This window comes from Heterodontus francisci, chromosome 10 (genome assembly GCF_036365525.1).
Source record: "Heterodontus francisci isolate sHetFra1 chromosome 10, sHetFra1.hap1, whole genome shotgun sequence".
NCBI lineage: Eukaryota > Metazoa > Chordata > Chondrichthyes > Heterodontiformes > Heterodontidae > Heterodontus > Heterodontus francisci.
In genome coordinates, this window is record NC_090380.1 from 95485794 (window position 1) to 95541889 (window position 56096).

Genomic DNA, 56096 nt, shown 5'->3' on the forward strand with positions numbered 1-56096 from the left:
TTATCCTCACTCTCTCCCTCCACATGATACAAGTACAAATACAAAAACAATACTACTGTATAAATAGTCAATTAAATTATGTTAAAATAATCTTTAAGAGGGTCTGAGCTGACAACATCAAACAATTTTCCCAGTGCACCACAATGCACTCCAGTTAATAACTGATAACCATGTTGCTATTCAGAAGCTGAGGACTGAATAGACAATTGGGGCTTGCAGTAGCTTCCAACCCGCTGAAAACCAAGAGAAAATGAAACAGTGCCTAAAGTAGCCTGTCCTGGTCCAAGAAGCAGCACAGACAAAGGAGGCCATTCGGCCCATCGTGCCTACTCTCTGTCTCTCACCTTCCCCACCACCCCCCCCGCACATTTCCTCTTTTCAAGTTCACCTCATAGGTACTCATCAGCCAAAAAAATCTGCAGTTAAACATTTCACTCGCCCCCACCCCCCAGCACAAACTCAAAACTAAGGCTCCATCATTCTAAGCTGATCACATTGTCCCATTACACAGCAACCTTGTCCCTGTGACCTGCCAGTCAAGTGATTGTAACTGGGTCTCAACTCTGCATTCTGATCAGAGCAAGCTGGAAACTACAAACCCCACAATTCCTTCTGCTCGCAACCAAATCCTTTTTTTAGAAACAGAAATGTATTTTTTTTTTCAAATTAACAGAACTGGCTTTGAAAACGGTTACTTTTATTCTACATGTTGCAGTTAATTCAGTTTACAATGTGAACACAACAAAAAAAAGTGCCTTGGCGACGCGTGAGGCGAGACCTCCCACTTTCCAGTTTCAAGCGCTGATGATTCGCTGTGTTGCAGGTTTCGGTCATTCCACTGGCCTTTCAGGCAAGCGTTGCAGCGCCATTTGTGTGAGTATATAAAACTCGTGTTTTCATTCCTACTGCAGCACGTGTCTGCTTTTAAGTTTCAAAGATCTGTAGGCGAGTTTGCAAGCATCGGTTTTCATTTTAGTGCATCAATTTCCTATTACTCCGAATTGACCCCAAACAGTGATGTAGCCTTTATAAAGAAGACTGCATATGTTGTGTTCAGAGAGAGAGAGAGAGAGTAGATGGTGGGGGTCAGCTAACTTAGCATAGAGCCTGGGCTGCATGGTTTAATACTGTAGTTATGGTGCCTTAACCCTGACTGCAGTGTTATACATCATGCATGGGTTCTACTTGAGAACCACCTAGCCAGTAGGATCTAGTAATAGGAAAGATTATAAAGCAATGGAAAAATCACAGCTTAGATTCACTATGATGTTAATATGAGTTACCAAGGTTACAGTTATGAAGGGATAATTTAGGATATTTTTCACTAAAGCTCCTAAGGTTAAGGCTTATCTGTTTATGTCGGCTGATTTGATTTCTGTTTTCAAAGGCCTTCAAGATTATGAAAGGCTACCCATTGTTAATAAAAGCAAAATACTGCAGATGCTGGAAATCTGAAATAAAAACAAGAAATGCTGGAACCACTCAGCAGGTCTGGCAGCATCTGTGAAAAGAGAAGCAGAGTTAACGTTTCGGGTCAGTGACCCTTCTTCGGACATGAGTTCCGAAGAAGGGTCACTGACCCGAAACGTTAACTCTGCTTCTCTTTTCACAGATGCTGCCAGACCTGCTGAGTGGTTGCAGCATTTCTTGTTTTTATTACCCATTGTTAATGTTTCTACTAGTTAGTGACCTGATTAACAAGTATTTAAGATGATCACAATAAGAATTTGAAGGGGAGGTTTAAAAAAATTAGTGCGTGGTTCCGATGTGGAATTAATTTTGCCATAGATTGTAATTTGCCTTGAATTTGCTAGTTTATTTCCTCTTGCCTACCAGCTAAACCATCCCCAAGGCTACCCTGTTTAAGCCCTGAACCTGTAGTTATCTCTTATTCTCTTGCTAGGCTTTTCTGAAGGATACATAATCCACTTTGACTTCTTGTACAAATAAAACTCCTTTCGCAACTTCCAAACACCAGTTTCCAAGGAGTTGATCTGGGTGTCCTTCCTAAAACATAAGCTTGTAACAATCTTTTTTTTCCCCCCAAAAATAAATTTATTCATAAAAATCTGTTAAAAAAAAAACGTTACAACACAGTTCTAAACAGCACCAAGTTGACATTCCAAAAAGTGCAAAGGAAATCAGTTTTCTTCAATACAGGAGTGAGTTGCCTCACAACCCTTCCATTCCATTTTATATGCCATGTACATTTTACAGCAAACCCATATTTGGTGTATACAGCCCGAGGGGTTTCCCATGGGTCCAGCCCCTCAGTTCACTTTGGTGGGAGGACCTTACACTGTGGTCTTTCCCCATTGAGCCTTTGCAGCAACTGCCCCAAGCTTTAGTGCATCCCTCAGCTCGTAGTTCTGGACCTTGGAATGTGCCAGTCTGCAATACTTGGTCGTGGACAGCTCCTTGCGCTGGAAGAGCAAGTTTCGGGCAGACCAAAGAGCGTCTTTCACTGAATTGATGGTCCTCCAGCAGCAGTTGATGTTTATCTTGGGGTGCGTCCCTGGGAATAGCACGTAGAGCACAGACTCCTGTGTTACAGAGCTGCTTGGGATGAACCTCGACAAAAACCACTGCATCTCTTTCCACACCTGCTTTGCAAAGACACATTCCAGAAGGAGGTGGGCAACTGTCTCCTCGCCACCACAGCCACCTCGAGGGCAGCATGCGGAGGGGGTGAGACTTCAGGCGTGCAGCAAGGATCTGACTGGGAGGGCCCTTCTCACCACCAGCCAAGCTATGTCTTGGTGCTTGTTTGAAAGTTAAGGTGATGAGGCATTCTGCCAAATGACTTTGGCAGTCTGCTCGGAGAACCATCTGACAGGATCCACCATCTCCTTTTCCCATAGGGGCTTGAGGACATTCTGTGCAGACCACTATATGATGGATTGGTGGTCAAAGGTGTTTTTCCGCAGAAACTTTTTCCACGAAGGATTGGTGGTACAACACGGTCCAACTGGATGGAGTGTTCATCAGATCTATTCGAGATTACCCTAAAAGCATAAGCATGCTTTATATACATGGATACTGCAAAACTGTATTCAACATATACACTTGTTGGCCAACATAACTTTCAAAGTTACTTTTTCTTATTAGGAACTGAGAAAAACAATTTCTTTTGTGAACATTTATACAGAAGACCCTGGAAACACATTTTAAATGTATTTTCAAAATCCAGTGGATATAAACTCCATATAATCCATGAGCACTCCACTTCTTGCATGGCCTTGCCCCGACCTATCTCTGTAACCTCCTCCAACCATACAACCCTCCAAGAATTCTGTTCCCCTCCAATTTTGATTTCCTTTGCCCCATATTGGCGGCTGTGCCTTCCGCTGTCTAGGTCAGGGTTCAGCACCCTTAATAACAAGAAGAGCCATTTTTAAAATTTAGTCAAAAATACATCTTAAGAGCTGTAATGCTGTTACTCAAATGCTAATAATAATGAAAAACAGGACAGAAACACATGTCAACAATGTCATAAAGGCTTTTACAGAAAGTTGATACTTTCTCACAAGTACAATGTTAATAAAAGTTTAAAGCAATAAAATAATTACTTTCAAAATGGGTTCGATAGATCAAGCTCGGGAGCCACACGTGAATACTTAATGAGTTGCATGTGGCTCTGGAGCCGCGGGTTGCAGACCCCTGGTCTAGACCCTGAGTGCTGGAAAACCTTCCCTAAACCTCTCCTTTGATGCTCTTTAAAATTTACCTCTTTGACTAAGCTTATTGACAGCTGCTTATATGGCTTGGTGCCAAATATTGCCTGTTAATGCTTGTGAAGTTCTTTGGGATGTTAAACGATGTCAAAGGTGTTGTTTACAATCTTGTCGTCTAATAATGTTCATAGAATGGTTACAGCACAGAAGGAGGCCATTCGACCCGTCGTGTCCGTGCCAGCACACAGTAAGAGCAACTTGGCTAGTCCCGCTCCCCTGCCCTTTCCCCATAGCCCTGCAAATTATTTCTCTTCAGGTGCTTGTCTGATTCCCTTTAGAAAGTCACGATTGTATCAGCCTCCACCAACACTTCCAGGTATTGCATTCCAGATCCTAACCACTCGCTGTTACTCAAATAATGTATTTTTTCCATTTATTTTTACTTGACAGATTGGAATAACTGTAATTTTACAAACACCAATGGCAACTATAACTCATCCTTTCTTTTTTATTATTTCATGGGATGTGAGCATTGCTGGCAAGTCCAGCATTTGTTGTCCATCCCTAATTGCCTTTGAGAAGGGGGTGGTGAGCTGCCTTCTTGAACCGCTGCAGTCCATCTGGTGTAGGTACACCCACAATCCGGTAGGAAGGGAGTTCCAGGTTTTTGACCCAGTGACGGTGAAGGAACGGCGATATAGTTGAGGTTGAGGTTGATGTATGACTTGGAGGGGAACTTGCAGGTGATGGTGTTCCTCAAAAGAGGCTTGGTGAGTTGCTGCACTGCTACCACTGTGCGTCAGTGGTGGAGAGAGTGAATGTTTGTGCATGGGGTCCCAATCAAGTGGACTGCTTTGTCCTGGATGATGTTGAGCTTCCTGAATGTTGTTGGAGCTGCACTCATCCAGGTAGGTGGAGAGTACTCCATCACACTCCGCAGTACTTATGTAGTTGGTCCAGTTAAGTTTCTGGTCCATGGTAACCCTCAGGATGTTGATGGTGGGTGATTCAGTGATGATAATACCGTTGAAAGTCAATGGGAGGAGTTAGATTCTCTCTTGTTGGAGATGGTCATTGCCGGGCACTTGTGTGGCACGAGTGTTACTTGCTACTTAACAGCCCAAGCCTGAATGTTGTCCAGGTCTTGCTACATATGGGCATGGGCCATTTCTGTGAAGTATTCAGTAAAAATATGATCCTCCATTTTTAACTGTTCAGTTATGGCTTTGATTTAAAATTATCCTTATGATTTCGGTTCAGAAATTGAATGGAAAGTAGCCAGATTTGCAGATGGTAGCAAACTAGGCAAGACAGTGAAATCAATTATACCTCAAATACTGTATTCAGTTCTAGTTGGCAAGAAACAATAGTTAATGAAGTACCAGAGGAAGTATAAAGAGAGCCACGAGACTGATCGCTACTGTCAAATGTCTAACTTAGGATGAAAGACTGGAGAAATTTAGGCTTTTCAATCTGGAGAGGGGGAAATTGAGAGGTGATTTTGTATCGTTGTGTAATGGTATGGCTAAAGGTAAATCTACACTATTACTTCAAATTAATTTGAGTTGGACAAGATGAAAACCAGTGAAAGATACATTAAAGGTTAATATTGGGAACTTCTTCACCCAGAGTGATCGTTGCATGGAGTCGATTGCCCGACTTGGGGATTGAGGTGAAAGCCTTGGAATCCTTTAACAACAATTGGATATGTAGGGTCTTTCTGGTTGAATGAATTAAAATGAGCTGAGTGACCTTCCTCATCCATAATTATCTTGTGACTATAATTTGTAATTTTTTAAAACTTGTTCCATATACAGAATGTCATGCTGAGCTAATTCTGTTGATGAGTGATGGAAGTCATTAGTAGATCACGAGGTCTGTCTGCCTGCCGGCATCACTTCTGGCATAAACTAGATGTCTGATTCCTACTGTGTTCATCCATTTTTTAAAAAAGTCTATTCACAGAACATCACTGTTTTCCATGGTTTGGGATATTTTCCCAACCTACATTTGTAAGCTTGCAGTTTTTTTGTTGAGGTTTGTTTGATGGAAACTGTTTACTTTGAAAGTTACAAAAATCTAATGTGCATCATTCAATTTTTTACTTGGCATTGACAGAACCTTGCTTTATCTCGGCTGCTCTAAAAGGTCAGATTAGAGAGCTAATGTTATTGAGGTCTGTATTTAATTAACTTGTCTGAAGATTTTTTTCTTTTGTTGTTTACATTGAGACCGAATGTGTCTTTGATTTTATGGACTGTCATGTTGAGTCCTGAGCATATTTTATCAAGTCTTTTTTTCAAATGCAGGCTAGAACTAAAGTCTTCATGTGATATTCCATTCGGATGTGAAGTTGGATGATGGTGCTATTTGTTAATAATATTGTTCATTATAAAATTGAAAGGGCTACGTCATGTGAAGACTGAGATATTTATCTTGGTAACTCTGCCGTTGTGTATGGGGGACTGATAATTGATATGCCACTTTCAAAGAGCAAATTTCTTGTGTATAACTAAGAAAGCTGTGCAGAGGATCGGTGCAGTAGGTGGCTGGGATTGTCATGTGCTATTGTGAACACGAGGTGTTAACCCACTGTAACAGATATGGTTGCGTTCTGTTTAGGACCATGGCAGAACGAGTACTTATCATTGGCAGTGGAGGACGCGAACATGCTCTGGCATGGAAACTGGCCCAGTCTCCATTTGTACTGCAAGTTTTGGTTGCCCCTGGGAATGCAGGAACAGCTGAGAGTGGAAAAATCTCCAATTCAGGTGAGGGTTTCTTGTTGCCGCTTGATTCTGTTTCAGATCAAGTGTTTGAAATTACTGTATTTTTTTCTCATATAAAAGGAAATATAAGGAGTTGATTTTGATCTGTGTGTGTGTGTTAATAATTCCAGCTAGTCAGCATTACAACTAAGAGACCAAAAATAACTGAAGCACAATTAATTCATCATAAAACTGCTTGTAGTCAGGCGTGACCAGCAAAAGGAAAAATTTTAAGGAACGCGGGTCAACAATGATTTTATTCTTTAGCATTTTCTGCAATAATGGTGCTAAAGATATTGACACGGAATTTGTGGTTTCAATGACATCACAACTGTCAGCACTTACAGTCGTTACTTTGCTTTGTAATAACTGACAGCAACACCTGGAATCTTCACGTGTAATTGAATGTGGAAATCTGGAAGTTGTTGTCAGTGAAACCCTGCTCCTCCACAGGGTGTGCTGTTGCAATCTTTGCAGATACAGTCAACATATAATCAGTGATTTGACATGAACTTCAACTTTTTACACCTATTTTTTCTGTAAAAGCCATTGAAAATGTTAAGCCTTGTTGAACGAGATGTATCATGATCCTGTCTTTTTTTTCTCTCCGGGAAATATGTGGTGTGTCTTTAAGACAGCAAAGGATCAGTACTGCTTTAAGAACAAGCAGGCCTCAGGAGTTACCGAGAAGGTGCATGCTCGTTGCCTTGGATACAGCCACTTGGACTGAGCACCGAGAGATACATTTGTTACAATTTAATTTTGAACTGGCTTATGGTGCAAATGACCTGTTCTAACAGAGAACACAGACAGACAGTTGTGTGTTAGCACCTGAAAGGAGTGATCTCCAACCAATTTAAACTGAAGGAAGAGAATTTAGTCTGATTATTTATTATTCTCTCTCAAAATTCTAAAAAAAGTCAAGCCAAAACAGAGATCTATTTAAACGGAAGGAAGGGAAGTTAGACTGTGACAATCTTTTATCCCTCAAAAGTTCTAAAGCCAGATTCTATTGAAAGTGTTTGCAAGTTGTTAATTGTTGATATGCTGCGGTCATCGCTGGAGGGGGAAAGCATCACTTACTGCTGGGGTTAGACTACGGACTGTTCTACTGTTGAAGAACCTTTTTTCCCCATCAGACGACCATGAGGACTTCCAAGTAACATTGGACTGTAAATTTGCAAGACCTCTATTTTTTTCTAGTTAAAATGTTGTTTATGTCTTAGTAGTGTTTAAGAATTTAGTTTTTCTAATTAAACAGTTAATTTGTTGATTTAAAGACACCTGTTTTGGTTAGTCTCATTCAGGGGTTAATAGATGGTACAATTTGGCTGGGTCTTTCTTTAATTTGGAAAGTTTAAAATGATATGTTCGGCAATCTGTGGAGGGATGGGATTGAATTAACAGTGCGTTTCTCCTACCACAATCAGAATCGTATATTTTGAATCATATTTAATTCGGTAGCTCGCGCCTGGGATCAGAATCAGCCTAATTTGGAGGACTTGCATCTTCCCCTCCCTTCCCCTGTCAGCATTCCGAAGGGATCGTTCCCTCCGCGACACCCTGGTCCACTCCTCCATTACCCCCACCACCTCGTCCCCGTCCCAGGGCACCTTCCCTTGCAATCGCAGGAGGTATAATACCTGCCCATTTACCTCCTCTCTCCTCACTATCCCAGGCCCCAAACACTCCTTTCAGGTGAAGCAGCGATTTACTTGTACTTCTTTCAATGTAGTATACTGTATTCGCTGCTCACAGTGTGGTCTCCTCTACATTGGGGAGACCAAGCGCAGACTGGGTGACCGCTTTGCGGAACATCTCCGCTCAGTCCGCAAGCAGGACCCTGAGCTTCCGGTTGCTTGCCATTTCAACACTCCCCCCTGCTCTCATGCTCACATCTCTGTCCTGGGATTGCTGCAGTGTTCCAGTGAACATCAACGCAAGCTCGAGGAACAGCATCTCATCTACCGATTAGGCACACTACAGCCTGCCGGACTGAACATTGAGTTCAATAATTTCAGAGCATGACAGCCCCCCACTTTACTTTCATTTTTAGTCATTTTTAGTTATTTTTTCTTCCTTTTTTTTTGCATTCCTTTTTACATTTTTTACAATCTTTTTTTGCATTTATTTCATTTCATCTTAGTTTGTTCAGTTTGCTTACCCACTGTTTTTTTCAGGTTGTTTTTCTTCAGGTTTGCACTTGCTGATGTTCAATATTCAGTATATTCACACCTAATCTGTACTAATGCTTTGTCTTTCAACACACCATTAACATATTGTTTGCCTTTGCTCCGTGACCTTTTGGTCAGCTATGTGGCCTGGTCCAATCTGCACCTTCTCCTTTGTTATCTCTTGCCCAACCCCCACCTCACTTGTTTATAATCTGTGACTTTTCTAATATTTGTCAGTTCCGAAGAAGGGTCACTGACCCGAAACGTTAACTCTGCTTCTCTTTCCACAGATGCTGCCAGACCTGCTGAGTGAATCCAGCATTTCTTGTTTTTGTTTCAGATTTCCAGCATCCGCAGTATTTTGCTTTTGAATCTAATTGATTTGTGTTTAGTACCAAACATGCTGTGTTGCTCATTGCTTTATGTGGAATAATTGGTGAAGATGATCTCCAATCCAGAGGCCAATCACCATGTGTATCGGTGTGTTTAAGATGAGTACTTTCCAGATAAGGAAATTTTAGAGTCTTAATCCTGAGTATTTAACACAGATTTAAACAGTTTAAATACACTGAATCGTGAGAGTTTATGCTTGAAGCATGTGGGAAGAAATCAGAACATTTTCAGACTTTTATTGTAGATTTCCAGCTTTCACTGTTTTTCTTTAATCTGTTAGAGTTAGAGATTGCAATCTAATCTCCTTGCTTCTCCTTGCCTTGTATGTATTAACATTACTGGTGCCAGTTGAATGGCCCTCAGGAGCATGTGGACTTGTACAAGGAATCAGGTTGACCCAGTTCAGTTTGTGTTTAATGACTTGATCTGTTTACATTAATTTGATGGGACGCAGTGGTTAGCACCGCAGCCTCACAGCTCCAGGGACCCGGGTTCGATTCTGGGTACTGCCTGTGTGGAGTTTGCAAGTTCTCCCTGTGACCGCGTGGGTTTTCGCCAGGTGCTCCGGTTTCCTCCCACTGCCAAAGACTTGCAGGTGATGGGTAAATTGGCCATTGTAAATTGCCCCTAGTGTAGGTAGGTGGTAGGGAATATGGGATTACTGTAGGGTTAGTATAAATGGGTGGTTCTTGGTCGGCACAGACTTGGTGGGCCGAAGGGCCTGTTTCAGTGCTGTATCTCTAAATAAATAATATAATCTCTGGATTCAGGTGGCCATTGTAAAATACTGACATTATTCACCAGGCCTCCTAAACTTAATACATTACTACATAGAGACTCTTGGTTATCTATTATTTGTAGATAATTCCTTTGATGTTGACCATTTAAGCTTACACAGGTCAGTAAATGACCCACTTGATATAAGCAAAGCAGTTAGGGGAGAAAAAAACACTTTTCATAAAACCATAGTTAGGTGGCAGATGATGCTGAATGAATGTGTGGCTATATATGAACCAATGTTGCCACACACTTTGAATTCTTCCAGGTTCAAATTTAAAAGTTGCTTTTGATGAGACCTGCTAAATCAAAAATGCCTGGATCTAGGCAGAGAGTTTTAGAGAATCAGGCAACACTGGTGTAAAGCAGAAAGGCCAAAATATGAACTGTACTTCACTCTCTGCTTTCCTTGGATGAGTTAGAAACCAAACTGTCATCTTTTAATACAGACTTCATTAAAACCAAAGATTGGGGCTTATACTAGCTGCTCAAAGCTGATGGGAAGATGTGTGACTATTTTTTAAACAATAAAGCCAAAAGATCAGCTGCGCAAAAAGGTTTTGCAAAAGGTCATGATTTAATGTATTGTACAAACAATCTTTTCTCTTTTCTTCCTTGTAGCTGTTTCTATCAGCAATCATGCAATTCTTGCCCAATACTGCAAAGATCACAACATTGGCCTGGTGGTGATTGGGCCAGAAGCTCCACTTGCTGCAGGTAAACACAAGACTCTTGAACTTATGTCAAAGGGTAGTGGTGTGCAGCTGCTTGATGCGTTCATCTGAAGTTCTTATTTCCATTATTTTAGTGGAATTATTAGTCCTTTTTAAAATAAACATTCTAAAAGGGAAGCAAAGAATTTCACATGACTGCGTTGTGTTGCTTGTCAGTATCTCATAGCATAAATTTGGCCCAGATATATTAACAAAACTACCAGATCTTAGTAAATCCAGTAGTGTAATTGGAATCCATAGGATGAGTTAGATTAGTGACTTTTTAACACCTTCATCCTTTAACCTTATGCTAAGATACAGGGCCGAATTTTTAAACTGCTGGGAGGTGGGACCAGACGAGGACGGACCTACAATTTCCCGTCACTGGCCGTCAAGTGGCAAGTAGCCAATTAAGCTCCTTAACGGGCTTAGTAAGACCACTGAGCAGGTGCCGACTGGAAAATCCCCCGCTTGTGCTGAATGCTGGCCAATGAATGGAGGCGGCCTCCCCTCGACAGACTGGAGGGCGGTGGGGCTGCTCTCCATCTACAGTTTTTAATGCACTCCTGCCATGGTCGCAGCTGTGACACAGGCTGCCCTGTAGAAGGGTTCCTCCCTCCACAATGATGGCCTGGCAGCTTTGACCTCTTTATTTTTCAGGTTTTTAAAAAGTCTTCAGAGGGTGCCTCCATCTTGAGGCACTCGCACCTCCACCTACCTACATCAGTACATTTACCTCGATGGTGCCTGCCTATGTGTCAGTGCTGGAGCGCCTTCTATTGACTCTCCAGTCTTAGGACCCCCCTCTTCCCCCCACAACCCAGCGTCCTTAATTGGATGGGACTCCTCAAAAATGGCCCTCTGGGTCCCGATGCCAATGTGTGGGTTGCCAACCCGCAATTCCTCCCAATGGTGGAATTGGAATTCACAAATGAAAATTCAGCCCATAATGACGGGTCAATCATTTGTTTCCAGGAAACTGCAGAATTTTAATGTTTTATTTTTCTCTTCCCTCTCCTCCATTTCTAGTCTCCACTGCATTGAACTCGTGGGTAGGAGTGCAGGAAAAATGCTAGTTGGTTTGACCCATTTTTAGTTCTCTAATTTCCTTTTAGAGAAGCAGCTTGTTTAGGCTGTACACCTTCCACCTTCTGTTGCGCATTTGTAGTCATTGAAAATCGGTTCCTCTGCCCAGCAGCATGACACCATGTGCGCTACATAGCACATAGCTGCCTTGAAGGTGGATGGTTGATCATTAGTATTGTGACCTTCAGGAGAAGCTGGACAGTTGTGCAATTTGAGGAGGGCGGTAGGTCATTAGCATGTGGTGGTCTTATCTACTGCTCAGGCTTGCAGCAGAGTTCAACTGTGTATCGATGTTAAGATATTCCTTAGTTAAATATGTTTCTTCAGAGAGCTGCTCGTATTTGGCAGTTCAGTCCCGTTTTTAATTTGAGATAAATTTGGACAGTGGGTGTAGTAGAATTCTGGTGTACAAATACTGTCCAGTATACGGAGAAATCGGTGTTAATTTCATACGGTATTTACAGAAATAAAATGTTTTTGTATGCCATTTATCAAGTATTCTTTCCAGCCCAGTTTTGTGTATAAAAAGTTGGAAATTCTATTTTTTGGTTTTAGTTTACAGTATGACTTTTTGTTTAAATGTGTGTGTTCCTATCATCTTCATATCTATCAAAGGGAATAAACCTAACTTAAGGGTAGCAACAGTCAGGTGAACCAGCAACTTCAGTCAGTTTAACCTTACAAGGACAGTCACTGCAACAACTATAAACTAGGCCTTGACTTGCGCAAGTTTGCTTGACTGATGGACTGGGCTAAATTGGAGAGGTTGGTCTTGGTACCAATTACATCTATTTCCGAGATTGTTTGCCGTATAAGAGATTTTTCTTTAACCTTCCATTTCAACATCTCCCCTCCTGGGGAAAAAAAAAACCTATTTGCACAGAGGGACTGGTTGTTTCCAGGAAGTGAAATGCATGTGTTAGGATTTGTGTAACTCTTTTCTGTCTGTTGCTGTATACCTGGTGCAGTTCAGTTTATTCTCTGTAATCTATCAGTTCCCAGCATGTATCCAATGGTTCCCAAATGTATTGTGTAGAAATTCAAATGAAACAACTATGCTCGAACTGGTGACCAGAGTTTTGCTAAAGCAATGTGCATAAAGAATCTTAGGCCCTGGTCTTTCTTTTATTCTTTCATGGGATGTGGGCCTCACTGGCAAAGTCAGCATTTGTTGCTCATCCCTAATTGCACCTGAGTGGCTTGCGAGACCATTTCAGAGGGCAGTTAAGAGTCAACCACATTGCTGTGGTTCTGGAGTCACATGTAGGTCAGACCAGGTATGAACGGCAGATTTCTTTCCCCAAAGGACACTAGTGAACCAGATGGGTTTTTACAACAATCGACAATGGTTTCATGGCACCATTACTGAGACTAGCTTTCAATTCCAGATTTTATTAATTAAGTGAAGTTAAATTCCACAAGCTGAACCCATGTCTCCAGGCCATTAGCTCGGGCCACTGGATTACTAGTTCAGTGCCATTACCACTATGCCACCACCTCCTGGGGAGGGTTTAGTGGGCAGTCGGGGAGGAATTTAAATTCCATAGTATGTGTCTTTTTTTCAGATAGATTATCTGTCTGGAAGCTAGCCTCATTGACAGGCTTGGCTCTGTCAGGCAGGGAAGCATCTGGAGGAGGCCACAGGCCAGGAGCTATTAGGGAGCCTGCAGCTGGGTTAGTGGGTGGGGGAAGGGTCACCAATCTCTGGGATGGGATGGGGTGGGGTGGGGGGGCGGATGATTTGATACCATTGTAGGGTGGGGAAGAGATAGTCGCCAATCTGGAGGGTGGAATGATCCCCGATCCCAGGAGATCTGATTGCGGGTGGGCAGGGAAGAAGGTACGCTTGGTGGGCTGGGAGGAAACACTCCTGCATCTCCTGGCCCACAAGCAGTGCTAGAAAATCATTTAGATATTCCACGTAGCAGTTCTCGCATTCCTTTAGCTATCGGGCTTATTTAACTAGACAACCTGACTCCCGAGAGTGGACTGGGTGCCCGCCACCACCACCCCATCCTGGCTCCCGTTAAAACTGGAAGTGGGCCGGTTGGAGGCATTTTGGGGTCGGGTTTGAGACTTTTTAAAATTTTAGTATCCCAACTTACCCCAGCCCACTCATTTTATGTGGTTATAATTACCCCCTTAGGAAGCTTTAAATGTAATTTTTTTTGTGCTGATAGGAAAAAGTAAGAGTTAATCACAAAAAGCGAATGTTCTTTCAAAGCAGTGCATTCTATCCCTAACTTTTTACTGTGCGATGGGCATCAATGTCCATGAAGATAGGGATGGGGGAAAAAAAATCCAATGATGAAGTGCTTGTGTGTGAATGTCAATTGAGTGAAGGATTGGGGCTTGGCTGTAGATTTTTTTTTTCTGCCTAGTTCTCCCACTTCAATGTGCTGCAGCACAAGTCACTTGCTTTTAAAAGAGGGGAATGGAAAGAGTGGGAGGAAATTGAACAATAAGTTTAAAAATCTGGTTTAAACATCTTACAAAACTCGGTGCTCACCATCTGTTTGTTTTCTGACTCTTGACATTCTTCAGGAATTGTTGATGACCTGACAGTTGCTGGAGTGCGATGTTTCGGCCCATCAGCAAAGGCAACACAATTGGAAGCTAGCAAGCATTTTGCCAAAGACTTCTTGGATCGACATGATATCCCTACTGCTCGATGGAAAGCTTTTACAGACCCTGAGGAAGCATGTAGCTTCATCCAGCAGTAAGAAGGGCATTCACCCACATTGGCTTGAGATTTAGCTAGAATGCAGAAGGCCTTCAGATTAATGCTAATATGGCATGTGACTGCACCTCTGCAATTCAGTGTTTGCTGCACCAGAGTAAATGTCAGGATGTAAGCTTAATATTTCTAATGATGGTCTTGACCTGCAACTGAAACGTAATCATCATGTGAAAATTAGATTTACTTGCCCCCATGTTTTACCAATCATGAAATCCAAATTGTGTTTGGTCACAAAATTGAAGAAAGTATTTGAGGCTCCATTACTGTAATAAAACAAATTTGATCAAAAACACCACAGCAGAACAGAATCTTTAGCCCTCTTGCTTTGTTCTAGATTGCTTCCTAGTGTGTGCATTCACAATATGTCACTTGCCTAAAAGCTTTTTAAACAAGGAATACTGTTTATGGTGCAGGGAAGGGAAACTTCAAAGCAAGGAAAACGCCATATCTTATAATGGATTTATTGTTTCTTTTCTTTTAGCGCTGATTTTCCTGCACTGGTAGTAAAAGCAAGTGGCTTGGCAGCTGGGAAAGGTGTTATTGTAGCAGCTGACTTTGGAGAGGCTTGCAAAGCAGTCCGAGATATAATGCAGGTGTGTTACCATAACGTTTTGTGTAAGGTTTTATCCTTTTAAATCTATGTGGTTTTCAGTGAATGAAAGGAACACTCCTGGCTAAGTTCCTTTTGGGGCCTTCTTGGGTGTTTCTGTGATGACCACTCTTAAATATAGCAGAGAATATTTTTAATGCAAAAATATTAAGTTCTAAAATGTTGCCCGATTGCACTGGTTAATAGACAGTTTTATGTTTGTGATTATGCAGCTGAGTTTGAGCAGAAACCTGAACCATAAAAGCAATTTGGAAAATGAGTGCAATTCGTGCACAGACTGCCAATTGTGACCAAAGTGGAAACTCGACCCCAAATCTCCCAACAAAAGAAATGTTTTGTTGGCGTTGGGGGCTAGGGCTGCTTTTTGTCCCCTTTTTTTCCCCTTCGGCTCTTTTGAAGATGATGTCTCTTTTTTTCTGGTTACAGTTCCAAATGTCTGAACCTAAATTTAGCAAACCAGGATCAGTGTGGTAGTTCAAATGAAGCTCTATCAACAAATCTGCTTAGGTTTTTGCCAACTAGCATACGGTACACAGAGCTAAATGTACTCAATTTCTTTTTGAAAAGGAAAAGACTTTCGGTTCCGCTGGAGAAACTGTAATTGTGGAGGAGCTGCTTGAGGGAGAGGAAGTTTCTGTAAGTCATGCTTGCATCTTTTGCCAGTCCCAAACTATTTGAAGCTCTTTTTTATTTTTCATTTTTTTTATTTCCAAGTTTGTATGTAGAGAGTAGACTCAATGGGCTGAATTTTACCCCGCCCCAGCAGGTCGGTTGGTGACGGGGCGGCGTAAAATTGAGCAGGAGGCTCTGGGTGGCCTATCTGCCCCGCTCCAGCCTCCGGTCGACTTTACGGCGGACGGGGGTGGGGTGGAGGGGAGGTGGGGGGAGAAACAGCCCACCCGCCCAAGACCAATCAAGGCCCTTAAATGGCCACTTAAGTGCCCGCACCCGCCTCCACGGGTATTTTACCCGTGGCAAGCGGTATGCTGGGGACGTGAAAGGCCGCCCAGCGATAGCTGCCGGCCTTTCTGTGCCGCGGGGGGTGGGGGGCCATGGCAGTTGGGCACAGTGCCCGATTGAGGGCTGCCCCCACCTCCCAACCCACCCCCCGGGACCCAAGACACCCCCCTCCCCCCAAACGACCACTCCAGCCTCAACAGGGAAGGACCGATCTGCCTGGTGAGGCAATCCCAATTTACCTTCACTCCTGGATCCATTTGGTCGGCTGGGCTGCAGTCCCAGGAGTGGCCACCACTCCCAGTGGCGCTGCTGGTACTGAGAGCTGCTGGCCCGCTGCTTGGCTGGCAGCTCACTGAGGCGGGACCTCCTCCCTCAAGTAGGTGGAAGTCCCGCCTCGGGACAATTAAAGCCCGGGAACCCGCAAAATGCGGGACGGATCCCCGGGCTAGGCGGAAGCGGGTTCGGTGACGAATTGGTCGCTTTTACGTCGGTGGCGAATTCCCGTCCGCCTATGGTAAAATCCAGCCCAATGTGGGATATACCAAGAGCAAATTGGAATAAAGTCCTTCTGAACCCAGGAAAAGACCATCCGTTCATTCATTAACCAAGTTTAAACCTGCACACCAACCCAGCACTGTAAGTGGACAGAATAATGGGAAATGAGGTTGTACCGGAGGTGCTGCAGACAAGTGAGTTGCTGTTCTCAGTGGTGCAACTATGGAGAGGTCCAGAACACAGGCCATAGATTTCCCCTTCAGTTGCTCTGGATTGAGAGCAAAGGCAGGTTGTCTAGGGCTGGTGTGAAATTCTAGATCCAAGAGCAACAGCCTGTATTTATATAGTGCTTCTAATGTAACAAAACATCCCAAGGTGCTTCACAGGAACATTATAAAACAAAATTGACACTGAGCCACATAAGGCAATATTAGGGCAGGTGGCCAAAAGCTTGGTCAAAGAGGTAGGTTTTAAGGAGTGCCTTAAAGAAGGAACAGAGGCGGAGGGGTTTCCAGAGGAAATTCCAGAGCTTAGGGCCTAGGCAACTGAAGGCATGGCCACCAATCCAGCTCCACTTAGATCCATTTGTCCTGATGACTGTGACTTAATTTTAATTGTCCTGAACACACTTTTCCCAATTTAATAAAACAAATGGTGAATTTAGAAAAAAGATTAAAAATAAAGTAAGACAAGTATGGGATGATCAGAGAAAATGTCTCTAAAGAGAATCTATCCATGTCTCTTAATAATTTCATTCAAGCTCAAAGTTCTATTTACATGATATTACCCTTGTATTTTGTCGCAAAATATTGAAGGTGTGTTTACCAACTCCCAAAGTAATTACAACTCAGTTTACACACCTTGATGCTTCAGTAGGGAAGTTAATCTAGGTGCCTGTGCTTCATAAAGTTGTTCACAGATTAAGCAGCTCTGATTTCTACACTCAATTCAGTTATAAAGTATTTCTTTGCATTCGTGTTTGCTGTTCCCTAGTATGTAATGGCAATTGACTAAGATATCATGAATCAAGTTTTTCCCTAAATAATGTGAATCTTGTTCTGAAAGTAATGCATGTGGCTAGTCAACACCATTACTTAAAGTGAAATTCTGATAATGTTGTGCAGTGCCTGTGTTTCAGTGATGGCGTTACTGTGGCCTGTATGCCACCAGCTCAAGATCACAAACGCTTACTGGATGGGGACAAGGGACCAAATACGGGTGGAATGGGAGCTTATTGTCCTGCTCCTCAGGTAAAAAAGCATTTGAAAATTAATCTTTATTATTTTACAGAAGAGCATTGCTAGTGTGATTGCCCCCCTGAAATTGTAATGTCATGCATTGTGCAACTCTGGAGTATTATAACAGCTAAAGTCTGCACCAAGTTACTGTCTGTTCAATGGAATTTGGTAACAAGACTAGAGGGCTGAATTTAAACCAGTTAAGATAGCCAGTGAGACTTACCCGGACCGATCCTGTTGCCTTCCCAAGGGTTGCAACTTTAACATGCTCTTTTGAGCAGATGAGAGGAACTCCTGGAAGGCAGCAGGGTCCTTCTTTAAATATGTAGAGAAGGCTTTGATGCCAGCAGGGCCTGACTGCAATTTTAACTGGAGGCTTGCATGAGCAAGGTATTATGCTTCCCTGCTTGGCCAGCTAGGTGCTCGTCTGGGGCCATATCAGGAGACTTTGAGCTTCCCTTACTTCAGTCTTCCCTCCCCCTAATCACAATGGCCTTCCACAATGCGCCACATCCCCCCACCGCACGACCAACCCAAAACCACTTAGCTGAGTGCTGGGGTTCATTCTTCCAGGTTTCTGAGATGCAGAGGGATCTGGGTGTCCTATTGCATGAATCACAAAAGGGCGGCGCAGTGGTTAGCACCGCAGCCTCACAGCTCCAGCGACCCGGGTTCAATTCTCGGTACTGCCTGTGTGGAGTTTGCAAGTGCTCCCTGTGTCTGCGTGGGTTTCCTCCGGGTGCTTCGGTTTCCTCCCACATGCCAAAGACTTGCAAGTTGATAGGTTAATTGGTCATTAGCAATTGCCCCTAGTATAGGTAGGTGGTAGGGAAATATAGGGACAGGTGGGGATGTGCTGGGAATATGGGATTAGTGTAGGATTAGTATAAATGGGTGGTTGATGGTTGGCACAGACTAGGTGGGCCGAAGGGCCTGTTTCAGTGCTTTATCTCTAAACTAAACTAAACTAAAAAGGGTAGTATGCAGGTTCAGCAAGTAATTAGGAAAGCTAACAGAATGTTATCATTTATTGCGAGGGGAATTGAATACAAAAGTAGGGAGGGTATGCTTCAGTTATTACAGGGCATTGGTGAGACCACATCTGGAGTACAGAGTATTTAAGGAAGGATGTAAATGCATTGGAAGCAGTTCAGAGAAGGTTTACTAGACTAATACCTGAAATGGGCGGGTTGTCTTATGAGGAACGGTTGAACAGGCTAGGCTTGTATCTGCTGGAGTTTAGGCGAGTAAGAGGCAACCTGATTGAAACATATAAGATCCTGAAGGTTCTTGACAGGGTGGATGTGGAAAGAATGTTTCCTCTTGTGGGAAAATCTAGAACTAGGGGTCACTGTTTTAAAAATAAGGGGTTGCCCATTTAAGATAGAGACGAGGGGAAATTTTTTCTCTCAGAGAGTCGTGACTCTTCGGAACTCTCTTCCTCAAAAGGCGATGGAAGCAGAGTCTTTGAATATTTTTAAGGCAGCGATAGATAGATTCTTGATAAGCAAGTGGGTGAAAGGTTATGGAGGGTAGGCGGGAATGTGTAGTTGAGGCTACAATCAGATCAGCCATGATCTTGTTGAATGGCGGGGTAGGCTCTAGGGGCCGAGTGGCCTACTCCTGCTTCTAGTTCATACGTTCCTGGCAGTGATATACCTGCCACTCCAAATCCTGCTCCCACCTGCCTGCCAGCTACTGATTCTCGTCGGATTCGGGCAGGAGACTGATGGACCCTATGCAGATGAGACCAGGCTGTTAAAATCTCCCAAGACTCATGCTGTGGGGGACCAGACAGTTTTGCCATCCGCCTCAACCCTCACCAACACAACTCTCATCGGTAGTTAAAATCAGCTCTTGGATTTCATTGGTACCTGACATTGTAGCATTGATTGTGGACAAGGTGTTCTAAGATTATTAGAGAAAATGAAATCGGGATTTGTGTGATTTCCACTCTAACTTATTCTTTCCTGGGACCTCAAAATTAGGACTCTTTTTTTTGTCTATTAAAATGCAACCTTGGAATCAACACAGTCACTTTTTTATATTTGTTCTCAGGATATGAGCATTGCTGGCATTTAGTTCCCATCCCTGATTTCCCTTGATAAGATGGTGGTGAGCCACCTCCTTGAGCGGCTGCAGTCCATGTGGTGTAGGTACACCCACAGTGCTATTTCTGTAATGGTTTGATAGAACTACTTGTTATGCTATTACAAAGGGCAGCTAAGTGTCAACCACTTGCTGTGGATCTGGAGTCAGATAAACTGGGTTCGAGGACATTTATGCTTCCAATACTGGCTATGGGATTTTAAGGCTTTTCATCAGAACCATTAATCAGATGATGACCAGCCTGTTATTTATTTCCAGCCTTTTCTGTTCTTTTCTTTTTATATTTTCTTTAATTTTTTTGATTATGGCTATTTAGGTTTCCAAAAATGTTCTTCAGAAGATCAAGGAAAACGTTCTTCAGAAAACAATTGACGGCATGAGACAAGAAGGAACCCCTTATGTTGGTGAGTGCTGCTTTATTTTGTAGGCCAGTATTAAAACTGGAGTAGGCTGGAGCCTCAAACTTCAAGTGGGTGAATAGGGCGGCACAGTGGCGCAGTGTCTAGCACCGCAGCCTCACAGCTCCAGGGACCCGGTTTCGATTCTGGGTACTGCAAGCTCCAGGGACCCGGGTTCGATTCTGAGTTTGCAAGTTCTCCCTGTGACCGCGTGGGTTTTCGCCGGGTGCTCCGGTTTCCTCCCACCGCCAAAGACTTGCAGGTGATAGGTAAAATTGGCCATTGTAAATTGCCCCTAGTGTAGGTAGGTGGTAGGGAATATGGGATTACTGTAGGGTTAGTATAAATGGGTGGTTGTTGGTTGGCACAGACTCGGTGGGCCAAAGGGCCTGTTTCAGTGCTGTATCTCTAAATAAAATTTAAAAATATATAAAAAACAGCAAAGAATGACTAAAAGATTAAAAGGAGGGAAAAAGGAGGAGTACGAGAGAAAGCTAGCTAGAAATATGAAAACAGATAGTGAGAGTTTCCATAGTTATTTGAAAAAGTGAGCATTGTTCCTATTTATTTATTTAGAGATACAGCACTGAAACAGGCCCTTTGGGCCACCAAGTCTGTGCCGACCAACAACCACCCATTTACAGGAGCACCCAGCAGAAACCCACGCGGTCACAGGGAGAACTTGCAAACTCCACACAGGCAGTACCCAGAGTTGAACCCAGGTCGCTGGAGCTGCAAGGCTGCGGTGCTAGCCACTGCACCGTCATAAGGGGTCTAGTCGGAATTTATATAGATAAACTGCTTTCATTGGTACAAGGGCCAAAAACCAGAGGACACTGATATAAGGTGAATGGCAAAAGAACCAATGGCGAGAGGAGGAAAAACTTTTTTGTTCCCCCCCCACAACGCAGCAAGTGGTTAGGATCTGCAATGCGCTGCCGGTGTATGGTGGAGGCAGATTTAATAGTGACTTTCAAAAGGAAATTGGATAAGCAACTGAAAGACAATTTGCAGAGCTACAGGGAAAAGGCAGGGAATGTGACTAGCCGTGTTGCTCTTGCAGAGAGTTGGCATGTATAGAAAGTGAATCTGGAATTAATAAGAGAAAATAAGGAGATGGCAGATGAATTGAACAGAGGTTTTGCGTTGGTCTTAACCTATAGAGGATACATGTAACATCCCAGAAATAGCTGTTAATCAGTAAATGGAAGCGGGGGAGGAACTCAAGAAAATTAGAATCACCCAGGGAAGTGGTGCTGAGCAAATTGTTGGAGCTGCGGGCTGACAAGTCCCTGGGTCCTGATGGACTTCATCCTAGGGGCCTAAAAAAAGTGGCTAGTGAGATAGTTGATGCATTGGTTTTAATTCCAATATTCCCTAGACTTGGGGAAGGTTCGGTTAGTTTGGAAAATAGCGGATGTAACTCTTTTATTCAAAAAGGGAGGGAGACAGAAAGCAGGTAACGACAGGACAGTTAGCTTAACATCTGTCATTGGGAAAATGTTAGAAGTTATTATTAAAGACGTTATAGCAGGGCACTTAGAAAAATTCAAGATAATCAGGCAGAGTCAACATGGTTTTGTGAAAGGGAAATCATGGCCTGAATTTTATCAGTGCTCTGCGGTGGCAAGCTGTGAAAGCAGCGGCCTTCTGACACACAAGTGCCGCCGCACAGCCTCTATGATATTACGTGCGGGGGCTGATTTAAACGGAGGGGGCGAAGCGGCCGCCCCTGATGACATAGAGGGGGCGGCCGTCGCGCCCCTGGCAACGGCGTCCGGCACAAGCGCCATTTTTAAAGGGCTTCAAGCCCTTTGCAAAAATTTTAATTTTTAAAGGGATATTAGATTTCATTTGCTTTTAATAAATAATTAGAAGTTGGAGGCCCTTTTCCAACCCCCCATAATGGTCTTTTCATTGCCTTATATCTAGAAAACCTATTTTATTCCCGACCTGAACCCTTCCCCCCCAACCTTCTCACATTTGCCCTTTAACCCCTTTCCACCATCCCCACAGTCAATAAAAAGTGTTTTCCCCGCTCCCCCACCCCTCCCACCCTGATAATTGTATTCCTCTCCCGCCCCCCCAGCCAGTGTCTTGCCTCGGAACTCAAAAGGAGCTCCGAGGGCGCGCACGTCGTGGCCGGTTGGCCATAAAATCAGTGTGGGATAGCCACCATCGGCAGGTACGTTAATTAGAATTTTATTAATGCTCATTTAATTACTTTGATTAAAACCCTGCCGCTTGGTGGCGGGGCTGTCTTGGTGTTGTGGGTCGTGGCGGGCCACTCCCGCTAGCATTTTAAGGGCTTCCCCGCCACAACCTACGGCGTCAAGAGGCTGGTAAAATTCAGCCCCATGTTTAACCAATTTTTTGGAGTTCTTTGAAGAAGAAAAGTGCTGTGGATAAAAGGGATCCAGTGGATGTACTGTATTTAGATTTCCAGAAGGCATTTGATAAGGTGCCACATCAAAGATTATTGCAGAAAATAAAAGCTCATGGTGTAGGGGGTAACATATTGGCAAGGATAGAAGATTGGCTAGCTAACAGGAAACAGAGAGCAGGCATAAATGGGTCATTTTCTGGTTGGCAGAATGTAATGAATGGAGTGCCACAGGAATCGGTGCTGGAGCCTCAACTTTTTACAATTTATATAAATGACTTGTTTTTTTAAAATTCATTGGTGGGATGTGGGCGTTGCTGGCTAGGCCAGCATTTATTGCCCATCCCTAATTGCCCTTGAGAAGGTGGTGGTGAGCTGCCTTCTTGAACCGCTACAGACCATTTGGGGTAGGTAGACCCACAGTGCTGTTAGGAAGGGAGTTCCAGGATTTTGACCCAGCGACAGTGAAGGAACGGCGATATAGTTTCAAGTCAGGATGGTGTATGACTTGGAGGGGAACTTGCAGGTGGTGGTGTTCCTATGCATTTGCTGCCCTTGTCCTTCTAGTTGGTAGAGGTTGTGGGTTTGGAAGGTGCTGTCTAAGGAGCCTTGGTGCATTGCTGCAGTGCATCTTGTAGATGGTACACACTGCTGCCACTGTGTGTCGGTGGTGGAGGGAGTGAATGTTTGTGGATGGGGTGCCAATCAAGCGGGCTGCTTTGTCCTGGATGGTGTTGAGCTTCTTGAGTGTTGTTGGAGCTGCACCCATCCAGGCAAGTGGAGAGTATTCCATCACACTCCTGACTTGTGCCTTGTAGATGGTGGGCAGGCTTTGGAGAGTCAGGAGATGAGTTACTTGGATGAAGGGACCGAAGGTGTGGTTGCTAAATTTGCTGATGACACAAAGATAGATAGGCAAGTAAGTTGTGAAGGAGGCTACAATGGGATATAGATAGGTTAAGTGAGTGAGCAAAGATCTGGCAATTGGAGTACAATGTGGGAAAATGTGAAATTGTCCATTTTGGCAGGAAGAATAAAAAAGAAGCATATTATCTAAATGGTGAGAGATTGCAGAGCTCTGAGATGCAGAGGGATCTGGGTGTCCTAGCGCATGAATCGCAAAAGGTTAGTATGCAGGTTCCAAAAGTAATTAGGAAATCTATTAGAATGTTTATCATTTATTGCAAGGGAATTGAATACAAAAGTAGGGAGGTTATGCTTCAGTTATACAGGGCATTGGTGAGACCACATCTGGAGTACTGTGTACAGTATTGGTCTCCTTATTTAAGGAAGGATGTAAATGAGTTGATAGCAGTTCAGAGAAGGTTTACTAGACTAATGCCTGGAAAGGGTAGGTTGTCTTACGAGGAAAGGTTGAACAGGCTAGGCTTGTATCCACTGGAGTTTCGAAGAGTAAGAGGTGACTTGCTTGAAACATATAAGATCCTGAGGGGTCTTGACAGGGTGGATGTGGAAAGGAAGTTTCCTCTTGTGGGAGAATCTAGAACTAGGGGTCACTTTTTTCTAGGAAAAGGGGCCATGCATTTAAGACAGAGGTGAGAAATTTTTTCTATCAGAGGGTCGTGAGTCTTTGGAACTCTCTTCCTCAAAAGGCGGTGGAAGCAGATTCTTGAAATATTCTTAAGGCAGCGGTAGATGGATCCTTGATGAGCAAGTGGGTGAAAGGTTATGGGGGGATAGGAGGGAATGTGGAGCCGAGATTACAATCAGATCAGCCATGATCTTATTGAATGGCGGAGCAGGCTTGAGGGGCCAAGTGGGCTACTGCTGCTTCTGATTGTATGTTTGTATGTTTTTACACCTGCGCTGGGTTAGCTGACCTCAACTCGACAGTGCTTCAGGTACTGCAATTGGCTACAGCATTTTCCAAGCTACGTAGGAGAAAATGAACCAATAAACCTGCTCCCCATTACTGTCAGGAATGGACTTGGTAGTGATACCCTCCATTTGTGAAATAACTATCAAGACTGATATGAAAAAAGTGGCCACTTGGATGAGGTGCTCGAGGACTGATGGTGACTCATGCATTCTAGCGGCTTCAGAAGAGAGAAATGTGTCCAAAAAAAAAGAATGTACGCGTGACTTGTACATTACTAACTCCACTGACATTTAACTATTTTAATGACTTCAATTCTGGATGGACTGAAGATAAGTGAAAACAAGCACAGCAGTCTAGTGGTTATGGGACTGGACCTGCAACCCAGAGATTGAGAGTTGAAATCCCACCATGGCAAGTTAAGAAACTGAATTCATTAAATGTAGTAATATGTGGGCTCACCCAGGAATAACTGAGCAGAACGCTGCTGCGTTGTCGTAACCCAATGTCCTTCAGGAAAGGGCATCTATACCCCACGCCCTCCCATCTGATCTGGACCACACGAGTGGGGGAACCCTTGGTAGCCTCAAAGCAACTAAGGACAGGCAACAAGCACAGCTCAATAAAAATAAAACGGCTGTAAAATTCAGAACTGCAGTCACTCCAGTTGCAGTCGTGGTGTAATTTTCCATATTAATTCACCACCACCAACAACGCACCCCCCTCCGCCCCCCCGACTCACTTTCCATGCCCCTACTTGTGCTGACAAGTTTCCCATACTTCTGGTATATTGCAGTAAACCTTTTGCTATTTGTCCTAGGTAGTTGGGTGGCTTTACTTCAATAGTATATTTCTTTTTGTGCTTCATATTGTACAAATTTTGGCACAACTCAGTCCTTCAATCAGTATTTACATTTGTGTAATAAAGATTTCAATAGTGAAGTTCGTGAGGTGATCAGACACTGCAATACAGATATTGTTGAAATGAGAGGTCTGTGTGAAGGAAACCACAATTTTCTCCCTTTCTTTACAGGGGTACTATATGCAGGGTTGATGCTAACCCAAGATGGACCTAAAGTGTTGGAGTTTAATTGTCGCTTTGGTGATCCAGAATGTCAGGTAGTATTACTGCATTTGTGTAGTTTGTCTGAGGTACATGCTTTGATTGTGCACTTAGGATGCACATTACATAATGTGGCTTCATTATCCATCTTCATTATTTTTCTCCTTTTTTGTCTGAGAAACCTCATGTTGATTCTTGGCTGTGTTTCAGGTCATTCTGCCTTTGTTAAACAGTGATTTATATGAAGTGGTACAAGCATCTGTGGACGGCAAACTTTCTAGAGCCATGCCCTCTTGGCTGGAAAGTAGTGCAGCTGTGACAGTGGTTTTGGCCAGTGGTGGATATCCAGGCAGCTACAAAAAGGGCCACGCGATCACAGGTAAAATCTACTGGGCGGAAAATCTATTTTAAGGTTGGTGAAATGTTATTCTCCACTTTAATGATGAAGTTGCAACTGTTTGTAATGGCTGTGAATTACAGGGATACATCTGTGAAGAATATGGGACAGAAAAGACTTGGGTAAAACTATTAAGCTTTTTGTTGTCTGTAAGTATTAAATCTGATGTAATATATGTATGTTTGAATTGACTGTATTAGGACCACACACCGCATTAACTCGTTGCTTACCTGCGAATAAACTTGTTATTTTCCTGGATTATTAATTAGAAATCCAAGTCACATTCCATAGTGCTTGACGCCACCAAGATTCAAGAGAATAAGGCAGAAAACAAGATAAACTGAAGCAGTAGGTGATACCAAACTTCTTTTCATGAGTTTCCAGCCTTTCTCTTTTTCCTCAAGGCTTTGAGTGCTATCAGGGGTATGGTTCCACAGGTGTCCTATGGACTTCGCCCAAGCCATCATTATTCATGGCACAGCCTTGATTCTGCTACTCACTGAATAAACACTTCAGCCATCAGTGGAGCTGAGAAGGTTGAAGGGAGTGTCAAGCTCGTTGTTTAATAAGCCTTTAGAAAGCTCCTGCAAAAGGTCCGTGTGCTATAGTCAAGGCAGTAATAAACTGAGCCACAGAGATCAGAAAAGATTCGATTGCTGGTCTGTGTAGAGTTTAGTGATTTCAACTGCTGTAATTGACCTCGATGCTCTTGGATTAAGAGCAAAATTGTCTAGAATCTCTATCCCTTACCAACTACCCAATAATCTGCTAGAAGTGTGGTATATCGGTATTGGGCAGGCTTATAATATCCCTTGAGCGGATAGCTTACCTACACTTGCTTTTCAGAGGGAGACACGGAAGAGTGACCATTTGGGTTGGACACTGGAGCACTTCTGGTGCCCTTTATACCTCAGTAAGCTGTCATTGCCTTCAGGAAAAGTGGAAGGAAGAAATATTGTTATGAAAAGGAAAAGTAAAAGTCTACAGATTGTAGGGAAGGCAAGACTGATAGAAATTTTGAGGTCCTAGGGTAGAATGAGCCTTTGTTTCAACACAACCAGGATGCCAGGAGGGCATGTTTACAGCTTGTGCAGAAGAGCAACTGTTGATTAACAGCATTGCACTTTTGACCCCTAAAGTCAGTTTATTTTGCAGGTTTGTCACTTGCAAAGGACCAGGGCCTGCAAGTGTTCCATGCAGGTACTGCATTGAAGGATGCGAAGGTTGTGACGAATGGTGGTCGAGTACTTACAGTAACTGCTGTCAGTAAAGACCTGATCACAGCAGTGAACGAAGCCAATAAAGGGGTTGAAACTGTTCAGTTCCAAGATGTTTTTTACAGAAAGGACATTGCACATCGAGCCATTGCATTCATAAAACAGTCCAGGTTCGTGTCTAAATGCAAATAAATCTTTTCTTGACATGTGAGTTGTAGTTCAGCATGGATTCGGAAAATATGTGTTTTCCAAACTCTAAACTGCTTGTTGCTGTGCCCAGCTGTGCATATCTATCTAAAATTTTACTGCAGCATTATATGTGAAAGTACAAATTCAGAGTAATAAAAATTATTTAATGCAATTAAAGTAGATTTATTAAAATTCTGGTTGAAACTCCCTCAGCGCCTTAATTGTATAATGCATTTCTCTATGCACTGCACAAACTAAGCTGGCTCCAGGTTGGATGCCAATCTCTGGTAAGTTAGCTGATCTCAACCAGAGCAGCAGTGGAGCCACCACATTAAACTATAATGCAGTTGAACTAGAGGGGGAAAGATCAGTCTGATCACTACCAAGTGATCGTGTATGTACGTGTACACATCAGGGGATGGGATAGGGCAAGAGTATGTGGCTTGCCGTGAAGTCTATATGGTCAACCAGCCTGCTGACCTGCATAGTCCAGGGTCACATGTAGAGAATGGGCATTCGGATGAGGTACCAGAAAGCAACAATGCCTGTTAAATCATATCCCAATATGGGTCAATGTCTTCAAGAAAAGAGAGAAAACAAGGGCAGATTGGCTCATTTTTTGTGGCCCTTATGATCCTTAAGAAGACAGTAGCTTGATCAGCCATGCGCACTTGTCCCTCCCAAATTAGTGTATTGCTGTAAGGATTGTAAAGGATAAACTCTGGGTCATTTATTTAATTGGCCATAAGATGGAGGATGTGGCTCGTCGAGCAGTGTTTAAAGGAATTTTGGTTGCTAAGGGTTCACAAGCACCATGGTCAGCATTCGGGAGCTGAGACCTAGATTGTAAAATAGTGCTCTCTGGCTGAATGCCAACTCGTAGCGGTTTGTTTTCAGCAAATCATGGCTGATTTCACATCATTTGAAGTTGCAAGGTCAAATCCGTGATTTATTTTTAAATGTGTCCTTGGCTGTTGCAGCTGCTTTATGAATTATTAGCCCACCAAACAGCTCATCGCATCCAGAGCCCAACATGTTAATCAATGGAATTTGTTTCTATAATAAACTGAAGCAAACCCAGGTGGAAAAGAGCCTGATACAAGATTTCAAACAATTTCTAGATTGATTTGAGTTGTATTTTGAAAGGATTTATATCTCTAATTTTTCTATGTCTGCTGAACTTGCATAATTATCTGTCTTTCTTCACCGCACTCTCCCTGCAGTGGACTGACTTACAAAGACAGTGGAGTTGATATTGCGGCTGGGAATGCTTTGGTCCATTCAATCAAACCATTTGCAGCGGCTACCTCCAGGCCAGGTAGGCGGATATCTGTTCTAATTGAATCAAGCATCACTTTAATCTCCTGGATTAGGAATAGATATATTTGAACATATAATACATAATATAATAAATATATAATTTTTTTACAAAGTGATTCTTTGAGAGCAGCCCCCTGATGTCATCAGAGTGTGCCAAGTTGCGCACATGCGCAGCTACACCTTGCCAGGACTAAGTGGCGTGTGCGTGGGATGACATCATCGCGCAGCACCAACGTCATCACGCATCCGCGCCTGGTCCATCTTCGCGCACGTGCGATAAAGCGTCATCGGGTATCCAGCCCCCCCACTCAGCTGGAGCTCTCCCCCTCAGTGACTTGCTCCAGGCCTCGACACTTCCTCCCCTCAGCTGCTCGCTCCAGACCTCGCTGCTCCTCCCCACTCACTTGGCCGATTATTCCTCGCTTTTCGCCACCCCACTCTCCGGCCGCTTGCTCCCTGTCCCCCCCCACCCCCCTCCAGCCACTAGCTCCAGGCTGCGCTGCTTCCCTCCTCTCAGCCACTTGCTTCTCTGTCTCCCCATCACTTCTTGCGGCCCGCTTTGCTTCTTCGGGCGGTGTGTGGAGACTGATGAAATGTGGGAGCGAATGGGCGAGAGGAGGGAAGCAGTGCGGCCTAGAGCTAGCGGCTGGAGGGGGGCAGGGAAGTGGGGAGCGAGAGGCCGGAGAGCGGAGTGGCATGAATGGGGAACAATCAGCCAGGGTAGGGGGGGAGCAGCGAGTCTGGAGCGAGCGACTGAGGTGGGGAGCAGCCGGCATGGAGGAGGGGGAGAAAGCAAGTTGCTGAGTGGGGAGAGCGGCCAGTGGGGCGGGAGCTAGTAGCTGCGTTCGGATGAAATCAGTCCTGGTCCGTCATATAAATGAATCACATTAACGCATTGGCAGCACATTTTATAATCTGCCCGATTTTCGATCAGGGTGACAATTCACTATCTTCCAATGGAACTTCAATCATAAAATTCCTTTTGTATTTAATAGGATTACTGGAATGTTAAATAGATCTGAGTATTACAGTTAGTATCCTATAACTACATAGTAGCATATTACTGGGCTTCCACCTAACTTAATGTAAGGTTAGTTTGCTAGAACGATCCAGCCAAAAGCATTTCCTGTGATAAATTGAGCAGCGCCATCTTTAATCCTGGCAGATGCCTGAACGTCGCAGATACTGATGTTCCAGTTGAAGAGCCTGCATTTGTGCATGTGCAAGTATTGCCCCACCTAGTGGTTGCGTTGTCAGCAAACACAGCCTTTTTTTTAAAGCCTAGGATATTATTACAAGATGGGAGATATTTCACAGTGGCCTGCTCAAGTGCTAGTTGGAGAATAGATTCTGAGGAGAAAATAACATTAATGGGGACATTATTTTATATGGAATCGATTGCCTGTACTTCAAAGAATCCCGTAAAAGTCACAGTTTCTATCACAATATGACATTCTTTCAGGAGGTGATGATGAATTTGCACAAAACTTTGATTGGGCCACAGTTAGTATACTGAGAGTAGTTTGGGGAAACCCATTGTGGAAAGGATATTAGAGTCATGGGAGAAGTGTGATGTAAATTTACTAAGATAACACTGGGAGATGAGCGGATATAGTTATATTGAAAGATCTGGAAAACCAAGGAGGAGCAGCAAAGATTAAAGGGGGAATCTAACAGAGGGGCTCCAAGTTATGAAAGTTGTAGAGGGTAAACAGTTAAAGATTATTTCCACACATCAGTGAATTGGGTAACACAAGAGCAAAAACTGAATACTAAAGGCATAAAGGGGGGAGGTTAGAAGAAATCTTCTCAACGCAAAGGATGACGGGAATGTGGAATGGATTACTGCAAGTGACCATTGAAACTGAGTTACCCATAGCATTTACTAAGGAACTAGATAAGTATCATTAATTGCTCTGACGAAACAGAATTGTATGTGGAGCTAGCACCACACAGACACTGTGGGCCAAATGGTCTCCTTCTATGGTGACATCTCTGTTCCTAAGAAATTGTTTCTTTCTAATTCCCAGGCTGTAATGCTGAGCTTGGAGGATTTGCAGGCACGTTTGATCTAAAGGCAGCTGGATACTCTGATCCAATCCTAGTCTCTGGAACTGATGGAGTTGGAACCAAACTTAAGGTGTCATTTGCATGGATTATAGCTATAATTGGAATAGAATTATAATACAAATAGACTATGGTGTTATTAATCTTCATTTTCTTTTTTTCTTTATTCCCTTCCTATCCTAACCCTGTTTTGACTATGGGCAGATTGCCCAGATGTACAATAAACACGACACATTGGGTCAAGACCTGGTAGCGATGTGCGTAAACGACATTCTGGCACAAGGGGCAGAGCCACTTTTCTTTCTTGACTACTTTTCCTGTGGTAAACTGGATGTGGGTGTGGCACAGACTGTGATTGCTGGTATTGCAGAGGCTTGTAAATTGGCAGGATGCGCACTGTTAGGTAAGACATTACTATTTGTGATGATGCTGGTCAAAATGAGAATATAGGACTTAGGACTGTTTTCTAAATCAATACATTACAAGTCCAATGAAGGAAGCTCAAGTATTAGATCTAGCTTTGTTTAATGAACTGAGGAAGGTAGACATTGCAGGGGGACATTTAGGGGGAAGTGGCCACATCATAATTCTGAAATTATAAGGTGTCAGCCTTTGCTCAGCAGTAGCGCAGTTGCTTCTGCTTAAGAAAGTCGTGGGTTCAAGCCCCGCTGCAGAGACGTAAACACGTGATCTAGGCAGACACCTCAGTGCAGTACCGAGAGAGTTATGCTCTTTTGGGTGAGATGTTAAACTGAGGTTCTACCTGCCCTCCCACGTGGGTATAAAAGATCTCATGATACTCTTTGAAGAACAGAGGAATTATCCCAGTGTCCTGGCCAATATTTATCCTTCGAACAAATTCACTACAACAGCTGATCTGGTCATCTATCTCATTGCTATTTGTGGGACTGTGTGCAAGTTGGCTGCAGGATACTGGGAAAGGGCAGGCAAATTATATTAGAGTAGGTGGTTTCTTCCTTACTGAGTTTTATACTCACTAAACATGAGAGGAGAATATTTTCTGTTAGAAATTTAATGTGCTCAACTTTTCATGCTAATATTCTTCCCTCTTTTTCTCAAAGTGTTGACTTTTTGTTGGGTTGCAATTCTGCAGGTACATGTTCCTTCCTGGTGAAAATCTTATTAAACCTTGGGAGATATGCTGGCTGAGCAATTATCACTATCCTGGCTGGAATTGACAAATTTGACACAGACACAATGTCAAACTTGGCTTGTGTAGCTCAGCTTCATACTGGATAAACTTACAGAGCTGTCATGGAGTAGATTTGAAGACTGATTCATGACTTTAAATAGGATATTGATAGTGATGCCCAGAATACTACATACATCAATTTTGTGGTACCAGTCATGTCTTCCATTGCTTCCATGGCCATTGCTATTCAGTGACCTCTGCTGGAAGGTAAATGGGCATGGGCAGAAGTAGACTTGGCTGTGATGCCTCTCTGGTAAAATATCCTTTTGATGTTCGCAGTATAGTCTCACATTGGTGAGGTACCCATGGAACTGCATCAGTCAGTATTTTCAGGAGAGCGAGGGAGAAAATTTGAATTTTTTTCTTGTGCTATGAAATTACTGTGAAAAATGAATTTCCTCCCTAAACTTCTCCACCTCTCTACCTCTGTCTCCTCCAGACCTTAAAACCTACCTATGAGCTTTTGGTCACCTGACCTAATACCACCTTGTGTGGCTCTGTGTTTGATAATGCTCCTGTGAAGCTCTCTAGACATTATTACGTGAATATACAGCCCAGAAATAGACCATTCAGCCCAACTAATCTCTGCTGGTGTTTATACGAGTTTCCTCCTATCTAGGTCATCTCAGCCTTTCAGCATATTTTTCTATTTTTCTCTTGTATTCATTGTTTCCTTTTTGAAACCAGCTATTTGTCTCAACCACTTCCTGTAGTAGCGAGTTCCCAAATTCTAACCACTCTCTGAGAAGTTTCTCATTATTTCCCTATTAGATTTATTAGTAACTATCTTGTATTTATGGCTCCTAGTTCTTGATTTTCCCACACGTGCATACATTCTATCCACATTTACCTTGACCAATCTATTCATAATTTTAAAGACTTCTTATCAGATCAAATTTAAATCTTCTATTTTCTAAAGAAAAATGGCTTTGTTAAAGGCGCTATATAAATGTAAGTTATTCAGAATATGCATTTGGCAGACTGTTCCTTTTTCTTCCTGTGTGGTGCTGCCCAGTCCTCTGAACATTATTATGATCACTTTCGCAGTAGTGGTTTTATTCTGTCTTCTACCTATTTTGTAGGAGGGGAGACTGCTGAAATGCCAGGCATGTATTCCCCAGGACAGTATGATCTGGCTGGCTTTGCAGTGGGAGCAGTGGAACGTGGACAGATTCTCCCACAGCTGGAATGCATCTCTGCTGGTGACGCCATCATTGGCGTTGCTTCATCTGGTCTCCATAGTAATGGCTTTAGCCTTGTTCGAGCAATTTTGGAGAAGTCCTCTTTACAGTGTTCCTCGCCAGCACCATCCAGCTATGGTTCACAGACACTTGGTAAGGTTTAAAAGGAAATGTGGGTGTTATGAGGCCTTTACAACAAGACATCTACAGCTTGAGCGTGACTTAATCATTTTACATCAGAGAAATGGATTATACAGGCAGCAGGCCGATGTTGCTCCTTGCAAGCTTTTAATATGGCCTTTAGCCAGGCCCTGTAGCTCTCCCGCACTGGATGTGTCCCTTTTGAAAGGTGCACAAATATTACTGTTTAGAGATAAGCACATGAAGGGTGTTGAGGTTGGTCCGTGGGAGCAATCCTCGAGGAACCACGACTTGGGTTATGACCCTCATCCAAAAGTTAAGGAATACGTTCTATGGGCAGTATCCCAAAGTGTTTAAGTTTCTGTTCTGTGACTTCCATTTGTGCATCTAATATCTTAATGGAGGCTTTGCTTTTAATTTATAGAATAATTTATAGAGGACTGTGGACGCTCAGTCGTTGAGTATATTCAAGGCTGAGATAGATTTTTGGACACTAAGGGTATGAAAGGATATGGGGATCAGGCGGGAAAGTGGAGTTAAGGTCAGGGATCAGTCGTGATCTTACTGAATAGTGGAATAGGCTTGAGGACCGTATGGCCTACTCCCACTCTTACCTCTTGTGTTTGTATCTATTGCATTTGGGATATGAATTTTTTTTAAATAGCATTATATAAAGTATTTTAATGAATTTCCCTGATTTAAAATGTGCTCGCCGCAGATTGTTTTATTACTCTCTAATAGCAGATGTTTTTGGGATGTCCCTTTAGAATGTAAAGTTAACCTTGTGTTAATAAATGTGCCTTTTTCTGTAAGCCATTCAAAACTGGTTAGCAATTGATCGCTACTGAAATTCAACTAGTTTAAAATTTGAGTTTTGTAGCCAGTTCTTCAGTGACAGCCTTAAAACTACAGATGACTCGGCCACTTATGGCATTTGACAATGGAATTTAAGTTCGTAAAGATCTTCCTTTAACTTTTTTGTAGGAGAGGTGCTGCTGACGCCAACCAGCATTTATGCGAAGGCCTTGCTGCCAATTCTGCGCCTGGGATATGTGAAGGCATATGCTCACATCACTGGAGGTGGACTGATAGAAAATATTCCCAGAGTTCTTCCTGAAAAGCTTGGTGTTGCATTAGGTGAGAACTTGCTTCATGTGCTACAGAATGCTACATAGTAGAAAGAGTCCATTCAGCCCATCAATTGTTGCAACATTTTCATTAGTCATGGCAGCTCTATCTTTTCAATCCCAATTCCCTACCTTTTTTCCCCACATAATCTTAATAACCTTTCTAGCCAATGAAATATCTATCTCCTTGTTCTATTGATGCCAAAGTTAACAGTGAAAGAATTTAATAATCTTTGCTATTAGTAAACAAGGGACGGTTGCTCTAATAGTGTGTTGAACTCCCATTGGGATGGGACTGATTCAGATCCCAATCGCGACAGATATTCTAATGGGTCTATCCCATTCAATATCTTACAAGTAGGATAAAATTTCCCCTGAGCTACCTAAACATCAGGCTAGTACTGTACCAAAATGGCTTTTTTCAGATCCCACACCAACTACTCTTTGCTTTGTGAGTGTGTCTTTGTGAATGACTGCCAATCTTGTACTGTGAATGAATGCCCACCAGGACTTGGATTGAATGGCCTGAGCCAACTTCACTTTAGCCCCTTACAATCGGCTGGAATTTTACAGATTTTATGGCCCAAGTGAGCGGGCTGGTGGCGGGGGGGTGGTAAAATTTATTGGGAGGTGGTGGTGGGTGGGTGGCCCCCGCCCCTGTTGCAATTTTACGTGAGGTGCGGCGGTGAGAAACGGCCTGCCCGCGCCAGGCCAATCAAGGCCCTTAAGTGACCAATTAACTGGCACTTAAGGGCCTCCGCCCGTCGCCACAGGTATTTTACCCTCGGCGACAGGATGGCAGAAGCCTCAAGAACCCCACCTGGCTAAATCAGATGGCCTTCTTGTGGGCTCGGGGGGGTGGGGGGCGGTGGGAGCCCTCATTGGGCACCCTGTGCCACACGGAGGACCACCCCTGAAGCCCCAACCGCCCCAACACACAACACCACCCCCCCCCCACTCCTCCCCGCCCCCCACATCCCAACCGACCCCCCCCCTTGCCTCGCCGGGGCCCAGCCGATTGTCTCCAGTAAGGCCCTAAAAACTTATTTTTTTGCGAGGTTGTCCTTCACCTCCCACCTTTGCTTGTAATGGCTGGGTGTAGTCCTAGCAGTGGCCACCACTCCTGGTGGCACTGCTGGGACTAAGAGCTGCAGACCCGCTGATTGGCCAGTAGCTCCATTAGGCGGGACTTCCTGCCTCAAAGCGGTGGCAGTCCCATCCAAGACCAATTAAGGGCCTGGGGAGCGAAAAATCCTGACCTGGCTCCCCAGGCCTGTTAGAGGTGGGCTTGCCACCGACTTTTCGGCTTTTGGGCGGGGCCAATGAAAAATTCTGGCCAAGATTTGAATTCAATCTCTTGGGGCTGGATTTGAGTCTCCGTTTCAGAGATTGTATTCTAACCCAGTCCAATTGAAAACACACTAATCTGTGATGTTATACAATCAATACTCATAAATGTTGAATAATCTTTTATTCTAAAATGACTCAAAATCTTTTTTTCTAAATACTTCTGTTGCTGTTAGAGTACATTCATCTTGTGCGGGAAGGGGATCAGTAACAAAATGTGTGAACTCTTGACGAACTTCAAATTCTCCTCCAATGCTTATAATGCTACCTTTATTGACATTTTAAAAGATGCATCGTGTTGGAAGATTCCTGAAATCTTTTCGTGGTTACAAACACATGGTGCCCTTTCTGAAGAGGAGATGGCTCGCACCTTTAACTGTGGAGTTGGGGCTGTGCTCATAGTGGATAAAGAGAAAGTTGAAAGCGTGCTGCAAAGTGTACAGAGCCAATATGAGGCGTGGTCCATTGGAAAAGTTGTTCCGCAGAAAGCAGGTTACTTATCATTCGTTACTTGTGTATGCATGGGGAAGGAGCAGACTGTCATGAGTGTTTTTTTTTTATCAGAGTTCCTGATTTCCAGTTATTAGGTTACACTTGTAAAACTTACTACAGGTGTAACTGTAATTATTTGCCTACAAAAGCAAAATAATGAGGATGCTGGAAATATGAAATAAGAACAGAAAATGCGAAAAATACTCAGCAGGTCCTGCAGCAACTGTGGAGAAAAAAACAGAGTTAATGTTTCAAGTCAATTATCTTTCATCAGAACTTAGAAAAAGTTAGAGGTTTAACAGGTTTTAAGCAAATATACAGGCAGTGAAAGAGGGGAGGGAAGGAAAGAACAAAAGGGAAAGTTTTTGATAGGGTGGAGGGCAGGAGAGATTAAATGGCAAAAAGGATAGCAAAGGGGGATGGTAATGGGGCAAAAGTAGAGTCTAGAGAAGGTATAAATGGCAACAGCAGAATCATCACAACTGCAGTCCAAAAAAAGTGAGGGCGGTAGTTATGATTTGAAATGATTGAACTCATTGTTGAGTCCAGAAGGCTGTAAAGTGTCTAATCTGCTGAGTATTTCCAGCATTATTTGCCTATTGTCAAACATCATTATTACTGAATTCACAATGAGTTTAGCAATTGTATGTCATCAGTTGTTCTGATGGTGCAGAGGCTAAATACACCACATGGTGTGGCACAGAGACCAGGATAGACTCTCAATTGAGCCCTTGCCTGTTCTAAATTAGATAATCTCACTCAGACAGAAGTGAGTGTTGTTTGGGGAAGGGGCTGGGGAGTGGTGTTTGTGATCGAGAGTTAAACTTGATGGTTGGGGCTAAGGAGACAAACAAACAAAGTTCCCACTCCTGATCGCTTCTTGTAACCTCGGCGGGAAGGTAGCTAGGTGTGTAACTTCTACTAAATTAGCTGATTTCAATTAGGGTCTCAGTGCCTCCGTAATAGGAGGGGATAATTTAGCCAGTGATTCTGCTTCTGAAGGCTATGTAGTGACTCCTCCTGGCAAGTGTGAGTTTGGATGTTAGGTGAGAAGGCTGTGATGTCCTCCATGATCAGATTGCCTGCTGATACTTACCATGTAGGTTCACTGCAGGTCTGTCATTATCCACCAAACCAGTGCACACAGAACCGTAGCCCAACAAGGTTTGGGTGCCTTCAGGAGAGCTGGGGAAGAAATTGAGGGAGAAGAGAGAACATAGTTGTGCACTTGCTGGTGGTGCTTTATCCTTTTTACTCTGTTGAATTGCTGGTTAAAATTAGTTTAGGAGAAGATCTTTAGTGTAGTACGCCTTGTGCTGGAGCTGTTCTTGACCCATTTTTCCAACTGGTGGAGTGACGGAGGGGGGAAGGAGAGGAGCAAACTTGTCCCTTTAAAGAACATATTCAACAGAATAGAAATTCTGGCCTACCCTTTTGTATTACTGTAAAAAATGTAACTGAGAATTAGCTGCCTAACTTGACCTTTAACTATAATGTGGAGGGTGCTGTAGAATATTTTTATATATCTATCCATTTTGTTATGAGATGGCACCCTGTGCAGTTTACAGTCCAACTCAGCTAATTGAGCATCTACATTTTTTTTTTAAAGTACTTCATATTTTTGTTTCTCTCTGTTTTTAGGCTGTGAAAAGGTAGCGATTAAAAATCTCATGAAAACACTACATTTAAGCCAGCAGTCTGGTCAAAGTGCTACTGGTGATGGTTTATCGCAGGATTGTGGGCAGACCCGGAAAATGAGAGTGGGTGTTCTCATCTCAGGAGCAGGTGAGTTTCCTCCATGTTGAGTAGAATTAGTTACATAGAGGAAAGAACATTTTATCCAGTTGCACCCTGAACAAGCTGAAAGGAAGGACTTTTGGATTGCTTAGTTTTTCCCTAGTTCTAGCCAGAACTGTACTTGTTCAATTTGACACATGCTATGGCTGTTTGTTGGTTCATTCCTTCATATGGCTAGCCCTTTTTCATTGCTAACATCAAAATCTCTACTTTTCTGTCCTCTGTGGGAGCCCTCTTCGAGAACTATTGGGTTTTCAGGCCATGGGACAATAGTCCAAAATGTGCAGCCATGCATCTTTTTATGACCATTCATTGGTCTTGAAATCAGCATTGATGAATTTGCATGGTATTGAGTCTACACATAAAAATTTGGGAATCTGCTTTCACGTCAGTTCTTATTTCCTCGGTTCACGAGTTGCCCAGATCTTATTCATTGGTCACTTTAGGTTTATGTGCTCTCTCAGTCTGAAGTCCAAGGTGATGAAGTGGATGGAGATGTGTTTCTCGGGACCTCTGCAGGTTATAGAAGAAACATTTATGCCAAATGACTTCTGCTGTAGTTGGGCCTATTTTGGTTAGTACTAGACCCAGAAGAAGCAAAAGAAGCCATGTGTGTGACCTGAAAATTGTTCACTATTTGCTGGAAAGTAAGTGCCTTATCCTTGACCAATAGCTGTTCTCTCACAGGTGACGTTCTGGTTTCCCCTTTCGGTGAGGTTTGTATCTCTGGGAGCTAACAGTTGTATACAGTTGGGAAGAAGGCTGTCATAGCTTCCAAAGTTTTAGTTTACCTCACAACGGAATTACGTTCAAGGTATTTACGCAAGGTAGAACGGTAAGTTTCCCTGAACGCTTGCTATTTGTTTACATGTTTCTCTTTTTCTTTTAAGGGACAAACCTTCAGGCCATTATAGAACACACTAAGGATCCTGCCAGTTGTGTAGAAATAGTGATTGTTATCTCCAACAAAACTGGCGTAGAAGGGCTAAGGAGAGCAACCCGAGCTGGCATTCCTACAAGGGTGAGAGCACTATATCATCTGGTGGGCTGACCAAATTCAAAATAAAATCAGTAAATGTCACATGTGAGTAAAACTCAGGGTGCAAGAAAAAGTGCAAATGTGTATCACGAGGACATAAACTTTTATTTCATCCCCATAGCTAGTGCGTTATCGTTCATCTCTAATCCAGCATTCAAATCATAAAAAGGAAATGCTAGAAATCCACTAAAACCAGGTTATTCTTCTACATGTATATTGGCATTTGAAGAACAAGATCGTTCTTTTGGAGGTTTTAGGTTGGTCCTGCTTTATTCACTGGTGGTATAACATTGAGGCGAAAGAAACCAGAGTATCCAATATAAAATATGCATGGTGATCCTGGTAATTTGCTACTCTTCAATTCAAAATTTAAGCTTTGCTGCTTATTAGATGTGCAGAAAAAGGAGCCTTGCTTTATTTTGTTTTCTTTCCCTTCTCATCCCTGCAAACCCAACCCCTGCCCCCATGAAGAAAGAAAATTAGAGGGCCATGTACTCATAAGTCAATTGTGAAATGCTGCACACAATCTAAAGATTTAAATACTGCAAAAAGCACAGGAAATGCTTAAAATTATCAGTGTTGATGAGCGACTTAGGAAGTAGATCACTGCCATTTTTTAACTTAAATTCTCAGAGCTGAAGGACAGAAGTGCTGGATACATACCTGGGTAAATATGATGTGTATATATACAGTAGGGGAACATTTATGGTTATGGTATCATAAGGTTTAGGTTAGCTATGGAAAAGGACAAAGAGAAATTCATAGTAGAGTCAGAGTTTTACAGCACAGCAACAGGCCCTTCGACCCAACACGCCTGCTGGGGAAGGGCCAATTTCAATGGGGTGAGAACGGATCTAACCCAGATAAATTGGAATCAAAGATTGGTAGATAAAACTAATTGAACAATGGGCTGTCTTTAAAGAAGAGATAGTTCGGGTAGTGGAGGTACATTCTCATGAGGGGGAAAGGTCGGGCAAACAAAACCAGAGCTCCCTGGATGACCAAAGTGATAGAGAGTAAGATGAAGCAGAAAAGGGGTGCTTGTGACAGATGTCAGGTTGATAATACAAGTGAGAACAAGGCTGAATTTAGGAAGTTCAGAGGGAAGTAAAAAAAGACGTAAGAAAAAGAGGGAGTATGAGAAGAGACTGGCAACCAACATAAAAGAGAATCCGAAGTCTTCTATAGGCATATAAATAGTAAAAAGGTAATAAGTGGAGGGGTGGGGCCGATTTAGGGACCAAAAAGGGGATTTACATGTGGAAGCGGGAGCATGGCTGAGATACTAAATGAGTATTAGAAAGGCTGGGTGTACTTAAAGTTATCAAATCACCAGGCTGGATACTGAGGAAGGATAGAAATTGTGGAGGGCACAGGCCATAATCTTCCAATCCTCCTTAATACAGGTGTAGTGCCAGTGGACTGAAGAATTGTGAATGTTACATCCTTGTTCAAAAAAAGGGTGTATGGATAAACCCAGCAACTACAGGCCAGTCAGTTTAACCTCAGTGATGGGAAAGCTTTTAGAAATGATAATCCGGGACAAAATTCATAGTCACTTGGACAAATGTGAATTAAATAAGGAAAGCCAGCACAGATTTGTTAAGGGCAAATCGTGTTTAACTAACTTGATTGAGTTTTTTGATGAGGTAACAGATAGCATTATTGAGGTTGATGTTGTGTACATGGTTTTCCAAAAGGTGTTTGATAAAGTGCCGCATAACAGGCCTGTCAGCAAAGTTAAGCCCATGGAGTAAAAGGGACAGTGGCAGCAGGATACAAAGTTGGGTGGGTGACGGGAAACGGAGAGTAGTGATGAACAGTTGTTTTTTGACTGGAGGACGGTGTATAGTGGGGTCTCCCAGGGGTCCCACTGCTTTTCTTGATCTATAGTAATGACTTAAACTTCTGTGTACAGGGCACAATTTCAAAATTTGCAGATGACACAAATCTTGAAAGTATTGTGAACTGTGAGGAGGATAGTGTTAGACTTTGAAAGGACATAGACAGGCTGGTGGAATGGGCAGACACATGGCTGAATGAAATTTAATGCAGAGAAGTGTTAAAGTGATACATTTTGGTAGGAAGAACGAGGAAAGGTAATATAAAATAAAGGATACAATTCTAAAGGGCGTACAGGAGCAGAGGGACCTGGGATTGGGTGGGCGTGGGTGGAATAATAAGGCATATGGAATACTAGGATTTATAAATAGAGGCATAGACTACAAAAGCAAGGAATCTTTATAAATCACTGGTACAGCTTCAACTGGAGTATTGTGTGCAGTTCTAGGCACCATACGTTAGGAAGGATCTGAAGGCATTGGAGAGAGTGCAGAAAAGATTTACGAGAATGGTACCGGAGATGAGAAACTTCAGTTATGTGGGCAGATTGGAGAAGCTGGGGTACTTTCTTTAGAGAAGCAAAGGTTGAGCGGTGATTTGATGGAGGTGTTGAAAATCATGAGGGATCTGGATAGAGCAGATAGGGAGAAATGATTCCCATTGGCGGAAGGGTGGAGAACCAGAGGACACAGATTTAAAGTGATTGGCAAAAGAAGGAGAGGTGACATGAGGAAGAACAATTTTATGCAGCACGTGGTTACAATCTGGAATGCACTAAAGAGTGTGGTGGAGGCAGATTCAGTCGTGGTTTTCAAAAGGAAATTGGATAATTATCTAAAGAAAAACATTTGCAGGGCTATAGGGGAAAGGCAGGGGATTGGGACTAGCTGAATAGCTATTGCAAAGAGGCAGCACAGACATCACAGGCCAAATGGCCACCTTCTGTACTGAAACCATTCGATAATTCGTTTGGATATATTTAAGTATATGTTTTTGTCAATGTGCTTTATTTTAGACACATGATAAGTATTACACTAACTGATGAGGGTGTGTTTCGTGCTCCTTGATTTTGAATAAGGAATATGTGGAATGGATGTTGGGTCTGTTTTGTGCAGGTGTGAGGGACTTCAGCGTTAAATGGAAATAGGTGTATCTGTATGGAAGAGGAATGGGTAGAGTAGAGATCCCTTGGATTGTTCACTGGTAACTGTGGGGAGCAAGAAACTGTTTTAATCATACAGATGCAGTGATAACTAACAATTGAGCTCTGATCAACCATGCAACAGGATCCTGGGCACTGACATTGTGATATATTTAGTGGAATACCTGGTTGTTAACTGGTAAACCTGGATTGCTTGGGACACTATTTTATAAACGTGTTACTGCAGATAGTACCATGGTTTATAGCTGCCTGGGGCATTGTTCTGTGGTCACATTTGACTTCAGAAGAAAAACTTGATGCAAAAGTTTTTTTTAAAAAGCTCCATTTTCTGACATTAGCAATTGTTTTTACCATTCCTGTAATGTACCTGATTGAATTCTTTTACATTTGAAAATCTGTAGGTAATTGACCATAAATTATATGGAAGCCGTTCTGAATTTGACAGCACTGTCGATCAGGTACTTCAGGAATTCTCTGTTGAACTGGTCTGCCTAGCGGGATTTATGAGAATCCTCTCTGGTCCCTTTGTCAAGAAATGGAACGGTAAATATTGATTTACTTTTTCCCCCTGATTGTTCTGAACAGTCTGTTAGTAAAGATTGTTTTTGGCATGTTTAGAATCTGAACACTGGACATACAGAAATATAAATATACTTCACAACATCAAATTTGATATTTTAGTGTGGAAATGTGACGTGACTTTAATTGTGAGACCATCGTTGAGTGAGGGTACATTGTGTTTCAGTTCATTCTTTTCCTGCTCCTGAGTTACTCTGTTAGCAGTTGCATTTAAAATAAGTAGATTTACAGAATCTATCACTGGGACTGTTTAAATAGCTTAAAAGTATTCTTTTTATAGGAACATGAATAATGTGGTGGGAAGGGCGTAAGATTTACAGGCAAATAATTATCTCCATTAGAGACACCATTAAATATTGATGTTTAAAAATAACAGTTCATATTGGCCTTGGGTGTACACTTTATTGAGTTATCCATTTTTAACTTCGTAGCTGATTTATTCATTACTTTCACTCCAGCTGTAAGAGTAGTAAGTGACTGAGCTTTTTTTAAAACCAATTGAATTAGATGTTCTCTAATTGTAAGCTGTCTTCTAGGTAAAGTTTTGAATATCCATCCATCGCTGCTGCCTTCGTTCAAGGGAGTTAATGCCCACAAACAGGTGCTGCAGGCTGGAGTACGGGTGACTGGCTGTTCTGTGCATTTCGTAACTGTAAGTATTCCGTTTTCCATTTTCAGTTTATTCTCTCCCACACATTCCATCTCTTTCCCTCAGTTTCCCCCTCAAATCTCCTCACTACCTCACTGCTTTCTTCAGTTGCGATTTGAGTACTGATCTCAGTAATTGGTCGCATGGGCTTTCGGGACACAATGTATTGGATTTTTATACCAAGTGAAGTGATTTTGCACTTGCCGATCTTCCCCAGCCATCGGTGAAGGTATACCAAGAAAGAAAGACTTGCATTTATATAGCGTCTTTCATGACTACAGGACATCCCAAAGTGTTTTACAGCCAACAAAGTACTTTTGAGGTGTAGCCACTGTTGTAATCGAGGAAACGCGGCAGTCAATTTTGTTATGACCAGGTGAGAAGTAGTCTAGGAGTTCCCTCTCAGCCTTTGCCCAGTTTAACCGTAACAGGCTTTAATTTTAGAAACACTGTTTTTAGCTCCCCCTCAGTGAATCCTTGTTCACTGCTCCAATTGTAAGGCAAAGAAATCAGACAGGTTTCCTTAGATTTAAACAAGAAAGGTGGAAGTTTATTCATTTTAAACGAATCCGGTTAACGAATACAGCTATGCGACGCGACCACGCTAGCATGCATATGCGATAAACGCACATGCAGATAGAGACAGAAAAGGTAGAAAAGAATAAAGGGGAAAAGTTTGAGACAATATCGAGATTATAATTACAGTCCTTTAAGTTCAATGTGGAGTCTTTGGTTGTTGGTAAGTCCTGCAATTCGTTGGAGCCCAGATCGGGCTTCAACTTTGTTTCGATATCAGAGTCTTTTCTCTCTTGAGGTTTACGTGTCTTCCGTGGATCCGGTGGCTTGGGAGAAAGCGAGAGAGAGGAGAGAGGCTTCCTTGTTCCAGCTTCGGTTGCAAACTGCCTTCTCTTCCTTTCTGTGTGGCACAATTCAACTCCAAGTTGGCCAGTAGGTTAGTCATGTGACTAACTGGCTTAACCACTCCTGCGTTTGTGGATTATATCATTTTAGCAGTCCCTGGAATGCGCTTTCGTACACCTTCAATGTCTGGTGATCAAAATCCATTTGGGTTAATTGGATCAGGGAGTAGTGCTTTATCTCCACAAGCACCATCTCTTATTATGCAAATGGCCTCCAGCCAAAGGTCTGGTGATCTCTTTAACAAGTTATTTCTTCCTCCAGCAACAGTTTAAAATCAATGTCCGTATGATGAAATTAATACGCCTCATTCATGGCAGGTGGGGGTCTGCATGACTGTTTGCACACAGCAAGGTCTCGTAACAGCCATTTGATAATGAGCACATAATCTGTCTTGTGATATTGATTGAGGGATAAATATTGGTCAGGACACTATGGAGAACTCCTCTGCTCCTCTTGGAAATTGTGCCAAGGGATCCTTTACGTCCACCTGGCAGGGCAGACAGGGCCTCGGCTTAATGTCTCATCGAAAAGACAGCACCTCTGACAGTGCAGTACTCCCTCAGTACTCCACTGGAGTGTTAGCCTAGATTTTTGTGTTCAAGTCCTGGAGTTGGACTTGAACCCACAACTCCTGACTCAGAGGTGAGAGCGCCACAGCTGACACTATAGCCAGATACATAGTCATAACTATAATTTAAAAAAAAAACTCCTCATGCACAGATAATCCCCTGTTGTTTCAGCCTGGCGATCTTAAAATATGAACATCGCTTGGGAGCTGAGCGGAAACTGCAAAATTAATCCCAAAATTTGGATCTGGAATAGGATCAGCGAGTTCAAAGACACTTCAGTGGTCTGTACAGGGAGGCTGTGACCACATGTGATTTGAAGCCATGTTTCTATTTAAGTTGCTTTTGGAGGCATTGCTGCCGTAATTGTGGTTTCTCATTTCCACAAAGGGTCTGTGTTTTATTCACTTGGATCAGCATCCCACAGATGTTTTGCCCACATTTTCTTGTGAAGGATGTTGGGTTGTGCCACCTCTATAGTTTCTACCTTCTTAGCAATAAAGGTGAAATATGAATTAGTGTGAGGGAACCCTTCTTTTGTTAGGAGCTGGACTTGGGTGCATAGCAAGACTCAGTGTGCTTTGCCAGTTGGAGCAGAGCTTTTTTTTATCATTCACGGGATGTGGGCGTCACTGGCAAGGCCAGCATTTATTGCCCATCAGCCAGTGCCTTGAATACAACTGAGTGGTTTTCTAGGCTATTTCAGAGGGCAGCTAGGAGTCAACCACATTGCTGTGGGTCTGGAGTCACGTGTAGCCCAAACCAGATAAGGACATTTGGTTTCATTGCTTACGGGACATTTGTGAACCAGATGGGTTTTTATGGGTTTCAGAGTCACCATTACTGATAGTAGCTTTTTCATTTCATATTTATTTAATTGAATTTAAATTCCCCAGCTGCCATGGTAGGCTTTGAACTTGTGTCTCCAGATCATTAGGACAGACTTCTGGATTATTAGTCTAGTAACAGAACCACTATGCTACCATACCTCATGACCACTATACATACAGTAGAGTACTTGTATGCTACACTTTCTCCAACTTCTATATGCCAGGATAGGGTGGAATTTGGTGTAGGATTTTTAATTGACCCTCTTATTCTTCAGTTGGGGATTGTCTTTAGTTGTCTTCTGTAGTCGTCCTTTCTTGTGGGTAGGTGTTTCAGATCTTGCTCCCTTGAGCTGTTCTGTGTTTCTTGTAGTTGTTATCCTGTAGTTTTTTTTCCGGGAAGAATACGGTGTGCCTTTAAGGCTGGGAAAGGAGCCGCACTGCTTTAAGGCAGCAGGCTTCAGAAGCTGAGTCAAAGAATGCATTTTTGTTGCCCTGGGATGCAGCCATTCGGAGACTGCAATTCAAAGGGTGCATTTTCATTGCCTTGGATACAGCCACTGGGACTGAGCATTGGGAGATACATTTGTTACAGTTTAATTTTGAACTGGCTTATCATGTAAACAACCTGTTCTTACAGAGAAACAGACAGACAGCTGTGTGTTAGCACCTGAAAGGAACGCTCTCGGACCATTTAAACTGAAGGAAGCGAATTTAGTCTGTTTATTTATTATTCTCTCAAAATTCTAAGTAGTCAAGCCAAAACAGAGATCTCTGATAATTTAAACTGAAGGAAGGGAAGTTAGACTGTGACAATCTTTTATCCCTCAAAAATTCTAAAGTCAAATTGATTAATTAAAAAGTGTTTGCAAGTTGTTAATTGTTGAAATTCATCGCTGGAGAAGGAAAGTAACAATTTCGACTTCTGGATTAGACTACAGACTGTTCTACTGTTGAAGAACCTTTTTTCCTCAGCGGACGGCTGTGAGGACCTCAAGCAACCTTGGACTGTTTCATATCCAGCAGGAGCATAAATCTGCAAGGCCTCTAATTTTTTTCTATTTTAAATGATGCTTATATCTTCATAGTGTTTAAGAATTTAGTTTTTCTAATTAAACAGTTAATTTGTTGATTTAAAGACACCTGGTTTGGCTAGCCTCATTCGGGGGTGGGGGGGGGGGGGGGGGTTAATAGATGGTACAATTTGGTTGGATCTTTCTTTAATTTGGAAAGGTTAAAATGATATGTTCGGCGATCTGTGGAGGGACGGGATTGAATTAACAGTGCATTTTTCCCACCGCAATCAGAATCGTGTATTTTGATTGGGGGCTTTGACTGGAGCAGTCAGTCGTAACATAGTAGAGAGGTTAACATGGAGTAGACCTTCTTCTCGCCTCTTCTTATGACGCATTCCCACACCAGCAACCCCTCCACCATCCCAAAGATTTATCTACACCTGACCAAATGGAACAGCATACCCATTTCATCGCAGGAGAGCATAAACATTATCAAGATAAATATTGCATCCCTTTCTGCTCGACTGGTTTATGCTCCAAAGGAGCCTCCTCACACCCTACTTTATCTAACACTTCATCTAGCAGCATATCTTTCTATTCCTTTCGCCCTCGTCTGCTTATCTAGCTTTCACTTAAATGCATCAGTGCTCTTCATCTCAGCTCCTCCTTGTTGTAGTGCGTTCCATATTCTTAACACTCTTTAGGTAAAGACGTTTCTCCTGAATTCTCTATTGGATTTATTTGTAATTATTTTGTCTTTATGCTCTCTAATTTTGGACTCCCCACAAGTGGAAACATTTTCTCTGTGTGTCTATTCTATCAAACCCTTTCATAATCCTTCTATTCCTTTCTTTCTCACGCTTATCTAGCTTACCCTTAAATGCATCTATGCATCCTTCTTTACATCTGCACACCAGCTTTAAAGGAACCCTGGGTGAGCCCTCTGGAGTGGGAAAATGTGAGACATACGAGAACTGGTCGTTGACATGCACGAGGGAAATTGCAAGCAGAAAATTTAATAAGTGGCAAAAATCAGTTGAGAGCTCTCCCTACGGGCTAGCAGTAAAAGTGGCACTATGTACTAAGCCACAGGCAACCAATGTCTCTGCTTTAATGCCTGGTTTATGCAGGGCGAGGGAATGTTCTCCAGCTTTTCCTTCTAATTGTATTCTGTTATGTTATTGGTTATTTCAGGAAGAAATTGATGCTGGAGCAATTATCGTGCAGAAGGTTGTTCCAGTACAGGTGGGGGATTCTGAAGAGACCCTGTCAGAAAGAGTGAAAGAAGCTGAGCATGTGGCATACCCTGCTGCTCTCCATCTGGTGGCCACTGGAGCAGTACATTTAGGAGAAGATGGCAAGATTTGCTGGAAAGTACAGAATTGTAACTGAAGCCATCCAACAGGGGCTTACTGTGACTTTTTCAAAAATTAAGATATGTTTTAGAGGGGGGAAAGCGTTGGAATCCATACCAAATTGAAATCCCTTTTGATTTGCTTTTTGTCTCTCCCATGGTACATTCCGCAATCTTGTCCACATCTCATTAAATGGAGAAACGAATCCTGGCAAACCTCCTGTGTGCTAAAGCGGTCTCTTTGATTTCATGTTACTTGAAATAGATTATTGTTTAATGGCGTGACTTAATTTTTCAAACAAAAAGAATAGTCGGAAATTGCAGAAAAGAGAAATAAAACAAAATTTATACACACGTTTTCACTTTTTGTCTACAAGGTTGAGTTCTACTTTGTTATCGAGCAATTCTCCATATATTTATGAATTCATAAAAAAATGGCATTTACATTCTTAGCCTGCAGAAAAAAAGCATAAAGCGTGTGGAAGTACTTTTAGCCAGTTGCAGATATCGGGCTGAATTTTACAGACCCCCCATAGTCAGCAGTCGAGGTGAGGGGGGCCAGAGAATGCGTCTGGGAGAGGGCTGCCACGCACACAGATGCTGGGAGGGCCCAGCCGATATTGCCAGCTGCGGTGAGACCTGTGGCGGCCCCCCGGCTGCCTGGCGATGGGTCTACCATTTAAATAATTAAATACATTAAAATCAATGAATTAATTACACTTACACCACCGCCTTCTGTCCCAGTACGATCTTCCTGCCGCTGGCCCGCACTCCCGCGCCTTGGGGTCCCCATCCGGGGAAACGTGGTGGAACACTAGTTGGGAGGGGGAGGAGGTAAATTTCTCAGTGCGGGAGGGGCGCAGTGGGGTCAAAGAAACATCATTGGTGTAGGGAATGGTGGGAAGGGTTTTAGGTTAAATTTTATGCACTTTGGCAGTCGTGTGGGAAGGTTAGGTGGTCAAGGTAAATGTTTGGGGGGAGAGGGGAAGTAATTTTATGGTTATTGGGGTGGGAGAGGGGCAGAATAAATGTGTTTAATTTTTTTTATTACGTATTTCTTTAAATATTTAAATTGAACACAAGAACGGCAGGGCGAGCAGCCCTTTAAAATGGTGTCAGCGCCTGCACACAGGCAGCTGGCACCATTGCCGGGAATGGACAGCACACACCCTCCACCTCATCGAGGGAAGCGGCCTGCCCCGCCTATTTAAAGGAGCCACTGTGATTAAAACCGCGGTGGCTCTGCAATGTGTGGCCCACACGGACAGCCCGCCATTGTTTTTGCAGGGGGGTATAAATTTCAGCCCATCAGACTTTGGATTACAAACATACGAATTAGGAGCAGAAGTAGGCCATTTGGCCCCTCTAATCATCTCTGCCATTCAATAAGATCATGGCTGATCTGTTTATGTCTCGAATTTCACACTCCCATCTACCCCCTTTAACCTTTGATTCCCTTGCCCAACAAGAATCTATCTACCACCATTTAAAAATTATTCAATGACCCTGCCTTCACCACCCTGTGAGGGAGAGTGTTCCAAAGTAGCACAACCCTCTGACAGAAAAAATTTCTTCATCTCTGTCCTAAAAGGGTGACTCCTAGTTCTGGACTCACCCACAAGAGGAAACATCCTTTTCCACATCCACTTTGTCAAGACAGTTCAGGATCTTATAAACTTCAATCAAGTCTCCCCTCACTCTTCTAAACTCCAGTGAAAGCAAGCCCAGTCTGTCCAACCTTTCCTCATAAGACAACCCGTTCATTCCAGGTATCAATCTAGTAAACCTCTGAACCGCCTCCAATGTGTTTACATCCTTCCTTAAATACGGAGACCAAAACTGCACACAGCATTCGAGATGTGGTATCACCAATGTCCTATATAAGTGAAGTATAACATCCTTACTTTTATTTTCGATTCCTCTCGTAATAAAGGATAGGATTTCATTAGCCTTCTTTATTACTTGCTGTACTTGCATGCTAAGTTTTTGTGACTCATGCACTAGAACACCTAGATCCCTTTGCACCTTGGAGTTCTTCAGTCGTTCTCCATTTAAGTAATACTCTTTTTTTATTCTTCCTGTTAAAGTGAACAATTTCACATTTTACCACATTATGCTCCATCTGCCAGATTTTTGCCCACTCACTCAACTTATCCATTTGCAACCTCCTCATGTCCTCTTCACAACGCACTTTGTTACCTATTTTTGTGTCATCTGCAAATTTAGCTACCTCATCACTCCTCTCATCTAAGTCATTGATATAAATTGTAAAAACTTGAGGTCCCAGCACAAACCCCTGAGGGACTCCACTTGTCGCATTCTGCCCATCAGAAAAGGACCCATTTACGCATACTCTGTTTTCTTCTGGCCGGCAGAAAACAGAGAGTACACCATCTACCCTTCTTTTAAAAGTCACAATGATGTCCTGTTCAACTTGCACAGCAATCTAAGCAACTTTGGATGAAATGTGGGATACAGCCAGATAAAGCAAAAGCAGTTTATAGTCAAAAGCAGGTTATCAATCAATACAGGTCACAGACCTGAAACGTTAACTCTGCTTCTCTCTCCACAGAAGCTGCCAGACCTGCTGAGTATTTCCAGCATTTCTTGTTTTTATTATCAATCAATACAGCTTGGGTTGGGCTGTGCTGGAAGACATGTTAGCAGTGGGTATAATAAGGGCTGTTTCTGCAAGCTGAACTGCACAGAACTCAGCAAGCAAATTTGAATCAAGTAAGATGTTCCTGTATATAAAACAACTAACCAAAGATGCCATGCTGCCCAGAAAGCTGTACCTGCTGGTCTGAAGCTTTATTCTAAAGCTGGAATGATTGTATTCTGTTATAATAGGTGGGTGTGAGACTGGAAACGAACAATTGGTCTCTTCATGTTGAAATAAAGGCAAGAGCTTCATGATGACCCAATGCATAAAAGTACAGATTGCAATTTGTGTGCAATGCTGATCCCACCATTGAAACCTGGTCGCAAGTGGGAGCTGGGACAGAATAGGCCCATTGTTTCCTTGTGGTCCATGAGTGCTCCTCTGGGCCCCACGAAGAACCTTTGGGCCTCCCCTGGCTAAAGTTTCCCTCAAACTCCCGTGACTGTGATCGATTCTGCACCCCCTGTCTCCACTGGCCCCATCAGCACTCCCTTTGGTTCCCAGCAGCTGCCTCCTTCCAACCACAATCTCACTCCTGCTCCCAGTAGGCTCAGCCGGGAGTCCAATTTCACACGTGGAAATGAGACTTAGGAGCTAAAAAATCCCCCGGGCCTCACGCCAATGACATTGTGGGGGCCTCCCGCCCCCACCCCCACCTGCCTGATTTATGCCATGCAAGCTGACAACATATCACATTAACGTAGCATCTTACTCTTCATATAACCTTAGTTTATAATGTTTTTGATTGTCTTTTTAAAAGTACAGTCTTGCTTCAATACACACTTCTTCTATCCATCCTTATAAAACCATGTCCTTGAAAATGAAAACCAAATTTTCTCTGGATGTTTATCAGGCCAAATAATATACAATTTTCATTCTGTATTTCATTTGTGGTAATTTTTTAAAATTTAATTCACTCATGGGATGTGGGTGTTATTGGCAAAGCCAGCATTTATTGCCCTTTTGAAGATGACATGAGCTGTCTTCTTGACAACTAAGTAGCTTGCTAGGCCATTCAGAGGGCAGTTAAGAGTCAACCACATTATTGAGGTCTGGAGTCACATATTGGCCAGACAGCAGATTTCCTTCCTTAAAGGACATCAGTGAACCAGATAGATTTTTCTGACAATCTGGCAATTTCATGATCATTACTGATACTAATTTTTCATTCTAGATTTATTAATAAACTGAACTTAAATTCCCCGGCTGCTGTGGTGGGGTTTGAAGTCATGTCTCCAGACCATTTGTCCAGGCCTCTAGATTACCAGTCCCGAAACTGTACAGCAGTTTATCCCAGAAAATGATGCTAGCTTTCTACACTGGATCTGTAGCAACAACTACTCACTGTTAACATAGATAATACCCCAAAGCCACTTATGGGAGGAGGGAAGGAGAAGAGTAGATAAAGCAGATGTTGATACATGCTGTAAGATTTAGGAGGAGACTGAAAGATATCTACATTAATCCCACTTCCCTGCTTTGTCGTTCCATCCATTTTAATATTAGTCTTCAAGTATTTCCTCTCAAACAACATGATTGATTTTTTTTTCTGGATTACTGTTTTTGAGATGGGGGAAGAAGTGTCAAATTTGTCCTTCTAAATGCTCAGCTAATTTTAAGCATGGGGGAGTGGGGAGGGGGTTGGTGTTTGTCGGTGTTTCCCAGTCACGTTGACTGTGTATTGATTGGCTAATTCACAGTCGGTTTCATGTAATCTTTTGCAACCTGTTACTTATAAATGACTTAAGTTATTCAGCCGTGTGAATTGCATTTCAGAGCACAGTTGACATTTGATTTCTTGCAAATTAATCTTATGTGCCCATTTAGACAAGCCTGTGCAGCAATTAGGAAAGGAGCAAATAATACAACTAAATATATGCCAAACTGGTGATAGTTGAGCCTAGGTAGGTGAACTCTTGAACCACTTCCAGAGCGTGGTTGCCGATATTGATGGATGGAGCATTTCTGACATCCTGTCCCATGATGTTCGTTTTCTTGAGGCTGATGGTTAGGCCAAATTCGTTGCAGGCAGCCGCAAACCTGTTGATGAATCTCTGCAGGCACCATTCAGTGTGGGATGTTAATGCAGCATCGTCAGCAAAGAGAAGTTCCCTGATGAAGACTTTCCGTACTTTGGTCTTCGTAGAGGGATAATATTGGATTCAATAAAACAACAATTCATGGTTGAGCCAAACCCTGTGTCATGTGCAATTTGTTCTTGTAATTCCTAAAGTCAAGAACTGTAGTCAGGGGGTACGGGAGTGGAACCTCTCACAAACCAGAGCTTTATAAAGGTTCAGTATAACTTCCCTGCTTTTGTACTCAATGTTGCTATTTATGAAGTCCAAGATCCCTCTGCCCCTGAGGGCTATGGAGGCTCAGTGCTTCAGTATGTTCAAGACTGAGATTGATAGATTTCTACATATTAAAAACATTAAGTGTTACGGGGATAGTGCAGGAAATGGTGTGAAGTAGCAGATCAGCCATGATCTTATTGGAATGGCAGAGCGGGCTCGAAGGGCTTAACGGCCTACTCCTGCTCCTATTTCTTATGTTCTTATTTTCTTAGATCCATATGCTTTGCTAACCACTCTCTCAATGTGACCTGCCACCTTCAAAAGATCAATGCACAGGCACCCCCAGGTCCCTCTGTTCCTGACACTCTTTAGAACTGTGGTATAAGTACATATGGCCTCTCCCTATTTCTTCTGCCAAAATGCATCACCTCACAGGAACATATTCTCTCTTGAATGACATATTTGCTATCTACCAGCGTTGTAGCAACGCTGCCTAGATTTATATTGCTAAGTAAACTATATTTTACCCAATTTCCTGGGCTTTGTTTACTTGATGCACAATACAACTTTTAAAAAAAAGTGCAGTAGATTTGTGACTCAACTGTTTATGGTAACTGCGTACAAAGGTGCTTTTGGTGTGATGCTAAATCAAGCACTCGTCTGCCCTTTCAGGTGGATGTAAAAGATCCCATGGCACTATTTTGAAGAAGAGTTGAAGGGTTCATCCCCAGTGTCTTGGCCAATATTTATCCCTCAACCAACATCACTTAAAAAAGCATTTCCAGTCATTATGACATCGCTGTTTGTGAGACTACACTGTGTGCAAATTGGTTGCTGCATTTCATACATTACAACATTAACTACACTTCAAAAATACTTCAATGATTATAAAGTGCTTTGAGATGTCCCTCAGTTTTTCTTCTGAAGCACTGGCTTCTTGCTGGGGGTATAGTTTTATGGGTGCCACACGTCTGTGGAACCTCACCCTCAACTTCATTTGCAAACCTACTACAACATTTTCTTTTATTCATTCACAGGATGTGGGTGTTGCTGGCAAGGCTGGCATTTATTGCCCATCGTAATTGCCCTTGAGAAGGTGGTGGTCGGACACCTTCTTAAACTGCTGCATTAAATGTGTTGAAGGTACGCCCACAGTGCAGTTAGGTAGGGTCTTCCAGGTTTTTGACCCAGCAACAATGAAGAAATGGCGATATATTACCAGGCCAGGATGGTGTTGAGCTGGGAGGAAAATTTGAAGGTGGTGGTTTTCCCATGTACTTACACAATGCAGTAAAATGTCCCAAGGGTCTTCACAGGCATGTAGTCAGGCAAAAACTGACACAGAGCAGAGAAGATGTTAGGATGACCAAGAAGTAGGTTTTATAAACATCTTAAAGGTGGAGAGTGCCAAGTGAGTGTTGGAAGACTATTCAACTGTGGGAACATCACAACTGAGCCCAATTCTGTCCTTGATTCATAACCACAAAGGTACACTTTCGGAAAGGGTCACTGGGTAGTGATCAGGAATGCTAGCTTTACTTTTCTTTTCACATAGGGGTACTGAGGCCAACTGCAGTGTTGATACTGTTTTCCCAGATGGATTAGGGAATAATGTAAAAATGGGTAGTTGAGTCTGTCAATGTCACGTCGCACTCAACCTCACTTCTTTTGTCTCCTATATTGTTGGAACAAGCACTGAGAACGGTATCTTCCTGTTACCATTACCTGCAACCCTCTGGTCTGAATGTTGACTTTAGAAACACTTCTTCATTTTCTTAGAGGTAGGGTTAATGGGAGTGTACAGTAAATCTGTCTGCAGTATGGGATTTGGGAAAGAGGACAGCTGTGGTATTGTCTTGTCTTCTCTCTGGTAAATCTATAGTTTTTTCGATTCTCTGTATTTCAGTCTTTTCCATTGCATTTCCCAAATTTTGCATTTTTGTCTTTTCCTACCATTTCATTGCTCTAGCTATTTTCACTCCCTTTTCATCTTTAATATTTCACTGCCTCGTAGAGTTGATTTAATAAATCATTCATCAATGTTCCCCTTTCACAAAACCTAAATACAAAAACTGAAGATGCTGGAAGTATCGGCCAGTTAGCATTTATAGAGAGAACAGATAGGGCTGTTCTTTGATTTTTGGTTGCATTTTACACTGATTGAATCAGAAATGGGAATGACAGGATTGCTCTACAGACAGCCAGCATAGACTCGATAGGCTGAATGGCCTCCTTCTGTGCCTTAATGATTCTGTGACTCTTTGGTAAATCAGGTGAGCAGATCAGAGAACCTCCTGGAGATCTGTCCTGGGCCTGACAAAAGCCGGCATATACAGTTTCAGGATGCGTAGGAGCCCTAGGGAATGGTGTATGCCTGCTTGCTCATGTTTAGAGCTCGGGTGTGTACCAGGTGGCCATTGAGGTGTCACTGGTGGCTGCTCAATGCTGCTTGTGATGGTGAATACTGCAGGAGATGTAGAAAATTTCTACAATATATAGCTCTGATCCCTCTAAATTGCGCAGTTGCGCAACCTGAAAATTCCGTGCGTGGCCACACAAAAGAGTTTAAAAGGAGCTGTGCACTTCAACAAATTGCCTGTTGCAATCCACAATAAAATTAGAGGGGGACTTTGGCTGCAGGTATCTGAAAATTATTGCAGTTTAGGCAGGGTCGATCGAAACTTAGCAGTGGCATTCTCCCATTGGAGAATGCTTGAAGAATGATGAGTGGCTCACAGCATAGAGCCATAGAGTCAAAGGAGGTCATTCGGCCCATCAAGTCCATGCCGGCTCTCCACGGAGCTATGCTGTAAATCCCACTCCTGGCTCGATCCCCATAGCCCTGCAAGTCTATTTCTTTCAGGTGGCCATCCACTTCCTCTTGAAGTCATTGATCTCTTCTCCACTTCCACCACCCTTGTGGGCAGCGAGTTCCAGGTCATTACCAACTGCTGCGTAAAAAGGTGCTTCCTCATATTCCCCCTGCATCTTTTACCCAAACCTTCAATCTGTGACCCCTCGTCCTTGTACCATTTGTTAATGGGAAGTTTTCCTTGTCTAACATATCTAAGCCTGTCATAATCTTGTACACTTCTACTAAATGTCTCCTCAATCTCCTTTGTTCTAAGGAGAACAAACCCAGTTTTTCCAACCTAACCTTGTACTAAAATCCCACCATCTCTGGAACCATTCAGGTAAATCTCCTCTTTACCCTATCACAGACCCTCACATGCTTCCTGAAGTGTGGTGGACATACGGGAGTAATACTATCTCTCT

At 42.9% G+C, this 56096-nt stretch overlaps 1 protein-coding gene across 1 annotated transcript; it reads left to right on the top strand.

Moving 5' to 3' along the window:
• The first annotated feature begins 777 nt into the window (after positions 1-777).
• On the top strand, positions 778-48213 carry gart (phosphoribosylglycinamide formyltransferase). The gene is made up of 22 exons (XM_068041104.1): positions 778-873; positions 6297-6445; positions 10408-10503; positions 14130-14304; positions 14807-14918; positions 15503-15571; positions 17515-17640; positions 20054-20141; positions 25389-25474; positions 25629-25797; positions 26971-27202; positions 28445-28539; positions 30572-30681; positions 30813-31011; positions 32904-33155; positions 34128-34280; positions 35906-36109; positions 37751-37894; positions 38797-38927; positions 42351-42492; positions 43065-43180; positions 47702-48213. The coding sequence occupies exons 2-22, from the start codon at positions 6301-6303 to the stop codon at positions 47897-47899; spliced, it is 3042 nt and encodes a 1013-aa protein (XP_067897205.1). The 5' UTR covers positions 778-873; positions 6297-6300; the 3' UTR covers positions 47900-48213.
• Positions 48214-56096: the final 7883 nt, after the last annotated feature.

Bases quoted from the DNA above. Each gene is read 5' to 3' on its own strand.
- gart (XM_068041104.1), top strand. From the start codon at position 6,301: ATGGCAGAACGAGTACTTATCATTGGCAGTGGAGGACGCGAACATGCT. The intron at 14,305-14,806 runs GTAAGAAGGGCA...CTTTTCTTTTAG, and splicing joins GCATGTAGCTTCATCCAGCA to CGCTGATTTTCCTGCACTGG. The intron at 30,682-30,812 runs GTGTCATTTGCA...GACTATGGGCAG, and splicing joins GAGTTGGAACCAAACTTAAG to ATTGCCCAGATGTACAATAA.